Below are 72,089 nucleotides of genomic sequence, written 5' to 3' on the forward strand. Positions count from 1 at the left end.
ACGTTTTCAAAAGGGACAGTTACGGGAATACCGCCCCTGATTGGCTAAAAGCAAACAACCGCAAGTGACGTAGCGCAAGCGCGGAAAACCTACCACCAACGCCCACTGCTTAACCGGAAGTACGTCGCGATGAAAGGGACGCAAAAGGGACGTTTTCAAAAGGGACAGTTACGGGAATACCGCCCCTGATTGGCTAAAAGCAAACAACCGCAAGTGACGTAGCGCAAGCGCGGCAAACCTACTACCAACGCCCACTGCTTAACCGGAAGTACGTCGCGATGAAAGGGACGCAAAAGGGTCGTTTTCAAAAGGGACAGTTACGGGAATACCGCCCCTGATTGGCTAAAAGCAAACAACCGCAAGTGACGTAGCGCAAGCGCGGAAAACCTACCACCAACGCCCACTGCTTAACCGGAAGTACGTCGCGATGAAAGGGACGCAAAAGGGATGTTTTCAAAAGGGACAGTTACGGGAATACCGCCCCTGATTGGCTAAAAGCAAACAACCGCAAGTGACGTAGCGCAAGCGCGGAAAACCTACCACCAACGCCCACTGCTTAACCGGAAGTACGTCGCGATGAAAGGGACGCAAAAGGGACGTTTTCAAAAGGGACAGTTACGGGAATACCGCCCCTGATTGGCTAAAAGCAAACAACCGCAAGTGACGTAGCGCAAGCGCGGAAAACCTACCACCAACGCCCACTGCTTAACCGGAAGTACGTCGCGATGAAAGGGACGCAAAAGGGTCGTTTTCAAAAGGGACAGTTACGGGAATACCGCCCCTGATTGGCTAAAAGCAAACAACCGCAAGTGACGTAGCGCAAGCGCGGAAAACCTACCACCAACGCCCACTGCTTAACCGGAAGTACGTCGCGATGAAAGGGACGCAAAAGGGACGTTTTCAAAAGGGACAGTTACGGGAATACCGCCCCTGATTGGCTAAAAGCAAACAACCGCAAGTGACGTAGCGCAAGCGCGGAAAACCTACCACCAACGCCCACTGCTTAACCGGAAGTACGTCGCGATGAAAGGGACGCAAAAGGGATGTTTTCAAAAGGGACAGTTACGGGAATACCGCCCCTGATTGGCTAAAAGCAAACAACCGCAAGTGACGTAGCGCAAGCGCGGAAAACCTACCACCAACGCCCACTGCTTAACCGGAAGTACGTCGCGATGAAAGGGACGCAAAAGGGACGTTTTCAAAAGGGACAGTTACGGGAATACCGCCCCTGATTGGCTAAAAGCAAACAACCGCAAGTGACGTAGCGCAAGCGCGGAAAACCTACCACCAACGCCCACTGCTTAACCGGAAGTACGTCGCGATGAAAGGGACGCAAAAGGGACGTTTTCAAAAGGGACAGTTACGGGAATACCGCCCCTGATTGGCTAAAAGCAAACAACCGCAAGTGACGTAGCGCAAGCGCGGAAAACCTACCACCAACGCCCACTGCTTAACCGGAAGTACGTCGCGATGAAAGGGACGCAAAAGGGATGTTTTCAAAAGGGACAGTTACGGGAATACCGCCCCTGATTGGCTAAAAGCAAACAACCGCAAGTGACGTAGCGCAAGCGCGGAAAACCTACCACCAACGCCCACTGCTTAACCGGAAGTACGTCGCGATGAAAGGGACGCAAAAGGGACGTTTTCAAAAGGGACAGTTACGGGAATACCGCCCCTGATTGGCTAAAAGCAAACAACCGCAAGTGACGTAGCGCAAGCGCGGAAAACCTACCACCAACGCCCACTGCTTAACCGGAAGTACGTCGCGATGAAAGGGACGCAAAAGGGTCGTTTTCAAAAGGGACAGTTACGGGAATACCGCCCCTGATTGGCTAAAAGCAAACAACCGCAAGTGACGTAGCGCAAGCGCGGAAAACCTACCACCAACGCCCACTGCTTAACCGGAAGTACGTCGCGATGAAAGGGACGCAAAAGGGATGTTTTCAAAAGGGACAGTTACGGGAATACCGCCCCTGATTGGCTAAAAGCAAACAACCGCAAGTGACGTAGCGCAAGCGCGGAAAACCTACCACCAACGCCCACTGCTTAACCGGAAGTACGTCGCGATGAAAGGGACGCAAAAGGGACGTTTTCAAAAGGGACAGTTACGGGAATACCGCCCCTGATTGGCTAAAAGCAAACAACCGCAAGTGACGTAGCGCAAGCGCGGAAAACCTACCACCAACGCCCACTGCTTAACCGGAAGTACGTCGCGATGAAAGGGACGCAAAAGGGACGTTTTCAAAAGGGACAGTTACGGGAATACCGCCCCTGATTGGCTAAAAGCAAACAACCGCAAGTGACGTAGCGCAAGCGCGGAAAACCTACCACCAACGCCCACTGCTTAACCGGAAGTACGTCGCGATGAAAGGGACGCAAAAGGGACGTTTTCAAAAGGGACAGTTACGGGAATACCGCCCCTGATTGGCTAAAAGCAAACAACCGCAAGTGACGTAGCGCAAGCGCGGAAAACCTACCACCAACGCCCACTGCTTAACCGGAAGTACGTCGCGATGAAAGGGACGCAAAAGGGACGTTTTCAAAAGGGACAGTTACGGGAATACCGCCCCTGATTGGCTAAAAGCAAACAACCGCAAGTGACGTAGCGCAAGCGCGGAAAACCTACCACCAACGCCCACTGCTTAACCGGAAGTACGTCGCGATGAAAGGGACGCAAAAGGGACGTTTTCAAAAGGGACAGTTACGGGAATACCGCCCCTGATTGGCTAAAAGCAAACAACCGCAAGTGACGTAGCGCAAGCGCGGAAAACCTACCACCAACGCCCACTGCTTAACCGGAAGTACGTCGCGATGAAAGGGACGCAAAAGGGACGTTTTCAAAAGGGACAGTTACGGGAATACCGCCCCTGATTGGCTAAAAGCAAACAACCGCAAGTGACGTAGCGCAAGCGCGGAAAACCTACCACCAACGCCCACTGCTTAACCGGAAGTACGTCGCGATGAAAGGGACGCAAAAGGGACGTTTTCAAAAGGGACAGTTACGGGAATACCGCCCCTGATTGGCTAAAAGCAAACAACCGCAAGTGACGTAGCGCAAGCGCGGAAAACCTACCACCAACGCCCACTGCTTAACCGGAAGTACGTCGCGATGAAAGGGACGCAAAAGGGAGGTTTTCAAAAGGGACAGTTACGGGAATACCGCCCCTGATTGGCTAAAAGCAAACAACCGCAAGTGACGTAGCGCAAGCGCGGCAAACCTACTACCAACGCCCACTGCTTAACCGGAAGTACGTCGCGATGAAAGGGACGCAAAAGGGTCGTTTTCAAAAGGGACAGTTACGGGAATACCGCCCCTGATTGGCTAAAAGCAAACAACCGCAAGTGACGTAGCGCAAGCGCGGAAAACCTACCACCAACGCCCACTGCTTAACCGGAAGTACGTCGCGATGAAAGGGACGCAAAAGGGAAGTTTTCAAAAGGGACAGTTACGGGAATACCGCCCCTGATTGGCTAAAAGCAAACAACCGCAAGTGACGTAGCGCAAGCGCGGAAAACCTACCACCAACGCCCACTGCTTAACCGGAAGTACGTCGCGATGAAAGGGACGCAAAAGGGACGTTTTCAAAAGGGACAGTTACGGGAATACCGCCCCTGATTGGCTAAAAGCAAACAACCGCAAGTGACGTAGCGCAAGCGCGGAAAACCTACCACCAACGCCCACTGCTTAACCGGAAGTACGTCGCGATGAAAGGGACGCAAAAGGGACGTTTTCAAAAGGGACAGTTACGGGAATACCGCCCCTGATTGGCTAAAAGCAAACAACCGCAAGTGACGTAGCGCAAGCGCGGAAAACCTACTACCAACGCCCACTGCTTAACCGGAAGTACGTCGCGATGAAAGGGACGCAAAAGGGACGTTTTCAAAAGGGACAGTTACGGGAATACCGCCCCTGATTGGCTAAAAGCAAACAACCGCAAGTGACGTAGCGCAAGCGCGGCAAACCTACTACCAACGCCCACTGCTTAACCGGAAGTACGTCGCGATGAAAGGGACGCAAAAGGGACGTTTTCAAAAGGGACAGTTACGGGAATACCGCCCCTGATTGGCTAAAAGCAAACAACCGCAAGTGACGTAGCGCAAGCGCGGAAAACCTACCACCAACGCCCACTGCTTAACCGGAAGTACGTCGCGATGAAAGGGACGCAAAAGGGACGTTTTCAAAAGGGACAGTTACGGGAATACCGCCCCTGATTGGCTAAAAGCAAACAACCGCAAGTGACGTAGCGCAAGCGCGGAAAACCTACTACCAACGCCCACTGCTTAACCGGAAGTGCGTCGCGATGAAAGGGACGCAAAAGGGACGTTTTCAAAAGGGACAGTTACGAGAATACCGCCCCAGGGACCCAAATTATGGGAGCACTGTACCATGCATGGGTGTTCAGCCACCTTTGCGATACGACAGTTCTGTCAAGACGTCGGCATATAGTCACATAGAGAAAGGGTTTCACATAACGAGGTGCGGCGATCGATGCATTAGCGCCCCCTCCATTTTCTTGACTGACAAAGAATACGTGTGTATCTTTGTCACTCATATTGACGAGATGAATGCACCACGTGATACGTAGTCAGTATATATTTGTTTTCATTTTCCTTTCAATTGACAAATAGTTGAGAGTTAGCGCCCTCTTGTCTCTTTCTCTGTCTGTGTGCGTGTTTTGAGAGCGCTTTCAACACCAAGATGAGCAGGTACCAACTTGCGCAAATGCGTGTAGTACCTCAGTTTTTATTTTATTTTGTGTCGCACACGCGAGGCCTTCGCTTTTCATCCAGCCGGAAGTTTGAAACCGACTGCAACGCTCTTGAGTTCATTTTAGCTTGCTGGTGACAAAGAGGGCTTAATAGAGTGGGGTCATTAGGACAATACACGTACACAAGCGGGGAAAGAAATACGAGATGGCGGTCGGATGGCTTTCGGCAAGATCAGATGCAGGCAAAGATACACAACCAGGAGCCCCACTTTGGAAACTATACGGCAAGCGCAGGACACAACCCCCGCCTTAGGAGGGCGCGCAAGGGAGAGGCGTGAGAGGAAACATAAACAGCCATACAAGAAGAACGCCGCATATTCCCCGGGTTTAGATCGCCCGACAGGGCGTGTTCCGGTATGCGAGTCAATCTGATAAAAAAAAAAACAAAAAAACAGGCGACGAGGAAAGGAAGGGAAAAAGCCGGCCGACCAGTGCCGTAGTCCCCTTGTTTTTTCCGAGCTGACCGCCCGCAGAACGGAGGAGTGGGTGACCGGGCCGGCGCGACAGCGCGCGGGGAGCATGTGCGGGGTATCACGCCTAGCCCGCAGCTATTAGCGGAACAGCAGCGCCGTCATTGCGGCGGCCGACATGGACGCGTGATCAGCTCGGGAACGTGCGCGACCGCGAATTTCACCCAAAGCGGCGGCCAGGTAGGAAGCACGGGACACGGCGGCCGCCCAGGCCGAGGGGGAGAGGAGGCGCGCTAAGTGTTTGCACAGCCGCCTTCCGCCAGATCACGGGCGGCGGCCACATCAGGGTTTTCATTGTGGGGCTTATTTCACGCACCGAAGCCGCGCCCGAGCCATGAGCCCGCCGTATTGCAGAGCTCCGGATTAACTCAAACCGCCTGGGGATCTCCCAACGTGCGCAGACAGGTCGACACACGGGCGTTTCGCCTCACTCAGAAGAGCAGCCACCGCGGCCGGTACGGAACCCGCGCCCTCGGGCACAGCGGCACAACGTCAGAGCCCACGTGAGCGTTTTCGACGCGCGAGAGTTCTACGTGACGCTGAATCTTGTCGCGGACGGGCGTTTCTCGGAGAAAGGCGGAAATGAATCCGTGGTGTTCTCTCTGGACGCGTGCGTTGAGGCTGAATGTGCTCGCCGAACGGCGTACTTTAGAGCTTTGCGCGAAACGCATCCGCTCGTTAAGGTTCTGGTTTCATTCGTGCCGTTCGAAGCATGAACAGTTGGGCGAACCAGCAGCACTGCACTGCCGGCGTAACTGGGGGCTCCAATGTTACCTTGGGGCGGGGCGCTGACAAAGGAAAAGCTCGGGCCACGCTGAGTGGGTGGCGGGTATACAACCCGGCGGCCCAGACTGCCCGCTCGACCTGTCGTCTCTCGGCGTGGTCCCGGAGAACGAACGAGCTGTGCTCATCAGGGGCGGCCGGCACCCGAGGTTCGCCACAGCCGTCATCACTGAGCCGAGGAAGAGTTTCGTACTTGCAGAGGAAAATCTGTCACTGTCGTGGCCGCTGCCGTCGCAACGTTGCTCTCCTACTTGGCTTGGCTTAGCTTGCCACATGGCTTCTTTCTGCTCCTGAAGCCAAAATCTGCAAAAAAGGTGACATGTTTTTTTTCTTGTTTCTCTTGCATCGAGCGTCTAAGTAGAGTCAAACCTCGATATATCGAACACGGGTATATCGAATTATCCGATATCGAACACTGTCTATATCACGCGGAAAATCACATGCATTTTTAATTTTCCATGTCGAACTGGGACAAACATAAAATGGGTATACGGAACTCCGCCACCCCAGAATGCCCAGACAGCTCGCGCTCTGTTGTTGACAGGCGGCGAGCTATCCCGCAGTACCCTCGCGGATAGCGGTGGCGCGATGGGCGTTCCCGACTGTTTCGCATCGGTTGCACCGAAGCAGAATTGGACGGTGCAAAAGAAGAATGCGAGCTCGAAGAAACCTGGGGTCAGCTGGAGCGCTTTGTTGGTGGTGAGCCACGAAGCATGTGCATTGATGACTTTGTTGGCGCTGACGACAGCACCGGAACGACGGCGGAGTTGACGAATGTGGAGATCGTAGCGGAGGTTATACTGAGCGCACAAACGACGCAAACGAAGACGCTGACGAGGTTGTACCCGCAAGCGCTGATAGTGCCCCGCTCCGGACTTCGACCGATGCTTTGGCGGTTTTGGCCCTACTGCACCGCTACTGCAGCGCTATAGAAGGCACTGGCCTGTCGCTTGTGGAACGTTTAGACTACGTTTTGGAAGTCGTGCATAACACGCCACTGCCACCAAGTAGCAGGCTACCCTGCTGCAGTACTTTAAGCCAAAAGAATAAATACTTTCAAGCTCCAAGGGAGTATTTACTGCATGATTCGTTCATTAATTGATTTTTACCAGTTTATGACACGTTTTTACGTGATTTTATATATCGAATTCTGGTTATATCGCACTATTTCGCGGGCACTGCGCTGTTTGATATATCGAGGTTTCACTGTAATCTCTTCCAATAAATCTTTTTCAGGTTTATTGTCGAAATTAAATAACTTGAAATAGCCTGTTACTATAATATTGTTTTTGGGCAGCCACAGGCAACTGCACTGGTGGTCGTGGGTCATGGCAAGAACAAGGGCGACAAGTGTCCGCTCCACGGCGGCACACGCGGCGAAGCACCGCTCGTCCAGGTGCCGGCGCCCCTCCGCGTTGTGTTAACGTGATGTCATGCAGCCACCGGCATCGTGAGGAGGAGCCGACTCATCCGGCGAACGGCCTGAACGGGGAGCGACATCGCACTCCTTTCTCACCAAGCGAAGCCACCCGGAGCGTCTTCGCTAGTGCGCCGTGGCTGGATATCATTGGGGGCACGGAGCGTGGTTGGAGGTTCGGCGCGACGCACGTGCGCCCGGACGTTCGTACAGTTTTATTTGGAATCACAGAAACACCCCGTTACGTGACATCATGAGAACAAATATTACCTTATCAAAATGAATATGCTGGCGGAGCTTCAATGCTGCCGTTTTTTCAAACCTTCACGCCGAAGTTCCCAAAGCAAACCGCACAATAAGACGTCTGCTTAATTAGTTAAACAATCCGGAGCTTAGGTACTCCCCAAGGCTTAATGGGCACGGAGATAGGGCGGAGGTGGGAGGTTATCCCGTATTTTTTTGTCGTTTGCAACTAAGCAACTTCGTTCGCACAGAAAAGGATCTTGATACACAGCTAAGCTCTGAAGCGCCATTGGCGCTTGCGGATTGCGAAGGTAGGAACAGCAGGCGACGGGAATAAAGATCTGTTCGCGCATGCTGCCGCTCCGCAGGCCTGGTGCAGCTCGCACACCGCAGCGAATTTTCCGCGCTTTATTTCCTGCGCGCTGCCTTCCTCTCAAGAGGCGTGCCGGTGTTGTGCTGCCCACTCTCCGGCGAAATGGGCGCGTGCTCAGTGAGCCCGAAAGGCCCATAAACGGTACCTCCGGCGAGGTCGTTCCGTTCCGGCCAAAATCATTCCGGCGGCCGGAACTCCCGGCGGATGGCGGAAGGGTTTAAACGGTCTCTCCGTCACACCGCGCACTCCGGCGCCGCTAGAGCCATCTTATTGGCCGGCGAGTCCAATGACGTGCGTGCAATGCTTTTACTTTTTTATTATTAATGTTCGATTCGAAGACGTTTGTTGTGTACTTTCGGCGTTGAGACGCCGCGATATGGATTTACGCGAACTTCAGTAGTGTGAGAGCAGTCTGGAAAAACTAACCTGACCTGGGCAATGGTCGTGCTTGCGCGAGAAACGCGCAGCACCCCGCGTCGTGTGTTGCACCTGGGCGTCAATATTTGTGTAAAGCACAAAGCTACATAACAAGCTGCCAGCCGGCGCCCGCGCTACTGCACAAAGGCAATCGTAGGTAAAAACTGTCGGTAGCTGATTTTAAGCAACGCACGTACATACCGCGGTTTGCTGTGCATGTTTACGCCATTTGTTTAGACCCTTATTTATCATCGCTAGGCAGCTACTCCAGGATACTGATTATTAAAACCAAACAAGCCGCGGATCTCGTTAGGGGCGAACGGATCTGATAGTACAGTGAAGCTAGAAGTGTCTAGTTCATATCGTAGCATCGCCCCCGCTCCCCCGCCGACCTCCCGCTTGTCATATTTGACCCGTAGCCGTAGGACACCGCGAGACGCTGCCGCTTCCCATCACTTATTTAGCCTCCGCAGGAATTTAGATCAAGGGTCATAATATAGTTTTAAACCTACAATTTCATTACCCAACAGCGCTTGCGCAAGTTTATTCAGCTTAGATTTTAAGTGACCCCAGTTTGCGAACTGTTCAGTCAACTGGGGCGGGTGGATCGCCATATCCCCCCCTTAACAACAAGTACCCATCTTCCAGCCTCTCCCTCACACAAACCCCTAACAACTCCACAATTCCGTAAATATTTTAAAATGACTGCAAACCAAGCAGCCTCATCAAGAAATGAGCATGACTAAGCCCTAGGAATACCCATGTACGCTCCAAACGAAAAATATGACGCGTTGGGTGTGCGCAACACTTTCGAAGAACAAATCAAGGCGCAAGCCGTGCAGCACAATGCGCACCTAGAGCACCTCACCAAGACAGCCGCGAGCAGACACCTCTTAGACAGCCTGCACATTTTATACGAGAATACCATCGGCGACAACATCCCCACCCCTGCGGAGAGAGCTGTGAGTCCAGGAACTTGAGGAAATCCACACGTTGTTTGTATTGACACAGCCACGTGGAGCTATGGTTTCAGCCGCTACCGACTGCTCGAGAAAAGTTCTTGAACCCTGCTCCACCCAAACAAGTAAAGGAGGACGAAGAACTGGCCTTTGCCCTAGCCCTATATAGCAGCTACCCATGTGCGGAAAATGATTAGCGATTCCCATCAAGCGATCTGCAAAAGGAAGAATTTCCAGCGGAAGGCGCAGGATCTTCACCCGCCATGAGACGAACCAAAACACCAGACCCCCGCACATGTGGCACTACAAGGCAACGAACGGGCCAACGAGGCTGCCCGAGATCTCACCCACCAAGAGCCCCAGCACACATTCCACAGACAACTCCAAAGATCGCGTCTGTTCTCGTCGAGACGTGCTTGTTCACTACAAAGGGGAAAGACGAAGGCACCCGGCTGCTGGCCCCTCGCTCACCAAGAAACAAGAAGTGGCGTGTAGTCGTCTCAAGATGATCACTTATCGAAACCCAAGGCTGTACTGGCCCTTCCATTTGGAAATAGACAACGCTGGATGTTAACACTGCCCAAAGCTTGCGACCTTGGCTCGCATACTATGAGAACGCCCCAGTATACAGAGACATGGGTTCGAAAATTCAAAAGGAACATTTATTATCACTAGTAAGGAGCAATGGGAAACAGTGCCGCACAGCGAAAAGGCTGAAATCCAACAGTGGGCCATCCAAAGGAAGACATCGCCAGGTGTTAAGGCATCTTCTTGGCTGTCGTCTAGAACGCCATAGGCCTGAATAGGCTTCCCCTTTCGACCGAATAAAGTTATTTTCTCCTCCTCCAGACCAATCGGAGTTCTAAATTTTCTAAACTAGCCATAGGATTTACTTGAAGTGAACTTAGTGCTGCAAAATATCACGAGCTAATTGCTAATTGGGCATATTTCAGAAAACTTCAGTGACAGAGAAGGATAATAGAACACTCAAAATAAATTCAACAAAAGCCAAATTTAATGTCCACATGTGCCCAAATGCCCAGCTGTCAGTTGTACCACTGATGACGACCTTTACAGGTTGGAATTCTGCAAATGCACCCAGCATTGTTTGCGAAACAGGGACTACAAGTTTATAGTGGCATGGGAGCACAAAGGGAAAGACACGTGAGCGTGGGGGTGCAAAAAAAAATCTCTTGGTGCAACATCATCCACCCACCAGTTACGTATCCAGGATTTCATTTCGGGGGAGGATTGGGGCCAAAAAAGGTAATAAAAGAGCATGAAAGGATGAAAGTGCACACAAAAAAAATACAAGCCAGAGCAAGGAATTCATTACAAAGAAAAACAGCTTTGTTATCTAACTCAACAGCCCGCACAAGCACTGTTTGAATTGCCTGCACAGTGGACGAGCAGATATCACCCTCATACCGAAGATCCACAAACCTCCAACTACGCCTGTACCTCTTCTGTTGGCAAAACATTTGAACACTTGGTACATACACAAATCACCACGCACCTTGAACAAGCGGACAGTATCCTTATGCCATGTTTGGCTTTTGTACCGGACTGTTGGCTCAACACGCCCTGTTACAGCCAAAAAAGGCGAAGAAAAAATTCTGGAGGCTCCTTTACATCACCTCTCTTTTTCAATGCTAATTACTCCACTCACCCATAAGACTTCACCAAATCTCAGACCTTCACCAAATCTCAGACCTTCATTACACTCTCTATGCCGACAACATCATACTGTGGACAATTCAAGGTCAGTTGGAGCCGACACGACACCCTACAGCAAGCTATAGATACAATCAACACGTATCTCATACCAAAAGGGCTACGCTGCCAAGCCGAGAAGTCTGCACTACTGATGCTTCGCTTACGCACGCGAGAAAGACCTGCCGAAACTCCATCAAATTCTACTCTGGCGATTAAAAACACTCCTATCCCCCAAGTTTCTGCTCTGTGTAATCTTGGCGTTCCTTTGCATCGTGATGGCCCGAGTGCTGCCCTTAGCCTCCAACTCACTAAAGCATGTTCGCAACTTACATGCCTCACTCAACGTCTAAGACACCAACACGCAGTACTCAGAGAGGATAAATCTTGCAAGCAAGCTCAAACAGGCCCTGCTGCTTAGTCGCATCACCTACAGGATGACTTATACTCCAGTCGAACCCCCCTGAATTAAGAAAATTTGATATGTTAAGGGGGAACATGGGTCTTTGGGACCAAAAAATTGCCCAAAAAAGCATTTTTTGAGGTGTCACTTTTCTCTTGATTTGCAGTTTTTCCTCCAAGAATTCGATATGTGGAACAGTGTCACCGACTTACAAAAGCCATAGAAGCCCGATTTTAATAAACAAATAATTATTTTCCCATAATTCCACACTTTTTCGCCTCGAGAGGTAACGCAGTGGTACAAAACTCTCGAGAGGTACTATCAGCATCAAATGAAACGCTAACACGAAAATATGAACCTGAACACACAAATAGCACGATACGATTTCTTTCCATGCAAGTTAAATGACGCGTCGCTTAGTTACAAAAACAAAGTTCGAAACGGGGGATTTCCAAACATAACAATAGCAAGCCATTATATGAACTCTACGATCAGTACTTTTCAATTTTGCACGTTCTGGTTCATATTTTAATGTTCGCGTTTCATTTGACGCCAATAGTACATCCCAGCATGTAGTGCAGCTAGAAATTATCGTTTCTTTCGCACTGTGAAGCTGAATGTGTAAGCATGCGATATGGTGGGAAGCAGATTTTGCATTTTGTGTTTCAGTAGTTGTTTAATTAGCATTATTTTTAATTGGTTAGCAGTAGTAGTTCAAACCTAGAAGTTAGAGTTGGTGTAAACTTGTATGTGATTGCAAAACAAAAAAACTGCTTCACGTTTCATTCTCCACCACTTCTGGTATCTATTCATGTCTTGCTGGCAATCTTTTGTTGAATAATTTTTTTCTACTGTTCTAAAAAGAATCAAGGAATTCTTTTAATTAACACAGAAACTAGTTGCCTCACATCAAAACTAATTAGATATTTGAAATCAGCTAAAAAAACTGAACAAGCCCATGAAGTTTCATCAGAATTGGTTCGAAAGAAAAAAAAATTGGCCGCGTATCTGCTCCTTTCGTTGCAAATGCCGTCAAAAGACAATAGTCTTTACCGGCTTTTGCGAAGTAAATGCCTCCCTTCGCTTTACCGCTCACCTCTCATGTTGTTGCTCTTGCGTCGCGCTCCTCCTAAGGTGAAGACGCCAAATGTTTGCTTAAATCATTCTAAATTTCCCTCGTTCCACAGCTCCAAACCGGGCGTCTCGATGCAAACGCTGCCGTACGGCGAAGACGCGCGTTAATCGATGCGCCCTACTTCAACGTTTATAGAACCGCGTTTCCCTACTCCACGTGCGTTGCAAGCAGAACGTGGAACCTATATAGTGGAACCTTGCGTAGCTGTTGCCGGTTGCTTTCTTAAAATGGCGCCAGAAGCTATAGTGGCGCGGGCGACAGCAGGCGACGGCGGAGTGAATTCTTTTTCTGCAATTGATGATGTATTTAATTTCGCAAAAGCCAAGCATGTTTGAATTTTTATAAAGGAACGCTGCAAATATCACTTCAGCATTGATTTGTTGTCTCATATTTGCGTAATGTCTTGTACTTCTTTAACAATGTTGAGAAGTATGAACACTACACCGGACATAGACAGGTAGATTTAGCTGTGACTATATAAGACTATTACGCAGGCGTTCTTTTGCTTTGGCCGGGTAGCGGAATCGAGTCACAGACAGACAGACATACAGACAGACCAAAATTTCTAGGTTTAAGGAGCCCAAGAAAGACTATCGTCTTTAAAAGTTTCTGGAACCAGTGTTTCCATGGAAAGCCTACAAAACGGCCCTTCACCTGCCCCCCTTTACACCCTCACAAAAACTCTTGGGAACCCACAACACAAACTCACTCAAGTTCACCTTCAACTTGCCACTTAGCATAATCAAAAGTTCCAAGCAGGAAAATTGACCCAGAATGCAATACTGCACCGGCTAAGGAAATGATTACACACATGGTGGAGGGGCGTGTTGGCGTTTTGTTCACCACACATAAAATTAAAGGTAGAAACTAGCAGGAGGAGCAAAAACACTTTTCAAGACAACAATCAGTGTAAGTTCTACTGCTTTTCATTCAACTTAACAATTTTAGGCTTTCATATTTCCCAAAATTTTAACTCAAGGTTGCAGGCTGACAAAGGTTGATTTTCCTTGCCTTAAACTCGATTGATTCATTCTAGGGTTTACCGCGCCGACGCAACGCAGGCGATGAGGCGCGCCGTAGTGGAGGGCTCCGGATTAATTTTGACCACCTGGGGATCTTTATCGTGCGCCGAAATCTCGTACACACGGGCGTTTTTGCTTTTCGCCTCCATCAGAAAAGCGGCCGCCACGGCCGGGAATCGAACCCGCGACCTCGTGCTCAGCAGCGCAACGCCTTAGCCACTGAGCCACCGCGGCGGGTCGTTGCACTTAAACTCAACATTAAATGCACATCTGTAAGTCTGTACATGCTTTATGCCAGATTGACTTCTATCTATCACCCGAGGCAAACTATATGTCACTACGATCACTAATCAGATTTTTTAATTAAAATTAGGGATTGGATGGGAATAATACACGTCTAAAATGTGATCCCAGTACGCATCCCCGTCGCCAGTGTTTTATTGTTCCAAGTGAAAGTGGGTCTTGTGAATGCGTTGTGGCTTTCTACTTAGATAACACGGACAACTGGTACATTCAGCTCAATGTACAGTGATTTCGACAGTGCTTGGCACGTAAAGAGGGTCGACATTACGGTAGTAATGACAGGATAAACTGAATATTGGCATGACGACATACCAACTCAGGTGGATTAGCCAGCAACGACTGCAGCTGCCATCAGAACCAATTGGCTGTTCCACCAAATCGCATTTGGCTGCAACTTCACATACCCACCCATAATTCTCACAAACCCATTGGCAGATGCAGAAGCCCAGCAGACACACCACAATGGAACTCTCTTGGCTATACCCATCACACAGCAAGATGCCAAGACGATACTCTATCGAGCACGTAAACAAGCTACAGCCTTGCATTCGTTTGGCCCGCAGAATCGACATGAACGGACGACATGAACGGCTTCACCGGCTCGATGCAGAGCAAAAGTTCTAGCTCGCTCACGCTCCTCGGCTTCGCAGAAGTGAAGACACATTGCTACACCGGCTGCGTCTTGGAGTAGCATTGACCTAAAAGTCTCCACACAATCGGACGCGAGGACTGCCCGGACTGCCTTCTGTGTGGTTGTCCTGAAACTATCGAACATTTGCTTAGCGCTTGTCCAAAGTACTCTAGTGAGCGAAAGATCCTTGAGGCAGCATTAATACTACACTTGGACACTCGCCCTGTAATAATCTGATTCAGCGACCCATTGTAAATGAGGCGTTTATTGGTTGTACTGCTTGTACATAGTTCATTTGCCGATTTCACTGTCATTCCTCATACCTTCCATATTCATTCCGTTCTCTTTTTGTCCCCAGTTCCATTCCCCCAATGAGAAATAGCAGGTCCAAGTAGTTTCTTAGGCCGGCCTCTTCTCCCTTTCAATAAACATTTACTCTCTCAAAAGGTGACAATGACAATGAGCGCTGTTAGAAGCTCATGGCCAATTCCCTTACTCTCATAACAAACTAAATTCTCACATACCGACAGAGTGGAACTGGCGACTGATAATGAAAGGTGCTTTCAAAATTCACGGTGAATTCACCAGTTCCTATAGGCTGTGATGTGAACATACCCACTTGAGGGAACACTCTGTGGCATTCTTTTTATTTATTTATTGCACAATTTTGACTCAGGGCATCAAAGTAACAGAGGGGTAAAAAAAGGAAAGTGAGGGGATGCAAGCGGCTTCATGACCTACAGAATAGTGTATAGGCCAGTCTCGGCAAGAAATTCCAACAGCTGCTTGTGGAGAAAACCATGCGTGCAATGGGACACTAGTGCTTTTGCATTCCAAACCCATAAGAAATGCTTCGGTGTCCTCGAACTTCTTCTCCTGTCACTTACACAACATATAGGTGTGCACACTTTAACACATTTAGGCGAAACAAAATTTTTGTTCACTGACATACACTTACAGGGCAAAGTGTAGGTAACCTGTGGCATCACTACTAGTAACAGTGCTATGTGCACATACAAGTTTACCCCGGGGTACTATTTTTGGGGAAAATCACAGACCTATATGTTGTGGTGTACAGCTGACAATCAAACCATTCAAACTGATGGCCTATGTTTCATCACATTTGTGGCAAATAATTTCAATGCAGAAGCTGTTTTAGCTTATTACTGGACATAACTGTAGCTCTTTTAAATAGGTACTTCTCTGACATAATCTCTTATCATGAAAACACTTGATAATTAGTTCAGTTGTGGAAGTTGAAGCTATTTAAATGACATCTGAATTCATGATGAATTCATAGCGCAAAAAGGACGAGGACAGAGAGAGAACACACAACACAGCGCTAACTCCCAACTAATTTTACTTCACACAAACGTACAAATATGTATCCCCAGCCTACCCGCAATCACTTCCCACCGTCACCGCCAATGCTGACGTGTTGCAGCCATGCGCAGAAACGTTGCCTCCTTATCCGACAAATTCAGTGACGGCACACTCACACAGGACAACCCCGCTTTACTAATCAAATCTGCCTCTACTATTTCTCTTACTTTTTGTTCCTTGTGTTTCGACCGTATCACACATTGCTCAAACCGTGGCACGCAGCCGCAGTCGTGGCAGTGAACAGACAAATGGCCATCCCTGTATTTGCTGACCTTCCGCCTGTGCTCGCCTAACCGGTCGTTAAGACAACGGCCGGTTTGGCCTATATAACGCTTTCCACACGAAAGGGGAACATCATACACCACACCGACTGCGCACTCAACACATGGTTTCCTATGTCCTTTTACACACCCAACCGGTGCTTTACGGAATGGGTTAGTCAACTTGCAAATTTTCAATTTGTTAGGTGCAGAAAAAACAACCTTTACGTTCACCCCATTTGCAATCTTTTTGAGACGGTGAGACGTATTGTGCAGATATGGAATTACTGCTACTTTTTTCTTTTCACCCTCCTGTGACCTGCCCTTCCTCTGTTCTAAATTCTTGAGGTTACTCTCAGCTACCGACAAAAGAATGGCCGCCGGATACCCAGCAGCGATCAAGCGCTCCGTTTGCTCTTTGAAGCTACTCCCCATTGAATGGTGGCACGATTTTTCAAGAGAATTCTTAAAACACCGGTTAAATATTCCTCTTTTTGTGAGCTTGGAGTGAGCCGAATGAAAAGGTAATAGGCCCTTGTCTGCTCTCGGGTGATATGCCCAACATACATGTCGCTCAGAGAGCGTCAGTTTAATATCAAGGAACTGTAGCACGTTGTTGTCCGGAATCTCATGAGTTAACACCGAAGGACTAAAACACTCTCCAAATAGGGCTAAAAGCTTACAAACAGCCATCGGAAAATTGGCAACACTGCTGTCAAAGATTACTAAGAAATCATCAACGTATCTACAAACTTTAACAACATGAACATCATTTAAACGGTCTGCAAGACACCTGTCCAAGTGGGCTAAAAACAGGTTGCTTAAAACGGCAGCCAAACATCAAGATCGCCACACCAACTTGCCCAAGAATCCGTACTAGTGATCTGAATTCAGTATGGGGAGGCAACTTTGTGTTTATATCTGTCGCACAGTGATGTCAACAGTAGAAGCTTTCTACATGATGTTTTTCCAACAAGAAAGTCGGAATGGGACGAGCAGTACACACTGCAGGCAAACCGGGGATATTTTCCTGCTAGTGCTACCTTCTTTGCATGCCTTATTTTTCTCACAAGATGTAACCAATTCTCAGGACTGATGTAGGCAAGCTAAAAAAGTAACAGCAGATAACAGCAAAAGGAACAAAATGAATAAAAGGAACAGCCGATAACCTGTTACATTCTTTACCACAGATCAACAACAAAAATTTAAGCAATGGGGAAAAAATATACTGCACTTGTTTAGGAGAAGCAAATGTATGTATGGCTATTCAAGACTTCATTCGGCTTCATGTTTAAGTGACACACAAGAATTAAGTCCACAAATGTGACAATTAGCAACCATAGATAGCGGGCTTGTAGTGTTGTGATTGGTCTGCGGGGGAAAAGTGCATTGGTGATTACCAGATTGACGGCACCAAATGACATTGACTGCGGATTACCAACAACAAATGTTCTAACTCCTTTGTCGTGAGCCAGTAAATGCTATTCTCTTCTTTTGGTTTAGGTCCAGTTCGGGTTCAGTGAAAGCACTGTTTACTGCTGTACGGTCAGACCCAATCCTCCTGTGTTCACAATGGTCTGCAACACAAGAAGAGCTACTCGCCGACGGGATCCTGGCACCTCCTAGTAATGGGAGAAAAATTGTTCTTCTGTAATTCATGCTATGCACTACTACGCCACACCTGGGCATCGGTACTGTGCATGCACTCTTCACCGCACACAACAGCATTAATTTTTGCCCGAAAATGTGACAGTCGACCGAGCTGTACGTGGTGAGTTGCCCCCAGTGTCAACGCAACAAATGCGCCACGCCTGCTCAGCCGGGAAGACGCCACCCTGCGAATCCCCCTCCGCCCCCTTTACCAGTTTAAAAAGTGGGCATAGAGTTGATGGTCCCTTAACCTCGGTCAAAGAATGGGAACCATTGGATGATCGTGTGCATCGACTACCTTTCACGCCATAGTGATACAGCTGCATTGTCATCTGCAACAGCTGCCAAAGTGACGAAATTCATTCTCAGTCGCCGTATACTTCAACATGGCCCACCTCGTGTCCTCATCAGTGACCGTGGGCGCCAGTTCACTGCTGACGTCGTTAAGGAGCTACTTCATCTGTCCGATTCTCAATTCTGCCATTCAGTACCATATCATAAACAAACAAACGGTCTCACTGAGCGGACCATCCGGACACTCACTAACATGAATGCCAAGCCTGTTGCTTCTCACCACAACTGGGACGACATCTTGCCGTTTGTTACCCATGCTTACCACACTGCCAAGCATGAGACAATGAGACAGTTGACGCACGTGTTCCCCCAACTACCTCAACACCATCTTCCCCTTCTTTCAAGACGAGGCCAGCCTATCAAACACCTTCTGCGTTGCTGATGAAGCTCAGAAACTCACTGGTCTCCACATACTGCCGTCACAAGACCGCTCGAAACTCCGCTACAACAGCTGACATCAGGAAATTCGTACTCGTGGGGAGACCTGGTTTTGCTCTGGACACCTCAGCGACAGCATGGACTGTGCAAGAAACTGCTGTCACATTAAGACAGCCCATTTGTGGACCTTGACTGACTTAGTTGTCTGAACTATGTCATGTTCAGCTTACTGCTTGAGGACGGCGTAGTCGCAGAACTGAAGTGGCTCGCGTACCTTGCTTGAAACGCTTTGAACCCCGTGACACTCACTGACTTGCAGAGATGGCTGCATCTTTGATGGTGGAAATGTTATGGCCTCCAGGGCCTTGCGATATTGGCCGCCTTAAATTTTGACACCAGCGAGAAAGATGTCACGTTACAATACTGAGGAGGAAGACGATGAAGCTGGCTGGTAGCCCAGTCCGCCATCTTGGCTCGCCACCCCTTTGTAAATAAATGAGTTTTTCACTGTAATGACATCGTGGTGGCTGAAGCAAGCTTTGACAAGTGGTCTTGGGCAAGCAAGAATGATCCAGCTTCGCCCCAAGCACTAGCCGAGACAGCATTCCACTCTTAACAGTTATGCTGAAAACGATAATTGTTTCACCTTGAACAGCTGGGAACAACAGTGGGTGTGAGGGCCATCCTCAACATATCACTCACCGAGTTTAAACAATAAATATGGCATAAAGCTGCATTATCGCAATTGACCATGCAACTGCCAAGTGCAATCAGCAGTGTTTCATTCACAAACCAAACCAGAGCTTTATATTCATGAGCGACAGTACAGCTATTGCTGTTACATCAGCATAGCTACTGCTGTTACATCTGTCAGAAGTGCATTGTGCCACCACCACTTACATCACATGGAAACTTGACAACTCGAAATTCAAGTCTGCTTTTATCAGGTTGTAGGCACTGCTTACACACTTGTAACGCTCATTAATGTCCAGGTGGCAACCGAGGAGGAAACCACTTTTGCCGAAAAATGTTTCTCAGTAGGAGTGTGTTAAGACATGACGGCCAGAACGCACCCAAGCAATCATGATCCTAGTTAAAGGAGTCATGAGGACAAAACACAAATTCGATTCATTCGAAAGATTGCCTCGTTAGAATCATAATGCCACCACTGCTCGCGTTTCATTCTGGTTCCTCTTGTTGATGTGAGGCGGGCGACAGCAGGCGACGGCGGAGTGAATTCTTTTTCTGCAATTGATGAAGTATTTAATTTCGCAGAAGCCAAGCATGTTTGAATTTTTATAAAGGAACGCTGCAAATATCACTTCTGCATTGATTTGTTGTCTCATAGTTGCGTAATGTCTTGTACTTCTTTAGTAATGTTGAGTAGTATGAACATTACACCGGACAAGTGTGCGTTAAGCACACTTCGCTTAAGTTAGCTACATAATGAGGAAAAAACGGAATGGCCATGCGACTCACTAGCTCATTTCCCGCAACAGAACCTATGATGTCATATCAGCCCAGCTGCGCGATTGGCCGAGGACGGAAAAAGCAAACGCAAATTAGGCACGGCTTATAGGCTTTCCGAACGAACTAGTTGCGCTTAAGTGTAATGCATATTCATTTTACAGCAGTAAGAATGGTGCAGTAAACAATGGAAGTTACGAAAACAGACGTAAGCATAGAAGTACCGATGCGCAGCTGTTGATACTGGGCGCACTATGCTTGTTTTAGGTGCACAGCACTCCGCCGCTTTGAAGTTGTCTTACAGGACACTGGCCGATTGGCGTAAGCGGCGTTGTCTTACGTGACCCTGTTTGTCAAGGATACCCAAGGTTTCACGAGACGATCACTTATTGCCGTAACGAAAACAAGCAAGGTGCAAATACGCTCAAAAACAAAGCAACGGCGGACAACAGTTCGTGGATGACTATAGTAGTACCACCTGGGAGGGCTGATGGACAGCAAGGCCGCAAACCCGAATGACACAGTGGAATTTCGCTTGAATACACGCGCTCATGACATCATTGCTGAAATTACGAAAACCTACGATTTGGATGGAGATTCAAAATTTAATCTAAAGTGATCAATTTTTCAGCGAATACGGCATCATTTGATGCCGGACAAGGGCTGGGGGCACCATAAAACGCGAATTCTTTCAAATAAAATAAACTTGTATTCGGTCTTCATGGCTCCTTTGTGTATACAACGGCCGTTCCCTTAATTTGAAGTAACAGAAAGAAGCCAAAGTGCCCACTCCTTCAATTAAGCACAGCAATTCCAAGGCAGACACAAAGTTGGAACACTGAAGACTACACGAGGTTGCAGCTGTGCTATGACGATTCCTAAATGGCAACAAGCCAACTTTTTCCATTTCATTAAAGTCGGGAGCAAAAGTATGGAGTCCACACAAGTGGCGGCCAAAATGTATTGCAGGGCCATCATGCGAAAGAGCTTCTGCTGTCGACACACTGGTTGTGCGTCCCATTTTAACTGCACGCACCTTCGTTGGCTCGCCCGAGTTGATACGTTTTTATTACGAAAAAGGACTGAGCTGCTTCGCTTCGGTTGCCCATGTGTCACACCTTCCCTAAGTGTTCTCGCTGAGCAATGATGAACGATGTAATTAGCGTAGAATGATATGCTGAACCAGTGGGCCGCTCTTGTTAATCCTTATCACGAACTCAAGCACACGACATGCTTCATTCAAACAAGGCCAGAGTATGCATTATTTTACTCTTGAGTCCCAGATTGTATAGGAAGTGCAACGATGACTGAAGAAGACGGAGTAACAATAAAGAACAGAAACACAGATGACAATTAATGCGCACACATATAGCAACTGCAAATTCAGCCACTCACTGGGGCCACCTTTGAAAAGAGGCACAACATGTGCAGCTGAATCAACACTGTTCAGTCACTCTGCTTACCAGCACTGCATCAACGCATAGGTGCAAACTATGATGCGAGCAGTTAAAATAAGCGACACAGCCTTTATCTGGGCAGCAGTCACCCTTCCCCAAGGTGGCACTGCAGTGTGTTTTGGTTGGTGCTTGCGTGGAATCCAGACTTTAGCTCCCGACAGTACACATTCGGCCATGTGGAATGGTTATCGATTGATTTCAACGAATGAGTCAGTTTCACACAAACACCAGTATACTCAGCAGGTGACGAGCCTATTGTATACAGTGGGTGTACCCTAGAAGCAACACAGAACAGTATATCTGCTTTACCCCAACGAGCGTGCACTCTGACTGCTTGAACACTCCTGACACAAACAAGAGAACACTCAATCAGCCTAGCACACACCCAACCCAGACAAATGAGTAGACTGGGTCACTCACTAATGTTTCAATACACAGCTCTTGAAACTCCTATTGTCAGCTATTAAGAGAGGTTTTGCGTGAACTTATACAGCTGCATGGTGTTGCTAAAAAGCATATCCCCGCCTGTGAAAAGCACTGCCCGTAGGATTAAACCACCAGCGCCCGCACGCAAAACAAACTTCGGCGCAAGCGTGCTGTTGAGCACTGTTGCCCAGTGTACATGACGCTGTCGGCGTAAATAAATGCTGCCGGCTGCTGTCTGCAACAATCTTCGTGGATGTCTAGCTTACTGCAATAAAATTTAAAATCGTGCGCGCGCTTACACGAATTGTCGCGGTCATTGCGGTGAACAGCATCACGGCAGCACATCACATACAACCAGTGGCACACAACAGTCGCCCGTACACAGCGCATCGGCGCGAGACCCTGGCCGTAGTCGTTGCCGCACCGCGAACTCCCACGGGCCACGGTCGGAACTTTTAGAAAGCAGTGGCACACAACAGTCGCCCGTACACAGAGCATCGGCCCGAGACCCTGTCCGTAGTCGTTGCCGCACCGCGAACTCCCACGGACGCACACAGAACTGACAGCTTGCTGGTTTGTCACTCCTTGGTCAATTTTGGACGATGGCGAGTACAAATGACGCTGTCAACTTCTTCAAGCACACTCACGCACACCCAAAAACAAGGACAGGCCAGCCGTCACCAACATGCACATCGGGGTATGTTTGCTGCCATAATATCGCGGCACTGCGGATCTCAAACTAAGCGCAGTGCAGGTATGCTTCCGCCGGCACAAACAAATGCTTCGTGGATTTATACCTCGATTCAAGCAGTCACAAAATAGTCGCGACGTACTATAAGCCGGTGCGACTATTTTCCTCCGCATCACTTCGCTTGAGCAACGCAACCATGTTGTTTAGCCTGAAACCTTCTGATAGCCCTGATTGGCCAGTACGAGGTCGGTAGGAACCAATCAGAGCGTTGGATGATGGCTGGCGAAACGCGTCATCATCGCGGTCCGGCGAAAAGTTGAAGTTGGCCAACTTCTGGCGGAGAGCGATTTTCGGCCGGAAGGCACCGCGTTCCGGCCGCCGGAATGATTTTGGCCGGGACGGAACGACCCTGCCGGAGGTACCGTTTATGGGCCTGAAGGGGTAACGTCGTTTTTGGATGCCAATGAATATAGCGTCTCCAGAGAACGTTGCAGGCTGCTCAAACGTGCTAAGCGCCCAGGGATTCACAGCCGGGTTAACACTGCTCGGGGAGATTTTGAGTTGCGACAACACGTTCGTTTTTTATGCGGGACCAACGTTGATAAAGGCCCAGGAATATCGACCATAAGTGATTTATTGCTTGCTCCCTAAACCGCGTGTGTCTGGGTTCTTTATATATCCTGATTTTTTGTAGTTCGTATTTATTTCACACCATACGCATTTCATGTGTTCATTGCTCTTGAGTTCTGCAGAATAAATCACGTGCGGTATATTAAAGGAGCCATGAAGAGAAAACACAAGTTTGGTTCATTCGAAAGATTGCCTCGTTAGAACCATAACGACACCACTTATAACGCAAACTTCGCTCAAATAAGCTACATAATTAGGAAAAACGGGAATGGTCATGCGACCCACCAGCTCATTTCCCGCAACAGAACCTATGCCGTCACATGGGCTAAGCTCTGCGATTGGCGGAGGCCGGCAAAAGCAAACGCATGTTAGGCAGGGCTTACAGTTTGCATAGCGAGCTAAATGCCCGTGAAACATACTGCACATTCTTCTTATGACAAAGAACGGTGGAGTAAACGGTTGAACGTCCGAACGAACACGCAAGCGTGTGCGCCAATACGAAACTAGGCGCCGGCCGAGCTCGACATCTCGCCGTCGCGCAGACGAATTTTCGGGTTCGAGGCTCTTCGGGGCCAACGAACCGTTCCAGCACGCACAGCCGCGACCTTGCTTCGTATCGTAATCCCTTCACAGGAGGTTGGCCGTCATATCGCCAACCAGCAAAGGTAAAAATAGAAACGAGGGGAGTAAGGAACAGCAAGAAGCGACGAGATAGTGCCAGTCGTCGCGTAAGTTTCGAATGGTGTTGGCTTGCTGCTGTCGTTACGAGCTCGTTTTCAGTTTACAACCACTGAAAACTTCAGTTTGTTCGAGTACTTTACAATGAAATTTCGTTGCTGCGTTTTGAAATGCCCATGTAGTACGGGCAAATCGTCAAGGGAGTGCGACATCCCCGCCGGTGAGGAGATCTCCTTTCATGTGGTGCCCAACGACGAACCTAGGCGAAGCAAGTGGCTACGTTTTGTGAACTTTGCAAACGGAGGAGAAAGAGAGCTAAAGGAAGTACGAGTGTGCTCGCTTCATTTCCGAGGAAGTGATTACGGCAGGGACCCTTACGTTAGCTCACTCCTAGGACATGCTGGCGCTCGTCGCCGACTTCGTCAAATCGCTCTGACCTTTGGGAAACAAATGCCGTAAACACCGCGCATTGACGCTCGTATCTTTCTGGTCGAAGCAGAGAGCTCGCGCGAACGGCTTTCCATACACGACACCGGCCAACTGGCATAAGTGATACTGCTACTGAAATTGAACTATTATTAACCGTAATCAAAATACGGCACATACGTACCAGTCTATATTCGTCCGTCGCGACGGGGCTAACGAGGCAGCGGTGCCGACGGCTGGGCGTTCGTCTGTTGCATAGAGTTAATAGTCTGTTGTGGCTATCGCGGAATGGTCGCTTTCCCGTCCACCGCGTATCCCACAACTCTTGCCGCTCGTGCACTTGGAAGCATTGAGCGTTTTAGTGGTGTGAGGTTGTTAAATGCAAGCCCGAGCTCCTCGGCGAGAGTTTTGTTCTCCGGATCAGGCGATACCATGACTAGGGCTGCGGGTGCACTAGGTTTTACTAGTATTTTTAAAATGGCCGCCGTCTCGATCGACTCCCGCGTGTGGGTGCTATATGGAGTCGACATACTAAGTATCTGTTTCATGGACCGGCGCTATGACGCCATTGTACACGTCACGGAATGTTCAATTTTAGCGGGAGATTTAAAATTTTGCCTTAAATTGCCTTATTTCTCAGTGAATAAAGCATCATTTGCTTCCGGGAAAGCGCTTGGGGTACTATGAAACACCTAATCTTTCGAATAAAACAAACTTTTGTTTTCTCTTCATGGCTCCTTTAAGGAATGATCCGTTATAAAAGGCAGCAGCGTTTTGTACTCATAGACACAGTCCAAAATGAGTAATACCTTTGATTACTTGCGAACGGCTGTAATTTTATTAAGTTCATACGCGTGCGTGTACGTGAAAGTGAGGGCGAAACACAATGTTTTTTTTTTGCTTCTTTTGGTGAGTCAGCGTTTAATGGGGGAAATATGGCGCAAGTTTTAGGCGAAATACAGTGATTGCAGCGAACGTGTTCACCACTCACCGAGAAGGGCACAATAGTGTCCCTGCGCGGGCAAAGGTTGGCCGCGCATCTGATCACTTCGCTGCAAATCTCGTCGAGAGGCGACGATCATCTGCCTCTCTTCCCTTTCCCACCCACCTGTCACACTGTCCCCTTGCCATCTCGCTTTCCCTCGATAAGTGTGGAGGAGGTTCAATCAATCCAATTCAAATTTTCGGCACGCCATATACTAAGAGCTTTGCGCATTTCCGAATAAGCTGAACTCATGTTCTTTGGTAATGGCATACTAAGTCGATGAGTTCCCGCGGTGGTAGCGGAGACGAGAGTGGCCCCAGGTTGTCGACGTGGTTGCCTAATGCCCTCAGGGCACGGCGGCCAGCCACCGCTGTGGAGAGGTGGGCACGCTGGTCTTGCCATAGTCCTGCTCGGCCACATCCAGCAGGGCATTTCTTTTGCTGCACGCGTGTATATACGCTACAGGGCAGTCCTGCCGTGAACAAGTAATCAAGCGCATCGCTTTGCCATTGATTCGCTCGAGTGGAAGGCGCTGAGTCGCCTCAAGGGGCATATATGAATATCCCTACAGAAGTCTTGATGCTGCAAGGGCTGGGGCTCTCTAACGAAGTCCAAAGTCTGATTGCCCATCCACGGGCGGAGACGCGACGCATCAGGTGCAAGGCCTGATGGAAATTGTGCACAATGCTATGAAGCCACCTTTTAGATCCTCCATGCTCGTCATTAAGCATGCCGAGAATACGAATAGTTCGTTTCCGGCAGATGTCTAAGTTGCCAAAACGAAGGGAGATAAGGTTGCGTTCTCAGTCAGCTCGGAGTCGTGGACCGTTCATGAGGGCCACGTACTCGGTTGTTTTTCCGGAGAGGTTTTCATGCCGCACTTCTGGGTATATGCACGGACGCCATAGAGACCACTACGATGGCCTCCCTCGAAGACCCTGGAAAGTGCCCCGAAAGAAATATTTTGTTGTAGGGATGAAGGAGTATTTCAAGTGTGTCTGCGTGTAAGTGTTGTATCATAGTGTATGTAATGTCTCCACCTGGAGCTGAAGGCTTACAAGTACTGAGTGCGTCTTGAGATTATGAAGTTAAAAGTGGGTGTTGTAAGAGGAGGTGGATGTATTATTATCTCGCACGGACTTCCTCTCCCAGGTTGTTCTGTGCTTCATGAAAGTGTTGGTGTAGCGTGCTGAACTGGACACATGTTGGAAGTGTTGTGCGAGTGTGTTAGCCTGGTCTTCCAGTGTATCCCCTGTTGTACTAACCAGGGACAGGCTGTGTGTTTGTTGTCCTTTGAGTTTTCGTATATGTGTTCAAACTTTGTCAGTGTCAGTGTATGAATCGATGTGAGGAAGGTGCGCTAACTGTGAGTAAGGTGTGAGGATGTGAGGAAGGTGCGCTAACTGTCCCTTTTTGCCTTACGGCGCACGCGTTTCCCATGCGCTTTTGACCGTTTGTAAGGTACAAGGTTGTTGGGCGTGGGGCACCGGCGCAGGACACCCCACGCCTGGTTCTGGGCCTCTCGTGCTCGCCTGCAGTCCTCGTTCCACAACGGCTTGCTTTCGTTGCGCGGGGCACCGGAAGCATGGGCAATGGACCTTTCGGCGGCGTTGAGATTGTGTTCCTGAGCAGTTGGGCGGCTTCTTCCCCGTGTAAGTGCGTAATGAATGCATGATGTAGATTGGATGTTTCTGTTAATGTACTCCAGTTTGCTCGAGCTTTATTGAACCTTTTATGGGAAGGGGAACTGTTCGGGCCATTACCTAAGTGTGTTAAAGTGGTTGGGAAGTTGTCACTACCATATGGGTTAGTGTCAACGTCTTACTCAAGAGATGAAAGAGCACTGCAGAGCCAACAGCCAAGTCGAGGTGTGAGTAAGCGTTCTGTCCTATATTGGGGGCGAAGCACCTTAGAACCTCGCTTTGTCCGTGGCTTGCCCCTTGGCGTCCGGGTACACAGTGTTGCGCACGCGCGAGGAGCATTGGATTGGATTGGATTAAATTGATTTGTACCGGATTGGATTGGATTGGAACTGTATATACTACACACACGCGTTGTCATTTACATGCGGGAGTGGGCATTGCCACGGGCGATTTACGGTAAGAACAATCCCCAGTGCATCGCGCACTCGTCATGATTCACTTTGTGGAAATGCGTGCATTTTTATAATATGTGGGCTTGTTTTTGTTAAATAGGCATGCTCGTGAAGATGTTAGAAATTTCTCAATGGGGCTACCAGGGGCATCCGTGCGGGGAGAGCCCCAGAGTGGATTGTGTGCATTGAGGTCGCCGTGAGAATGAAGGGCTTCAAGAAGTTTGTTTGGGATTTAGGTGTGTTTTTTGGAGACACATGACGCTTGACTGATTAGCATGCAGCATCTCGTAAACATCGTCGAGGTTTTAAAGGAGGCCTCTGCAGTTCCACTCAATAATATTTTCTGTTCCCGTTATTTACATTTAAGGATGACTGGAGTGTGTGTGTGTGTGTGTGTGTGTGTGTGTGTGTGTGTGTGTGTGCGTGCGTGCGTGCGTGCGTGTGCGTGTGCGTGTGCGTGTGTGTGTGTGTGTGTGTGTGTGTGTGTGTGTGTGTGTGTGTGTGTGTGTGTGTGTGTGTGTGTGTGTGTTCATGTGTTGTCTTTCGAGGCTTGTACTCTCGGAAGGGGCTTTTTGGGCCTTTGTGTTGGTTTGGATGTCAGAGGCCGCTCCTTGCGCTGCGTTGCCGGCAGGAACGGCGCGATATCCATCTCCTCGTCAGATATCAGGGGGGTGCTCGACCGAACGGGCCTCAACTGCTGTCACTGCTGGGGGTGTCAGAAGCGCTACAGGTGACGCAGGCGGTGTGGCGGTGGTGGTAGCCAATGCGGGGCCCCGATGTCCATTTCCTCGGCACCCTCCAACGTACTGGAGGGTGGGGAGGCAGGGGTGGTAGCGGCATCGGTCCCGAAGGAGACAGTTGGCACCACAACCACTGCTGCCTCAGCAAGCGGTGTCGTGACGGGTTGGGCTGGCCGAGTAAATACAGCGGGGGATGGGGGCGGGACCATGTCAGACTCGCTAAACTGGGTCCCTGTGCAAACCAGACGCCGCTCTTCCCCCCGGCGAGCTTCGTCGGCGTACCTCCCCCGGGGGAAACAGGCGAAACGTTTTCGCGGCTCTGGGAAGGAGATGTTTCCTGTCACTTTTATGTTGATTACTTTCTCTTCAAGTTGAAATTTCTCGCATTTTCTGAATAATCCGCATGTGGGCCTCCGCAGTTAGCACAAGTGAAGGTGGCACAGCTGCAGTTGCCGGTGGGGTGGTCCTGCGCGGCGCATTACGCACAGGTTGTTTTGCCTTGGCAAAATGTTGTACTGTGCCCGAACCCCTGGCACTTGAAGCAGCGGCGCGGTTGGGAATGTACAGGAAAATGGAACATCGAATCAAGCCTGCATTTATATATTGTGGAAGTGCCGAAGTGGTCTAAGGTCAGGACAATGTGTTCGGTGGGGATTATCTTATCATCCCTGTGCATCGTGATGCAGCGCACGGCTGTGACCCCGTGATCCTTTAAACCTTCGGAAATGGCGGCATCTGTTTCGGTAAGGAGATCTATCTCAGAAATCACACCCTGGGAACTGTCCAGACTGCGGTGAGGTGTGACCCTGATGTCCAGATCGACCATTTTATTCTGAGCAAGACTTTTTGTGGCCTCTTGCTGGTTTTTAACTCCAATAAGGACATCATCTGTGCGTTGTTTTTAAAGCAAAGCTTTTTAACTCTACCCCGCAAGGGTTCTTTCGCGACCGTTGGCGACAACAGAAAACTCCAACGAACAAATTAAACAATTTACTGGCACCGCCAGGAATCGCACCTGGAACTAAGAGAGTAACCAAGCGAGAACCCGTTGTCTTACCGATTTAGCTACGAGCCCCTTTTTCTATTGCCTGCTTAGACATTTGTACAGAACAGAAACAGAAATGCATAATATTAAAAACTGTCAGCCAGCCTCGGCTCACAGAGAGGTTTTAAAACTTCCTAAGGCACACTAGATCATCCAGGACAGGCAACCACTCTGGCGGTTCATCCTCTACACGGAGCACCTCCCTTATGTACTGCACACTTTCAATAAAGTTTTCCCTGACAGGCTGGGCGTTGATGTCCGCATTTCGCACGGCCATTCTCGTTCTCCATATGCTGTGCAGGCTGCGCACCATGATTAAGTCATACGGTACACCACCCTCACTTTCCAGGGGCAGGAACCGAATACCATATGGGGTTATGGGTAGCTCTTTCTTCAACGTGCACTAAAGGATGTCCCAATGAAACACCGGGTCCCAGCATTCAATAAACACGATTGACCGTTTCCGGCTTTTTACACAGACTACAGTTTGTTGTCCATGGGACGAAGAAACCTCTCTCTCCTAACCATACATTTACAGGTAGCGTCCCGCTGTACAGTTTAAAGAAAAAAATTTCATACTTGGTTTTACGGGCATTCTTTTAACCCTCCTGAGAACATCAGATCCGGTGCCCTTTCCGTGTAACGACCAATACAGAGGTACTGGCAAACAAACATCGACAAGGTCCTTGTACAGGCACTTTCTTGAAACGCTAGACAGGTATTCAAGTGAGAACCGCAGTTTCAGAGACTCAAATGACAGGGCTACTTCTCGTAGGTATCCCCTTACCCCATTACCAAAATGACTGCTAGAGGACACAACAAACTCAGGTAGGACATTTTTCAACCGGACTTGAATAACCGTGCGCAAGAATAAATCTTTTTGGTCTCGCAAAAAAACAAAACCTTGCGACAACTTGTCTTAAAAATAAATGGCAGAGACCAAGTCCTCCTTTCCTTACTGATCTGAAAAGATTAGTACGACTCGTTCTTTCCCAACTGGAAGACCAGATGAATACAGCAAAAACCCTGTGGATTTTTTGAACATTTACACGAGTCATGCATAACACTTGTAGCATAAACCACACTTTGGTTAACAAAAAAAGGTTGCAGATCATGGCACCGGCAAACATCGAAAAGTTGCGCCCTTGCCAGTTCCTTGTTTTTTTCCCTCAGCTTTTCTGTCTCGTCACTCCAGTGCTGGCCAGTATCACGGTAATGTTCCAGCGGCACACCGAGATACTTTGTCGGCAAAGCTGCTCGATTTAGCTACGAGCCAATGTGGAGAAGGGGAAGAGAGGTGGTTCACTCACAAAGCACATCTACGGCATTACCTCCTGCATTCTGGTTGAATGCCTCGTGATACCGTCACGGGACCTCTCGCGCTGCTGTGCGCTCCCCCCACGGTACCTCTAGCGGCCCTGTGTTCGCGTTGCGCGTGTGCTAGGAGTTACGAAAATTAAACGAAGCTGACACCAACGGATAGCATTTCACTTCTAGTACGCCAATGTGCTAAAGCCTGTGGCCTCCAGTGTTCGCGTAAAAAATGACAGCTCCTTGTCGTCCACCCTCACGCCAAATTACACACCCAGAAGCACATTCAAATAGTCCTTGATGGCCAGGCCATCACTCCAAGCCCCAGGATCAAGATCTTGGGCCTACATCTCCAAGCCAACACCAAGAGTGATGTATCCTTGCAGCGCCTCAAACACAGCATCAATCATATCATACACATGATCATGCGAGTTGCCACCAAGAAGCGAGGCCTCTAGGAATCCGGTACCTTTCGATCAATTGAAGCTTTCTTCCTTTCGAGAATTACTTACGTCAATCCCCTGTTTTCGTCTCGGCAAGGAGGACATAAAGATGCTGTCGCGAACGCGACAGAGAGACGAGCCGAGACACGTCTGAACGCTATGCCGTGCACCCAGAAACTGGGGCACTGTTTTATTCCACGCCCGTGCCGTTCGTGGCTGCTTGCGCACCGGCGACACAAGGCCCGCTCTCATTGGTTGTCGCTCAGCCCCAGCGCCATCGCCGCTGGAGCGCCGCCACATAGCCCCCTCCCCTTGAGATGGAGTCTGGAGGAGGATTCCGTGTAGAGAGCGGTACAGCAAAACGCACAGTCTTTGCGTTGCGAGGTTCGCGGGTGGTGGTGCGAAGGGAAGGGAGAGTGGTGGTGTTCAGGGTGGAATGGTGGGTGGTGGATTGGAACGCAGGCAGGGCAGCTTCGGTGGATGCGGGCTTGAGGCGATCGATGGAAACGACGGTGTCGCGGCCATTGACGCGAACTGTAAACGTCTTGTCAGAGCGTGAAATGACGAGATGAGGGCTGGTGTATGGCGGTTGAAGTGGCCGGTGGGTACTGTCGACACGGATGAAAACGTACTGGCAGTCAGAAAGGTTTGGTTGGATAAAAGTGTGCTTGGGGGAACACGACCGTGATGGTTGGGTACGGATATAGCTGAAAAACCGGGTTAAATCGTTTACGTAGGACAGTCCAGGAGGCGAAAGGTTGTCTTGCGGCTGGGGAGGAACCAGGAAGTCTGCCGGTAAGCGCAAAGATGTGCCATAGACAATTTGAGAGGCGGCACAACCAATATCTTTGATGACAGTGCGTAATCCTAGCAGCACAAGAGGAAGGTGAGCTGTCCACTCTTCAGGTAATTCGTGAGCCATCAATGAGGCCTTTAGCTGACGATGAAACCTTTCTACCATGCTGTTGGCTTGAGGATGGTAGGCCGTTGTTTTTAGGTGCGTTACACCGAGTAGACATGTCAAACGGTGAAAGAGCGTAGACTCAAATTGGCGGCCAAGGTCCGAGGTCACGCCAAAACGGGCGATCCACGTGGACATAAGTGTGCAAGCAACAGTCTCAGCCGTTATATCGTCGATTGGAACCGCCTCCGGCCAGCGAGTAAAACGGTCGATCACTGTCAAGATGTAACGGTAGCCCTTAGATGGTGGTAGCGGGCCAACGAGGTCGACGCGAATTGTGGAGAACCTAGAGTCCGGCAAGGGAAAATGGGCCAGAGGTAATGTGGTATGCCGAGAGACCTTGCATTGCTGGCAGGCGAGGCAGGAGCGAGCCCATGCGTGTACGTCAGAATTCGTGCCAGGCCGGACGTATTTCTCGGCAACCAAATGCCGTGAGGCACGTACTCCAGGATGAGAGAGACGGTGAATGGAGTCGAAAGCAATGCGCCTGAGAGGAGCAGGAAGGTACGGTCGTCTGCGGCCTGAAATCGGATCAATGTCGCAAACGATGCTGATTCCCGAATGAGGGCAGATAAGGTCCTGGAGTTGCAGAGAGGAACTGTTTGAAGAACGGAACGCAGAGTTCGGAGCTCCTCGTCATCGCTTTGGGCTTGGGCCAACTCCTGAGAACTGAAACCGGAGCGCTGTACGGCGGAAATACGGCTAAAGGCGTCGGCTCGAATGTTGTTAACTCCCTTGACATGCCGAATGTCCGTCGTAAACTCTGCAAGATAAGCCAAATGTCGCGTCTCTCGGGGAGAATATGTAGTCTTCGATGACTTGAAGGCGTTCGTAAGAGGCTTGTGATCGGTGAAGATCACGAAGCTGCGGCCTTCGAGGAAAAAGCGGAAATGCTTCACAGCGAGGTATGCCGCCAGGAGTACCCGTCCGAAAGTGCTGTACCGTTGCTCAGTGGGAGAAAGCTTCTTCGAAAAGAAACCGAGCGGGTGCCAGCTGCCGCGGATGTGCTGCTGAAGTACACCTCCAATGGCACAGTGGGAAGCGTCTACCATCAGGCTCGTGGGAGCGTTGTGGCGTGGGTGCACAAGGAGAGTAGCAGAAGCGAGGCGCTCCTTGATGGTAGTGAATGCGCGATCGGCAGTTTCAGGCCATTCAAGCTTGCACTCGGTAGACTTGGAAGCTTGAAGGGAAATTTCGAGAGGGTGCACAATGGCCGCACAGTTTGGGATGAACCGTCGGTAATAATTTACCATTCCTAGGAAACGGCGCAGTCGGCGTAAGGACTCAGGCCGAGGGAAGTCGATTATGGCCTTCACTTTGTCTGGTAGAGGGCGAATTCGATTGCGGTCAACGAGGTAACCGAGATACTCCAATGACGGCACCCCGAATGCGCAATTTTCGCTGTTAAGGATGAGGCCATGCTCTGCTAGGCGTTCGAAAACTATCCACAGATGGTGCAGATGCTCAGATAACGACGAACTGGCGACAAGAACGTCATCTATGTAGACGAAAACAAAACAAAAGGCAAGCCGCAGAGGACGACATTTTTGAAGCGTTGAAAAGTCTGAGCTGCGTTGCGCAACCCGAAAGGCATTCGGGTGAATTCGAAAAGGCCAAACGGTGTAATGATGGCAGTTTTCTTGACGTCATCCGGGGATACCGGGATTTTGTGGTAGGCTTTTTGGAGGTCAAGCTTTGAAAATATGGTACATCCGCTGAGGTTATTGGTGAAGTCCTGTATATTAGCTAGGGGGTACCTGTCGGGTACAGTGGCCACGTTGAAGGAGCGGTAATGACCGCAGGGTTTCCAGTCACCAGATTTCTTCGGGACCATGTGTAGCGACGAGGACCAGTTGCTCGAGGACGGGCGAGCAATGCCAATCTCAACCACACAGTAAACGAAAACAAGCCGGATGGGGAGTTTCATTAGGTTTATGCTCCGGTAAATCCTCCAGCAGTACAACGCTTACTGTGTACTGCGGAGTGTATAAAGCACTATACGCCTAACACTCCGTCAACCAAGTGACGGTGTAAATACGAAACGATAACATACCATTGCTCCGGCCGAAGACGGCGTTAAGCACATCACCTCCAAGAAAACTCCGGCTTGGGAGATTCACGCCCGGAAAAGCTCCGTCCATGAGCGGAGTTACAGGACGAGCCTGACGCGAGATCTCGGTGCAAATGAGAGGGCAGTCGTCAAGATGGCAGCTGCTCCCGGTGGACGTGCAGCGAGTCACCGAGCTCCGATATAGAAAGCGTGGCATGCCGCGTGGAGTTTCCAAAAAGTGACGACCTTGCCGCTTAAACGGCACGCGAGGAAGGAATGTATCAGCGAGATCAACCAAGACTGTTCCCGACGTATTGTGTGGTGCGCGAGTTCGCTTCGCGGTGGTAGAATGTGGCGGTGGGTGCGTGCGGGAGCACGAACAGGATACTTCAAGTGGCGACCGGATCAACAATAAGCGTACGACTCGTCGACGCATAACAGTGTTGCGCTGTAAAAGCAACCAATCTTCCTACAGAGCAACTGTCGCAAACGGTAGGGAGGCTTTCTGGCCTATACTTTGTACTTCGGTATATAGGTGCATACTCGCTAACGCCGTGATGTTTGTCAAAGCCTGGAATTTCAATTTTGCTTGAAAGATGCTACCGTCGCGGACTGACGCGGTGGTGGTGGCGTAAAAGTGAACGTGTTTGCGTCTCGCTGCAATCATTTGGTATGAGCGACCCGCCTAATGTTTTCATTCTTCATTGAAAAATGTTCCAGGAGCTGCACTTTGCTTCAAACTAAGAGTAGTCGGTCATAGAGAGGCTAGGCTTCTCCGCAATAGCACCATCGTTTGCAATGTCCAGTTCACATTTCGTTGCTTTTTTTGTAAACAGCGCATGACTGTACAAAATAGCTGTACACGTTTGTTTATTTATTTTTGTTTGTTTTCCTAGCCTAAAGTCATTCCTCTTCTTTTATTTCCGTCAGTTTCCAGTGCAATAAAAGCTCTAAATGCGCCGTAAACACGCCACGATGGTGCTGCTTCAAGCAGACATCGCCCGCTTCGCCCTCCGTCACGCGTGGAGAAAATCTCCCCGTCGTTTTCTGGGAACGTTCACGAAGGCCGTACCTCGCACACCGAGGAACTGCCGCGCGCCCCCACTGTTTAGGGAACGCGATTACAAGAAGGGGGGATATACGCACACAAAGCAAGTTGACTGGCACAGAAAACATGGGCGCCTTACGCAGGTTCCTATGCGCATTCCAGTGTCGTCACCTTGTTTGCATTCTCGTAGTTAAACACCACCTTCTTTTCTTCGGGCTTCGTGATATTTCATTTTCGTCATGTCTGAATACCCGGCTTGTTTTTTTTTTTTTTTTGTGATTCCTCGGCTTTTTGTACTGAGACGTTGTATGTGTGTGTCTTTTCGGTACTGCCTGCGCTGTTTTGAATTCAGTTAGCCTTCCCGTTTTTCTGACGTGGCTATAGTCATGTCATTCTTGTAAACTGTGTTACAAACTTGGTAATAATGATGCTCGCCAAATATGGTCCTGATTTTCAATTTGATTTCTGGTTTTATTTTTAAATAAATCACACGGTTTAACGAGGGAAGACATCTAACTTCCGCTTTACAACGTTTGGTCACTTTCTTTGGAATTTGCGCCTATGAGTGAGCAGGATAAACACAGAAGTGATAGGCTTACATTGGAGCTGCAAATAAAATATATCGATGTTTCAACGAGCCCAAGCTGTTATGACTACGGGGCGCGCCGTAATGAAGGATTTTTGGCCGCCTGGGGTTCTTTTACGTCGCGAAAATATCGACTCGCGAGATTTATTGTTTTTCGCGTTAATCGAAAAAAAAAACGCCGCTGTAGTCGGGATCGTACCATGCACCCTCCTTGGGCTCAGTAGCCCAACCCCAATGGGCCACCGTATGGCTGGTAGCCGCATTTATTTTCCACCATATTTCATGTTTCAACTGATTTGTATTTCATGTGTGTTTGATGCGATTTATTTCTCGATGCGGCTTAGACTACATTATCGTATTTATTCGTGTTCCATCTATATGTTTGGGTATCAGCTGATATATTTTTGAACGCAAATATTTTGTTCTATTGTGAACTTGACGTGCTATTTGTTCTATTTTAAGTTTGAAATTGATGTGAAGGTGATGTTGAAGTTGACAACGAAATAAACGTCTGTTTTGTTCCTTGCAAGTCTACTTCCCTGCTCAGCGTGGTTGTTTAAAACATAAAATTAAAAAACATTAAAACACACGAGCATCATCGACGACGATGAAGCTGGGTGGGACACGCTGTTTGGCTTGTATTCTGTCGCATTGCTCGTCGGCATCAATGCCCTCATCGCGGCGAAGCTTCGACTGGGATAATTTTATTCTGGGATATTTGTTATGGGATTATTTATTATACTGGGATAATTCGACTGGGGGTAATTTTACGCAGCATCTAGGTGGGCAATAGCGGCATCACAAAAGACCAGCTACGACGACGACGAAGTAAGTGCTGGCGGACCCTGCGCTGGCTGTCTGATCACCGCCATGTAAATACTGTAATAGGTTGTTCACCTTCTTTATGGTTCGTCTCATCTGCTCTGCCACCACGTTACAATATGAACCCCTCACGCGGCGACAGTCGCCGACAAGCACGTGCTCAAGCGCTCACCACCCTTTGTGGGGATCATACAGCTATCTACACAGACGCCTCAAACATCGGGGGCCGCAGTGCGCTGTCATCGTGGCTACCTGCTGAACCAACCTTTATGCGTGTGCCTCACTCAGAGGCAGAAGAGGCATCCATCGCCTTTGCTCTCACTCAATTAGGGACTCGGAAGGTAGTCACTGATTTCCAACAAGCCAACCGGAATTACCATTTCGCTTGGGTGTCCCCACCTGCATTGCGTGTGCTAAGGATCCACTCCCCAAACCGTTCCTTTCAGCTCATCTGGACACCCGCTCACGCTTCCACGGAGGGCAACGAATACGCCCACCAACAAGCCTGCGTTTTTACCCCCCGTGCTGCGGAGCTGCACGAGGACAGTCACCCGCTTGTCTCGTTCAGAAACATAGCCCTGCATTATCGCCTTCAGAGACAGACCCAACCTTCGATTTACTCGGACGTTTCGAGAGAACAGCAAACTACCGTACGGCTCATACAATCCGGCTCCTTCCCACACCCGACGCGTCTACCCTTAATCCACCCGAATCGCTATGACGCTGAATGTAAATTTTGCTCAGAGGTAGGGACGCTACGCCACATAATCGGGCGTCAGACTTTAGTGCTGAGCACCCTCCTCTCCTTCCGTCAACTACCCAACACGAGCAATGGGAGATGCTGCTCTACAGCCCCTGCCCAGTTTAAGCTGGTGGACAGAGAGCAGGCGGCGCGGACTACATATGGGATCCAGTGCAGAAGTAACCACTCCCCTGGGCCGCACTCTGGGCCATTCAGGAATGTGAATGGAAGTACTTCCTTCGCCTGCTCGCACTCCTCGTCCTCCTCCGTCTCCGCCGCCGATCTCGTCGCCTTCGTCCGCGGTGGCAGAGACGGAGAAGTGAGGTAATCTAACACTGGGTTTGAGCTTGTGTCAATTTTATAATAAAAGCGTTTCCACTCATGTGCTACACCAATACAACTGCATGCATCCTGCATCGATTTAACCATACCAAGAATATCTCTTTGAAGTATTAAAGGGTGTGGTTAAGTGCATTACACTTCTCTCTTGTTTCACTACTTGTAGAGCGACGTGAGTGAACTTAAGTGACGTCGCATGGGTAATCGTTGTGCGTGCCATTTACAGCTTTGCTTTCCAACCACATTCATAGGGTGGATTGGCGCGAATTTTTTCCTGCATTGTATGTTTTTCCACTTATTCAGTCAAGATACTTGTTGATCAGAAGTACTGATTGTGAATCAAGAGGGCGGGCTGCGTAAAGAGATTCGATGACCATGAAACGAGAGCAGTTGTCTGGCTTTGGGAATCTCATGCTTGGAAGTGGAGAAAACAAGACTTTTGTTTTGGAGGGGCGCTTGAATTTTTCATACAGCATAGAAAAAAGCAGGGGACGGGGGTACTTCCTTCGCTCGGGTTACCCTGATACCGAGAGAGGTCCGGAGCTCCCTGCCTAGTAAACAGACAGGGAGCCCATCCGCCGGAGCTTGACCTGGGCTCCGACGGCCACCGTTTGTGGTTTCTTATCCTTCACCTTTAAACACATGACCACGGTAGGGTAGTTACAGGTTATGTTTTGGGGGCTCGGGGTCCGTGGATTACTCAAGGTGCCCCATGCGGGGGATCACAAAGGGTTAAATGTTGCAAAGTGGTGGGGAAACGCGGCCTCTTTCCAAAGGAGAAATCGCATTGTGGAGCTGCATTACGCGAATAAAGCTGCTGTACTTTGAGGGCTTGTGCGAATTTTATTGGGGAATTCAAGGGTAGGGTAAATGAACAACGGGTTAAAAATGATGAGGTCGCCAATTTTAATCATTAGTATGTTTTCGGTGAGCTCGTTAGTTTTAGGTAACTTTCATTGATACCAAGTGTCGCTGACCTAAATTTATACATGGGATAAGATTCCTGAACCTCGCGGTCGTGGTGGGTTCTGAAAGCGGATTCTAAAATCATTGCTTTGAGATGTTCAAATGCATGACCGGGACTGTTCACATATTTTGACAGGGGCAAATAAGGACAAATGTTTGCCTGACAGCGGTGATTATTGAACCATATCTCACCGCTTTCATGCACAAAGTTGTCCTTATTTATCACTTTCCTTTCGACAAGCGTGGTTTACCCCGTGTTTAGCATTGGTACAACATGGAACTTTTTGACACTTTGTCTTAGTTGAGACGATGTCCATAAAATTCACTAATTTAGGGTCTTCCCGAAGCTGGGATTTTGCTGGCGAGCAGGTGTGGTGGCCTGCTCGACCGGCCCCTTCTATCACTGCCTCTCCTCTTGTTTGTAAAGTAGTCTTAATTTCAGCGCGGTTGCCATTGGTTATCACAAGTGTAATGTCATAAGCGTAAAAACAAACTGAAGATTACGAATTCCTTGGGGTTGTTGGTGGATGGTTAATATGAGATTAAACAGTAAGGGGGAATTGATGGTGCCTTGTGGCATGCCTTTTGAAGAGACAGTCAGGATGCTGAAGTAATATCGGCAATTTTTGTAATAGCTGTCCTGTTTGCGAGAAAGCTTCGGATATAAATGTACGTGCGTGATCCTGGGCCTATGGCGTGTAAGCCGCGGAGTTTGTCTGTGTGCGAAACATTATCAAATGCTTTGGTTAAATATAATGCTAGTATAGCAGCTGCGTCAAGCTTATCATGTGACGTGATAACGTGTTAGGAGAGTTGAAGAAGAATGTCCTATGTGGATATTTTAAGTCGGAAAGCAGTCATTGTATGAGGAGGGGTTTTTTGTGTTGTAAATTCTTGACGAGTTTGTTATGTATAATTCGTTCCATTAGCTTTCCGAGGCAAGAGGTAACAGAGATCGGTCGCAGAGAGAGATAGAGAGAGAGAGAGAGAGAGAGAGAGAGAGAGAGAGAGAGAGAGGGAAACTTTAATCACAGTTGAAGTGAGCATATTTGTGGTCGGGGTCTTCAGTCCAAGACTCCGTTGGTACGACCGGCTATCTTCGCCCTTTCCGCTAGCAAAAGCTGCGTTTCAGGAGAAGAGCTGGCCAGCGTACTCTCCCACTGCTCGCGTGAGGGGATGGGGATGGGGGGAAGATCTGGGTTCAGTTGACATTCCCAGACAATATGGTACAGCGTGCCTGGTGCTTGGCAGTGACTACATAGGGGGTCGTAAAGAGTAGGGTGGATGGCGTGTAGTCGTGTTGGGTGGGGGTAGGTATTAGTCTGTAGTTGTCTCAAGATGACTTCCTGTTCTTTCGTGGCCTGATCGGTGACTGGGGGATAGAGTTGTCTCTCTAGTCGATAATGTTGGGTGATATCGGCGTATGGGAGGAGCGGTTGCCAGGTTTGCTCCGACTCTTCTTGCGGTGCCCGGTGGGCGAGTTCTCGGGCCAGGACGTGTGCCGTTTGGTTGCCGCGAAGAGCAGAGTGGGCAGGGTCCAAATGATTGTGACCTGCTTCTGCGGTGGCCGTTGAAGCAGAACCCGAAGCGCTTGTTTTGAAACCCTACCTGCTTGGTATGCTCGGCACGCGGCTTGGCTGTCCGTAATAATTACGCTGGCCTTTGTCTGAGAGAGGGCAAGGGCGATAGCCGTCTCTTCAGCCTGCTGGGTGTTCGACGACCGAAGCGTCAGACTGGAAAGGAGGTCGGTTGTGGAGGTAACGGCCGCCGATCTTACCCCGTACCTCGCGTATTCCGCCGCGTCTGTATATACGACGTAGTCTTGTCCTCCGTACTGTTTTTCTAGCGCAGTTGCTCTTGCTAGGCGTCTTCCCTCATGATGTTGAGGGGCCATGTTCCGGGGTATTGGACGGACAAGAATTGTGGTCCTTAGTTCAGGCGGGATGTCCACTGCGTCTTCCGTGATGTGCGGCGCCGTGTAGCCAAGCGTAGCTAGCGTTTCCCTACCCGCTGGGCTTGCTCCGAGTCTTACTTTCTGCGCCGTTAGGTGGGCACAGATGTCTAAGCGTGTGTGGTTTTCCTGACAACGTGTGAGTTCGAGCTAGTTGGGACTCCATTGTACGAATTTAAAGCGCGAAAATTCAGACAGGGGACGAACACGACAAAGACAAACACTTGCCTTTTCCCTGTTCGTCCCGCGTCTGAATTTTCGCGCTTTAAATTCGTAGAACGGTTTTCCTGCTTTGGATATCAAGGTGATTTTTGCCCGTTTCTAGGGTTCAGGTATAGTTTCTTGAATCCAATGGTTACGAGAAAAGTACTTGGTGACTGTAATTGAGTTCTCGTCTAGACTCCTTAGCATCCTATGGGTAATCTGGTCTATATCGCGGTGGAGAGTTTGGTCTAACGTTAAGGATAGCTCCCCTAAGCCCTGTTTCAGAAATATGTTTATCTAGTTCGAAGTTGTGTGAGCCGGAGCAGGTTGCTAGTGTATCATAGTTGTCTTTAGGTAAGTATGTGTCTATGATTTTGTTGAGGGGTGTTGCATCAGATCCTTGGAAATTTGTGAATGGCATGAGTTAGCCTCTGATTTTGCTCTAAGTTGGAGTGGTTGGGATTTATTAGATGGTTGAGTAAATTCCAGATGCGTTGCACACTCAGGTTTCCCCGGACCTGGTGGCAAATTTTGTCCCATTGAGCCTCTGTTTTTTTGCAAGTTCTTGTATTCGCGTTTCCAATTCGGCGAGTTTGCGCTTAAGTTTATGATTGCATTTATTGTTTGTCCACCGCTTACGAATGCCTTCCTGTGCTTCCCATAAATGCAGCAAATGTGATTTTGCATTGTCAGCGGAGATTTCAGGGTATAACACTTTTTGCCACTTTTTTGTCTTGTACGAGTTGTGTTGTCGAGCTTTCTGGACAAATAGGGTTTGCACTGTTTTGCGAGTCTCGATTGGCGAGGCGTTTTTTGCTGACTTCGTCCCAGTCTGTGAGCCGTCTAGTGAGCCTCTTAATGGCAGAACGCTTTAGCTCAATACCGATTGAAAGGGACACTGAAGTGAATTTGTCAAGCTCCCGTTTTTGCTTGGACTGCGTAGACTGGCTCAAATTAGCACACTTTTCATCGTTTATCCGGTTAACAAATCGGTAATTATTTTACAAAGCGCGAAAGAAGAAAAACTACCATGCGCGGTTTGCGGCGACCGCACCAACTAAAGCTGTGACGTTAGGAGGAGCGGGCACCGTGATTGGACGATGCCCAAGGTGAGCAACCAAACAAGTTTCGGTTTCGGTTTCGGTTCTGTAAAACACAACTGGTGGCGTTGTTGGATGGGCATTCTCAATAACTCAGTAATCATCGTACCGCACTTCTGCCATGTTGTCAGCTGTGAAAATGCATAAAGATAAGCCTCCCAGGACGGCTTGGAATCGTAGCATTCACTAGCCGAGGCCTACGCAGTGCATGGACGCCCTCCGCGTACCCGCAGACGCCCAAATGTCATGCGCTTTTCCCCCATATTTGGAGCTTGCCTCACTCATGCCTGTATCGTAAAAAGCGTGTTCGCACCAGGCCAAGGGTCTGTTCATTCTGGCTTGTGCCCACTGCCCGCAAGCAGTCGGTGCTTATGGCAACAGCACGCCAACGAGAACTCGCTCGCGCCAGTGCCAGCCTGCGAGCGTTCTGTGAACTAGTTCGTGGAGCCACGAACGTTGCGGCCCAAAAAAAGGTGAACTCAATGTAGAAAACATCGGCAGAAAACGAAAAAGTTAACTTACAAAAAAAAAAAGCACGTAACCGCGGGGACTCGAACTCGTGGCTTGCAAAACACTTGCGACAACACACCTAGCGCCCCAGACGACTAGGCCACGACACCTTTTTGTTTTTCTTTATTACCGGCTTGGTACAGCGCACAAAATACAAAACAATGACACATGCCTCCACACAGCATAATGGCAAAAAAAAATTTAAACAATGACACATGTCTGTCACAACATAATGATAAAACCCTTCCCGCTGCTACAGGTGGCGCGTGTTAAAAGCGTTTCAGGTTAACTAGTTCATCCAATATGTTAGCCCAGTCAGGTTTCTCGTCTTGAATTTTCATAACATCTCTGATATAAGCAATGCTTTCGATAAAATATTCCCTTGCCGGTCGTGCATCCGGGTCTGCATGTCTCACGGCCATACGAGGTTTCCAGAGACTGTGCAGGCTCAAGGCCATAAACATGTCAAGTGGCATGCCTCCATCATTACGCGTTGGGAGGAAACGTATTCCATACGGGGATACCGGCAGTTCTTTCTTTAGTGTCCGCTGGAGAATGTCCCAGTGGAACACTGCGTCAGAACAGTCCAATAAAATGTGTTCTATAGTTTCCAGTTTACCGCAATGTCGACAATTCACTGACCCAGCTACAAGTATTCCTTTCTCCAGCAGCCAAGGACTGACGGGCAGTGTTCCGGTATGTAATTGAAAGAAGAAACTTTTGACTGTTGACTTGACAGGCATTTGCTTAACTCTTCTTAACACATCTTTCCCCGTTCCTGCACAGTATAACGAACGATAAACAGGTACCGGTAATGCCACATCGATTAAATCATTGTACAGTTTCTTTCTAGGCACCAGAGCAAGGTATTCGTAGGAAAACCTGGCCTTCAGGAATTGAAAGGCCATAACGACCTCTTTCATGTAGCCTCGTGGTGCTCTTGGTTTTAGTGCACTAGAAGACACAACAAAATCTGCCAAATAATTCACCAATCTCGTCTGCACAACTGTTCGTAGAAAAGGGTCTGTCTGGTCTCTCAGGAAAATAAACCTAGAGACAACCTGCCTAAGAAATAGGTGCACCAGTCCAAGACCTCCTTTTTTAACGGAAATGAAGAGATTCGTACGACTCATGCGCTCCCATCCTGAGCGCCAAATAAACACAGCAAAAACCCTGTGAATTTTTTGCACGTTGACCCTTGACGTGCACAACACCTGAAGCACATACCATATTTTAGCAACCAAAAATACATTACAGAGAGAAGCGCGCGAAAATATTGACATATCATGACCCCCCCATTTTAGCGTTTCACTCCGGACTCTTTCAGTTTCCTCAGACCAGAACTCAGTGGGTTTCTGGTACCATTGTAATGGCACTCCAAGGTATCTAGTGGGGGAGGTGCTCCAGTTGACGTTTGCAAATTCCTCTGGCGTGCCCTCCCAGTCTCCATGCCAAGTGCCTATGCACTTTCTCCAATTGATAGCGCTTCCTGTCTGCTCACAAAATTCCGCCGCTACTCGAACCGCTCTACTGACGCTCTCTTTGTCACAGCACACGACCGCAACATCATCAGCATAGCAAAGAATCTTTACCTCACTCTCGTGCAACGTAAAACCTCTTATCTGGTTAATATTTAATAATTTCAGACAAAATGGTTCCAGGTAAATAGCAAACAGCAGGGCACTTAAAGGACATCCCTGCTTCACGCCTGACACAACCGAAAAGCTCTCGCTGACTTTTTATTTACTATCAGGCTCGTGAAACTGTTTGTATAACTCATCTTAACCCCCTCTAAAATAATCGAGCCGACATTCGCCTGTTCAAGCACTGCAAACAGGATATCATGTGTTACTCGATCAAAGGCCTTAGCCAGGTCTAACTGCAAGATAGCAACTCGTCCTCCCAATGAATCAACGGTTTCTAAACGACTCCGAAACACGTGGAGGTTTGTCGTTATTGAGCGACCTTTTATGCCGCAGGTTTGGTGTTGGCCAACAATTGCCCGAATAACACATTGTAAACGTTTTGCCAGAACTTTCATAAATACCTTATAATCTACATCTGCAAGTGTAATTGGTCTGTATGCTTCGACGAATAACAATTTTGTTTCATCATCTGTTTTGGGGATAAGGATTACATGTGATCTATGGAAAGACGGGGGCAACGTCTTTTCCTTATACGCGAGCCATATAACGTTGCAAAGAGTCTCTGGAAGTTCACATTTAAACACTTTGTAAAAAGAAGCGCTGAGATCATCAGGCCCAGGCGCTTTTCCTCGACTTAGTTCATCTATGGCCTGTTCTATTTCCTGAACACTAATAGGGGCCTCCAAGTTTGCTTTAACCTCTTCGTCCAGCTTCGGTACGAGTGGTAAAAACTGCTCCTTAAATCCATCTTTGTATGGCTGACGTTGGCCCAGGACATGTCTATAGTGCTCCACAAATGCACGTTCAATCTTTTGTTTATCTCGAGTGACAGCACCAGCGTATGAAATCGCCACTATATTGTTCTTGGCTGCCTATCGCTTTTCGTCTCCGAGAGCACGTTTCGTGGGCATTTCGCCTAACCACAATCTTTCAGCCCGGGCCCGTATTACCGCTCCCTTATATCTTTCTGTTTCAAGCGTCTCTAGTTGTATCTTTACCTCTCTAATACTGCGTGTGTGGGTTCCTGGTTGTAGGCTGTCTGCAAATAACAAATAGTCCAACTGACATTTCAGTTCTTTCTCGTTGTTTCTTTCTTTAACTTTTATTTCGCAGGGCCTTTCAATTGCTGCGATTTTGACCTCTTCTTTAAAGCGTTCCCATAATAAGATGGCATCTTCGGCCTTCCCCTGGAGAATGTTCTTAATCTTGTCCTTTACTTTATCGACAAATGCCTCGTCCTGCAGAAGTTTCGTATTTAACTTCCACTGATCCCACTGAAACCTTCCAGCTCTTGGTTGAGATTCAATGTCAAACATTACCAGACTGTGGTCACTAAACGCAACATGTTCCACCTGGTAATTTCTACACAAGATAAGCAGCTCTGTATCAACATATGCGCGGTCGAGACGAGCATGACTTCCGCCCTGGAAATGAGTGAACTGGGTAGGTTTATCTCTCGCTATTAGGAGCGCCACGTCTTCCAACCTGTGTTCATGAACAATTGCGTTTAATAGTAGCGCACTTGTGTCACGTTCAGATATTTTCCCAACCCTATCGCAAGGACAACATACACAATTAAAATCGCCTAACATAACCACATGTCTTGCGCTGATGAGGTACCGTTCTAGGCGATCAAAGAACGTTTTACGTTCACTTTGCTTGTTAGGCGCATAAACACAGATAACACGCCATTCAATACCTGAAAACTTAAAGTCACAAACAAGCATGCGCCCAGTTTCACACGTAATCACTTCATCCACAATAATGCCGATGGTATTCCGCAGAAACAGTACACATCCCGCCGATGTACCCACAGCATGGGAGACACAAACACTATAACGCTCCCGGAAAGGTTGCACCATGTGATTCGTTTGTTCCTCACTTTCTATTTTTGTCTCCTGAACAGCGATGATATCCAGGTTTTTTTCCATGAATAGGCGCGAAAGCTGGTACTGTTTTTTCTTCGAGGCCAGCCCTCTTACGTTAATCGTGCCTACGCGTAAATTTGCTGTTAAATTTAGAGCCATCAGGAGAAACGAATAACATGATGCTTACACTTTGTATCAACGGGTCAACGAGAGTCTCACAGTTCCTTGGGGCCAAGGCCGCCATTCCAATCGGAGGCATCTTTGTAAACATGGACGACACAACCACGCGGTACTCTCCTCACGATCCACGTATCTACGGCGGTGATTTGTCACTAGCTTTCCGATCCTTCTGATTGTTGGGCTTTAGTTTCAAGGTAGCTCGGCGTAACACAGCTGTCTTTGACGGCGGTTCGCCCGTTGCCGTTGTCTCCACTTCCTCTTCAATGCCGTCGTCGCTTTGTCGTGGCCGTTTTGCCAGCACAGCCCCGGACGAGTTGTCATCAACAGCTTCTGGCACCTCCATCTCCTCGTAAATGTCATTGGATTCCTTGCTGGGTTCTTCATTTTCAGCAGGAGATGCAGCAGAGGGTAACCCTTCGTCAACCATTGCGGTCCCGTTACCTTGTGCGATATCTTCTTTATCCTCAGAGGAAGCAGTTGGCTCAGGTTCTAACGAGGGCCCAGCAGCTCCTCCGCTCGCGGCCTCCTCTGCGTCAGCCTCATCCATCATGAGGTGTTCAGACTTGTCCTCCACCCCAGTAGGACCAGCAGCTGTGGCGTACGTCTTCACGCATTCGCTGTCTGGATGTCCGAAGCGCCGACAAAGTGAGCAACGCGGGACGCGACACTCACGCCTGACGTGACCCTGCCTGTTGCAACGCAGGCAAAGTGGCGCCCTGCCCGGAACCACCACAAGCGTTAATTCCCCGCCCACACGTAGCTGATGCGGTAAATCTTCCGGCATGACGCCAGCCTTTAGTCGAATAGTCACATGCCGCGTCGTGGAGCCTTTTTCAACGCAACCTGGCACCCGCCAACGTTCTCTAGAGACGTCAGTCACCCTGCCATACTGAGCAAACGCCGAACGCACCTCGTCATCCGGGACGCCATGCAGCAACCAGTGCAGCTTCAAACGCATGTCCTGGTTATTCGGATCAATTACGAGGCACTTTCTCTCCTTCACCTTCACGTCTCCGACGGCCAGCATCTTCTTCACAGCGTCCGCGCTGCTGAAGGTGACGGCCCACACGTGATTCATTTGGTACGCCCCCAGAGCAATCACTTCTGGGAGCAACGCCAAACGCGTGAGCGCGTCTCGAAAATCTTGTACGCGGTAGGGCCTGGCACGCATATCGCCGTGTAAAAACACTGTGTTGGTCACATATTTTCCGGTTGGCAGCTGGGGAAGACTGACTTGATAATCCTGGCTACCATTTTCGCGGTCAAAAAACCTGTTGCCGCGGCCAGACTGGGCCGCTGTCACCGCTCCGACGGAGCTCATGATCCCGCGTCCGCACTCTTCGGTGGCCGGAAGTGGAATCGACTAGGCCACGACACCGGCTCAGCCGACCTTGGTAATAAAGGTATATATTGTACAACACGTTTACACTTTTATTTAGTTTTGGCATTTCAAGCAGCTTAGGTGACTATTTGTTGTATTGCGCTCGTGCAGTAAGCGTACCCCGAGTTTCCACAATAGCTCACGTCTAGCAATTGCATTTCGTAGACGGAAAAGCGTTCGCACATGCGTAGTCATGCTGCTGACCGCTGTGGGTGTTCGCCCAGCGCAAAAAAGTGTTTCCCGCACCCTAGTTTTACGCGGTACGGTAAAAATATCAGTTGATTTTATTTCCTTAGTACCTATATTGACTTCGCTGACTCTTCTCCCGCCTTCAAGAGGCCTTATATTTTCCTACTGGCGTACCAGTCAGAGAAGCGTCGCATGTGCGCTTGTGCAGCGCTTGTGCGAAGCGACCTTGACTTGGAGCTAGATACAGTGTACAAACTAACCAAGTAAAGAAAGGCACATTCTTCCATTCACAAACGTGTCCTGGCTTCGTTTCAACTGAGCGAACGAATTGCGACGACCCGTCGGCGGCCGGCGGACGAAACGCTGGGCCGACTGACTCTGTCTGAAGGCCGGGGAGCCGTGCAGTAGCGCAGCCAATTGCGAGCTCGGCACCTCCTGACGTCACACGAAAACGCCACAGAAAATGGGCGAGCGTAAAGAGAGGAGGACAGCATTTTCGAATTAATTTTTCTACTAAATAAAATCGAGTAAACGAGCCCAGAGTGGTCGAAACATGGCCTGGGGACTCCGGGCTACAATTTGCGCTAGTAATCCCGAAATGTTTACATATCACTTCAGTGTCCCTTTAAGCAATAAAGTGATCACTGCTGAGAATAACGTCCGTTACCGTTCATTGCAATTTCTTTATGCGTGTAGTGAATGTAAGCTCCGGTGTAGAGCCTCGTTGTATACTTTTTCCTATCCTTGTGGGCGTGTTCGGTTCATTCTCCAGTTTAAGGTGATGAATTTGTGCTTTGAATTTAGACTTGGAAGAGATTGGCTTTTTAGAAGAGAAAGCTTCGCCTTTCAAGCATCTTTCACTGCATCCGCCATCATCATATTCGTCGTCAGAGAAAGTCGGCTTTTCTGCAGTGCGTTCCAGTGTGGGCCGTCGCCATCCCTGAGTCAAACAAAGCTTCGCTTTGAAACGTCTTGTGACAACGCCAAATTTACCACGTGCCCTTTGAGCGTAACACGTTTCATGACTCGAACCCTCCATCTTTGTCGTGCTTTCTTGCTTATAGGAGGCCACTGACAGAGGAGACTTCCGGTATGAAAGAAGTGCTAACGCTGCCAGCCACGCACGCGGCAGAAAAACAGGGAAACGCCGTCCGATATACTCGAATGTCAGCTGTTTTCTCTCGTCGTAAAGGGGACGTTGCGTATAGTCCCGACACACGAACGTAGGTGACGTCGAAAATTTCCAGCGAGGAGACTTTCGGCTTCAAGCTGCCGTGTACGTATAAAGTATAAAGTTTCAGCATTCCACACTGCAGATACATACCCCCCTCCTCCTCCTCCCTCCCGACCACCTACCCAGAACGAACGAAGTCCCGGAACGGCTTGTCGAAGCCCGACTTCCGTCGAGTTCGTATTTTAGGGGCGAAGCTCCTTAAGGCGTGGGTCTGTCCATCCTCGACGTATGTATGTAGCCACCTCTAGTTTAGTTCTTGGATTGTTTACTAGATGGCGTGGCTACCTCTAGTTTAGTTCTTGGATTGTTTACTAGATGGCGGTACTTGTATATGATGAAAAGATGCGCTTGGATTGTTTACTAGATGGCGTGGCTGCCTCTAGTTTAGTTCTTGGATTGTTTACTAGATGGCGGGGAGCGTTGTAATAAAATCCGTTAGCTGTTGGCGCGCGCTCGGAGTTGCCCGATGGATAAGGCTGCAGATGTGCGAGCCCGCGAGGCAGAAGCGCTCCGTGAAGCTGCGCGACGCCGCCGCCAAGATCCTGCCGTACGAGAGCGGGAGGCCGAAGCGTGTCGTCTGGCTGCGCGACGACGCCGCCAAGATCCCAGCGTTCGAGAACGAGAGGCCCAAGCGTCACGGCAACGGCGCGAGGACCCTGCCGTACGCGAAGCGGCACGGCTGCGGCGCGAAGAGGATCTCCAAAACGTCAGAGAACGGGAAGCGGCGAGAAAGCGCGCGTATCGGCAGGCAGACCCCGATGCAGTGAGAGCTCGTGAGGCGTCTGCAAAACGCATCAGGCGAGCTCAGCCCCAAGGTGCCGACGCGCGGTTTAAGCGAGACTTTCTAGACGTTACGTTCGGACACAGATGTAGTGGGCGAACTTTCACTGAAGAGTCACGGTTTTACCGATGATTTTCCCTCAGGAACTTCGCCCACTCATCATCATTCACCCCATGGATATGCTGTGAATTTTTTGTTCAGAATTCTGTCTGCTCCACTTTGCTGAACTTCCACCACCAGAAAGTGGAATGGCTCATAACTTTTAGACACCAGACTTGCTTCTAGCTTGGTGAGGCTAAAGGCCCGAAAGTAGCGCTTTCCCTTTGCAATTTCGCATTGACGCTAGCCCGCCCTGCGTTCCTTCCCAGTTTCACGGTCGAACCTTGTGAGGCTACTTGCGGAAGCTTCGCGTGCCGTGCATGCCGTCGAGCCTCAACCATTTATTGACTGCTTTTCTGAATCACGCGTTCGCAAGCCGGGCCCAGTGCTCGCGACCATGAGAAACGACTTTGAGATCCTGAACTCCGAGTTTCAGATGGCTCAAAGGGCGACTTGTCGTCAAATACGCCTGGCTAAGGCAAGTGAAATTCAAGTGAATTCTTTTTTTTTTTTTTTGGTGCGAGAAAGCTGTACGGTAAAGGGTTAAACAGCATTGTGAATGACGAACGTTTAGCATATTCTACATAGTTCCTTCTCAATATTCCAGTGTTCAAAAAAATTATCCTCGCCGGACCGCTTTGTTTTGGCAAATTCGACTCAGCACGTATTTGTGCACACGAGCCTTCAATTGCTACGCTCAGTGGCCCGATTCTGTCGGGCGTCCTCAAACAGAACACGCTTTGCCGCAAAGCCAACTTTCCTTCGAACGCTATGCAGCTGTAACCGAGTGTAGAAGCCTAGGAATAAATTCGGCGCCCTAATACTCTGTGGACGAGAATGACCCGCGTAAATTTCCTCCATCGGATTCATACCGGCGAGGCTTGGCGCAGTCCAAGGAGTTGGCGAAACAAAATGCGGTTGTTTGTGACTTGCGATTGAGCATACTTTCCAGGTAATCAGCTGAGTGAAACTTCGAGGGAATAGTTTTATACTAGCCGACAAACACGGGATGGTCCGTTTCCTTGCCGACGTATTGACAGCACGCATTGACACGTATTGACAGCAGACGGAAATTCTTTAATGTCTACAACTTCCCTGGGAACTACGTAGTCAAAAAGAGCAAATGAACTCCGAGTGATGGCAGAGTCGTCGTACCGGCTAATTTCAGTGGTTTTCCGGGGTCCACCCCTATGTGCGACAAATTAAATTACGCATGTAGTCGACCTTCCTTATTTTGTAGCGTAAGCTATACTGGCCGAGGTTGAGCAGTATCGCGTGAATCCTGAAGGGCCGTGCTACGCAAGCGCGAGGAGCTGTGACGGACTGGACTGGACTGGATTGGTTTGGATTGCTGAACCTTAGCTCACGCTACGTATATCCTGGCATAGCTGAGCTAAGCTACTGCTAATTTTTTTATCAGTCAATTTATTAATTTATTCATCTCAGTGCAATTTTCTTCAAGATACCCGCTTTAAATTGAGAAGTATTGAGCATTTTACACAGCTCTGAATGGAGCGCATGCGATTATTTTCCGGCGCCACTTTGCATATGTTCACTACACGAGAAACTGCGACCTATACAGCCTCGTTGTAAAAGTTTTTCTGCATCCTAAGACGATTCTCTCATTACTCCTAGTTTCATTTGCGCATCGTAAGTAGCTACTTCACAGTGGAGTTTCAACCATGTCGGTATTTCCTTGTGCTGTCAATACCCGATCGGCTACGGGAGCGGTATAGTAAGTTGTCTTTTATCTCAACTATGCCGAAAGAAATTATATGTGGTTTGGTTGCTGAAACGGCTATTGATAGTTTTGGTAGTTTCTTGAGCAGGTATTGGTAGTTGTGCTTGAGCATTGTAAGTTTTTTAGCACGTATTCCGTGTAATATGAATCGAAGTTTATTACAAAAGAAAATCCTCGGGAACATGTCTGCTTACGTCGTCTGAAGGCGACAGCTTAGCGGTTATCAAGTACTTCTTTACTGTTCCATCGTGATTGCGTCTCTTTCTCTTTCCCTTCGTCCTGTGAAGCGAATCACTGCGGCAGGCAGAATGGCCGCAATTCACGCTCCAGCTTCTCCTCCGCGTGCACCTATTGTGCTCGCGTTCCGCCATGTGCACCCGTCACTGTGTCCGGTTGGCGCTGTGGTTAGAACACCAGTGCTGCTCTGGTCCGACGCGAATCAGATTTATTAACTGCGAATGCTGCTTAAGTGGGTGGTTGAGCAGACGAACAAGTGCAAGCAAACCTAGACGAGCACTGACGCATCACGCTCGCCGAACCACTTGACCTTCGCGAACACTGCCCAGCGTTCGTTGCGCGATCTCTCGCTGCTCTTCTCCTCGCAAGTGCACGTGTGTTCGCGCATCAAGAGGGAAGCACATCAAAGCACGCGGTACAGATGCCGATTTCGCGAAGCTGGTTGCCGCGGGTTCTAGCGCGTGCTAACGTGGCCCACTTGGGGAGAGATGTGAAAGCTTGCGCACGCAACCGATCCAAGTCCGCCAGTCATAGAGAACTTTCAGCGGCAAGCTGGCAAATCTGTGCGAGATGCAGCAGCCATTCATCCGACGAAGGGAGATGTGGGGCAAGAGAGGAAGCAGAGCGGCGCGAAAGCCATCGTCCAGAACGGATGTTACCACTGCGGTTCAATCCCGAATATTGCGCCGGTCAGGGAAGGGGAGGGCAGGTGGGGGGGGGGGGGGGGGGGGGCGAAACGTCAGTGAGTTCCAGAAGGTGCGGAGTTACGAGCCCACGTACATTGAATACAGTTTAATCACAAAGTGTACTTCGCTCCTTGGGGTTGTTGCAACGTCGTCCTCCCACCGCTGTCAACTCTGTCGCCTCCGACAATCCTATCCCCACTTCATGGGAAAGAAGGCTGGCCGACTCTAGCGCGGAAGTGCAAAGAACACTCATTGAACGCGCAGAGAAGGCCCTGTCGGCTATCCCGGGAGCTCCGGACTAGGGGATCCTTGCAAAAATAAAGTTTTCTTCTTCTTCTTCTTCTGACATACGTGTGGTTGCGTGGTTTGAAGCGAGCGGCCAGCCAGTGTCGCAGCCGTGAAGAAGTCCAGAAGCCCTGGCAACCGTAACTGTTTACTCCGTAGCGAGAGATAAGCCGAAGCCCAAGAACAATGCCACGACGGGCGAGGTTACGGTGCAGGACTCGAGCAGAATGACAAATCTAAAATTACATGGTAATTTTTTTAGACGCACGAAATGTTCTATCGCCCTTCCAACACGACTTCTATAAAGGTCTTTCTACAACTACCCAGTTAATTTCTCGTGTCCATTCATTCTCCTCGGTACTAGATAAATCAGACCAAAGCGATGTAGTTTTCCTTGACTTCAGCAAGGCATTTGATTCGATACCGCACTCCAAACTAATTCACAAACTTAATCTGATAGGTTTTCCCTCTACAATTGTTAAATGGGTTGCATCGTATATGAGTTCACGTACACAGTTTCTTGACATAAACGGTGCTTATTCTAACCCTCTCCCTGTTAACTCCGGTGTTCTCCAGGGAAGTGTCCTTGGGCCTTTGCTTCTTCTTAGTTATATTAATGATATTACAACATGTGCTAAATAAGGTGTAGAAATCCGCTTATTTGCCGATGATTGTCTTTTATTCCATTCAATTAACTCCTTAAATGATCAGATAATGCTGTACCAATCTTTCGAAGCCATAACTACGTGGTGTGACCGCTGGGGAATGAATGTAAACCCTGATAAAACTATGTTCATGCGCATCAATAACAGGAAAGAGCCATTTATTTACCCGTACAGTATAAAAGGAACCCCCCTTTTACTAACAGAAAGTTACAAATATCTTAGAGTAACAATCACTAACAAACTAACTTGGTCTTCTCAATTGAAAAGATTTGTTCATCCGCACGTAGGAAATTAGGCATGCTAAGGCATAGACTAAGTAGTTCTCCCTCCAGTACTAAACTGCTGGCATGCAATACAACAATCAGGTCTGGTTTGGAATATGCATGTGAGGTGTGGTATCCGCATACTAAAAAAGATATTAACAATCTACAGAAAATCCAAAGGTTAGCATCCATTTTATTTTCAACCGATTTCGACAGTCTGATTCCCCAACTGAACTAGTGCATGATAACAAAATTCAAACTTTAGAATGTCGCAGGAAAACAGCAAGACTAAAATTTCTTTTCTATCTATCCAGCAAAAAAAGTGTACTTGACCTATCAAACATTCTTTCTCCGTTATCTTCGCGTCCAACTAGACGATATCATTCCCAAAACTTCACTCCTAGCTTTGCTCGAACTAACAATTTCAACCTCTTTCTTTCCTCCCACAATAGCACAATGGAATGAACTACCACATCACATTTTTGAATCTGGAAACGTGTTAATTCTTGTACCGTAATGTGTTGTATATTTGCCTGTTAGTTTCTGCCACCTGTATTGTTTTCCTTTTTTGGTCATGTTCTCGTATTGTACCACCCCTACTCCTGTCTGGGCTATTGTTAGCCTGCAGTGTTTTCTAAATAAATAATGTAAGGGCCCTGAAGGACAGCCGGCACAGGACGTTTATTAGGCGTAGCAGCCCTCGCGGAACACACACTCAGCTGGCGGTGAAGAGGCGGACACGAGCCCCGAGATGGAAGATGATGAGGATGACTATCAGAGGAAGATGAGGTATGGGATAGTGGCCACTAGGTAACTGTGGTAGCGGTCAATGTCCCAAAGGGCTGGCGCACCACTAACTGCTCACAATAAGTAAATAAAATAATAAAATATTTTTATACGCGTTTCCGTAGTCCTTTTCAGCGCTTTTTTTAGTCTCCCTTTTTTGGAAGAGGTGTATAAATGCCCACTTTTTTATATTGTAAGGTAGCTTTTATAATTTATTTTCTGTATTGGTTCTTTTAAGATTCTGTACGACCAATTATCTACGGTTAATTAAACGTGTTAACTCCGCCAATTATAAAATTTTAAGCAAGTGCGCAGGGCGTTACAGTGTGGTCAATTTTTATGATCTTTTTATTCGTGTGTTCGTCATTAATTGTTGTCAGGGCTTTTTATTCTTGCCTTCGCTTTGCGCGGGAGATGTATAGAACTAATAGTTTTAGATTCATATGTTTACCTATATAAATTATTTGTAGCTTTTTTGTTTTTAATATCCCGTTAGATCAATTGCCTCTATTCGTGCTATTAGTTATAATAGCACGAATAGAGGTAATTGATCGAACGGGATATTAAAATTAAATCTGTGAACTACGACAGTTATGCATTTATGTGCAAATGCAGGGTGTCACAATGTTCGTCTGATCGCGCGTTTTGTTTCCACGCTTTTGTCATTGTTTCCGCTCCTCCTTTATTTTTGTCTTTGGTTTGTCAAGCAGCTGTATAAAATTTATATTTTTGGATTTGTTAATATACCTTCTATATTTCCTATTTTTCTGCTCTATGTACTTTTGTGTTTTTTTTGTAAATTACGTTCGACTAATTATCTTTATCTACGCTTTGTAGCGATAAATTATGTTAACTCCGCCAATTTACATTCCTGTGGAAATGCAGGGCTGCACATTTGGTGCCGTACGTGGGGTAGTTGGCGGTTGTGTACTTTCGCTCTAGAATCAGCCAACAACCATAAGCTGCTCTTTTTCTAAATGCGATTGTATGCCTCATGACATAAATGGTATACATCACAGTTAAATGTTGGCTTCCGCTTCGCGGAAGAACGCAAGGGAGGGGTGGTGGGGTCTTTTTATGCACCAATCGACCTGCAAGGGCGGAGGCCTGTGCCTCCAACGGGTCGAGTTCTCGGCTGTTCCGATGAAGGACACATCCATTACAGGTGTGCTGTGTCAGCATCTTCGGTAGGACCTCAAAATAAATTCGGGAAAAAAAAATTACACCGCCTTCCCGTAGGGGAACCCTGAGTAGTCTGCAAAGCAGGCTTGGGGTCGATTCAAGTGCCCATTAGTTTTCAGTTAGTCGTTTCCGTTAGGTTGAGGTACGTAGCAACCGTTATATTTACAATTTGGTTTCCATGGTAAGTACCACACTTTTCACTTACCGGAACTACGAACTGGTTAATTGCGTTGAGCCCACGGCTGTTTCGCATACTACTCAGGGTTCCCCCACGGGAAGATGGTGTAATTTTATTAGATGCAACGGGGCTGTCCCTCCCTTGTCGTTGTTGCGCCGTCCACACCCCCACTGCGCATGCTCGGCTTGCTGAACGCCCGGTGGTGTCTTACCCTTTAATGGCTCCTGGAGCGACAGTGTTACCGGTGTCTTCCTGGGCCGGCCCGAGATGAGCCGAGCATGCGCAGTGGGGGTGTGGACGGCGCCACAACAAGGGAGGGACATAGCCCCGACCATGAGATGCTGGAGCGACATTGTTGCCGGTGTCTTCCTGGGCCGGCACGAGACGAGCCGCTTTCCCTTAAAGGGCTCCTGGAGCGGCATTGTTGCCGGTGTATTCCTGGGCTGGGGGATGGACGGACGACGGACGACGGAGCCTAGAGCAAGAAATGCTTTGCATCTAATAAACTCGCAAATACACTCGCGCCAAGACCAGAACCAACAAGCGTTGATATGCCGCGAAATGCCACATAAACAGCCGCCCAGCGGGCTGAGGGATGCATTCAATGCATAGGTGCGCATTGCCGCATGCCGGAGCGTGGAGGAACCAGCACGCTTACAAAATTTGGCTGGGGCGCGCGGCGATTGGCACTTCCCGAGCAAAACGCGCGCGGGGAAATCTCGGACGCCATGGCTCAGCAACTCATGAGCTCAGCAGCCGACCAGCGCACGCCGACTGCGCTGCCGCCGACATTGCGCAACCCGCTACCGCAGCGCGCGGGAAAGATAAATGCGGCCAATCTATCGCCTTACTTCGTATTCCTATCCAACGCCCGTTTCTTGCGCCTGAGTTTTCTGCGTACACAGGAGCACCGGATTTCCTTTTCTCTAGCCTGAAAAAGGTTCTCTTTAAAAGGCTGGGTATACCGATTCAGACCTAATTCTTTGTTTGGTAGCACTGGGTGGTCCCGATACAAACAACAAAAGTTGAAACTTTCTGCTCTGATCAGGTGTGCCCACACAAGGTACAAAGCGTTTGTTTTCTTCCCATATACATGGAAAAGGGGACACCGGTTTGAATGCCGGCCCCGTTGCGCGAACGAACTGAAAAAATGAGGCTAGATTCTCGAATGATAAGTGGACAAAGACGAAGCCTGTGTTTATAATCGCGCGGACAATGTACAATGGCGCATACATAGACACAATGTATATGTACAATCGCACAGGCATCGCGTAGTCTTCCGAAATAAACCAAGCCTGTGGGGTGTGGGCAGCAACGATTTTTTTTCTTCCAGCCTCTTTTTCTGTACTGTTCCGCTCATGTCCACACAGTGCCAGCTTTCGAAGGCCAGGTTACGCAAATGGAAGAAAGCGATGTTTTCTAAATGTTGAAAAATGCGTTTTTTAACGATCTCAATAACGTTTTCAGATTGGCCACTGTTTGTACCATCCGGTGGCAATGGTATTCACTGCGGCTAAAAACAAGCCAGGCGTAGAGGCGCCTTCCATAACCATGCACAGCCGTGCTGGTGACATCCACGGCTGTATACGGTATAACCGCTTCTGCCCTCTCCCCCCCCCCCCCCCCTCGCGTAACAGGAGGAAAGAAATAAGGTGATACGGAATCATATATTGTTTAATTGGAGCTTACTGCCGCATGCTGCAGCTAAACTGCAATTTGGCTGGAGAGCGGAAGCGCGCCCGCATTTTATCAGTCTTGAAACCTGACGAGGTACCCATCGCAAATTGCGCTCCTTGGTTGCTTTGGGGAACTGATGGGGGAGATGGTACTGCGGCGCTTCGGCTTGGGTATCACTGAGAGAGGCATATATCCGTCGCAGATGTCGGGTTTCTGCAGGGCCAGAGCAGCATTTATTATGTGATTTCCCTTAAAACACATGTCAAGCAGGCAGAGCATCGACGGCACATAGCCACCGCAGTCCTCATTGATGTAAAATCGTCGTGTGCTATAGGAACAGTAAGGAGGTTTGCAGGCATTGCGGGACGCGTCGAAGCTTGTATCTGTGATGACATTTCTGAGAGAAGCATCTACGTGCACGGAGAAGACGGTGACACATCATCGCACAACGCAACTCGTGGCGTCACTCAGGGCGGTGTACTAAGCCAACTCACTTTAACCACTCCCTGATAGGTCTTGAGATGACTGCCGCAATAAGTAGAAATGGGAATGTAGGCAAATTATGTTAGCATTTGGGGCTCAGGCCACTACCTATGTGTGATCTGCGCGAGGTTTGAGCGTGCTATAAACTAGAGTGCTAAGTTTCTCGCGATGCGCGGCCTTGCTACATCACCCACAAAGTGCGCCGCAATGGCCTTCACTAATCTGGATCCCATGATCACAATCCGCGCCCCCCAGGACCCTCGCCTGCTTGGGGCACGTCTGACCTCAGAAACCGAAAAAGTAAAAAGGCACCATAAGTGACACAGCAGTCAAAAATGGGTAAGACAACTACAATTAAAACAAAACAAAACAATCATGTACATGGGCGTAGAGCAGCTAGCTTTCGCTCAGGTAGCTGCGGAACGGTTGTACCCGACCTATGGGCCACACAACCACAACCACTTCGTGCTTATAATGCACAAATTAGCCATAATTATATATCACGCCAGTAACAACGCGATAAAAAGAAAAGTGCTTCAGAGAGAGAGAGAGAGAGAGAGAGAGAGAGAGAGAGAGAACCTTTAATGAAAGCTGAATTGGTCAGCATCACCAAGGGTACAGCTTGGTACTCCAGATAGGGGTAAATACGTTGAGATGACCGGTGAAAATAGAGAGAGAGAGAGAGAAAGAAAGAAAACAAAAAGAAGCAGAAAAAAGGAGGGGGGAGCGAAAGGGGAGATGTACACACGTATAAAATTTATATTGTCACGAAGCCAGAGATGATGCACTCGTCTTGAAGGAAAAACAAGCTTATTGGAGCGAACTTGCGCTCGCCTAACAACTCAAAAACTACACAGGCGGCGAAGCAGGAGTCAACAAAGTGACGTGCGTAACCGAGTGTCGGCGACAAATGGTAGCGAAGGCTCGGGCAAAAAGCGGTTCAGAACCTATTGCCAGCGACATCAGCATGGGGGCTTATGGGAGTGGCGATTGAAGCGCGACTAGGTGAGGAGGGAACAAACACTAGTAACAAAAAACCAAGTTTTGTTCAACAATAAAACAACAATTATATTTTACGAACTATATTTATTCCTGAATCACATTTATTTAGGCACAGTGTATAGATAATTTATGAAAATGCCGTTCATTCTCAAAAATATTTTTTGTAGCGCCCTCTGAAGAATGGCACATGTCATTGCTTTGTGATGCAGTCCTTGTAGTGATCGGAAAGGCGCTCCTAAAGTTCGTCTGCTAGGAAACGCCCCTCGCGTGTTTTGGTGGTGCGCATTTGCATTCGTTTTTCCTTGTTAATTTGTTGTGCACTTAATTTTTGCTGTGCGTGGAGTTGCGACGTGCGTTGTATCGTCGGTGAACACGTGTAGTATCGTGCCCGGTAGGCACGGTGAACTACGGGACGATGCTGCCAACGGTTGGAGCGGAGCGCTTTCGTCGGTACCTACAGAAACGATGTGCTGTACAAGTTGCAAGAGCAACTCCCGTACACCTGGCGTTTTACTGCACCATTTTCCTCTCATTTCCACAGGTAACGCGAAACTATTGTACTGTTAATATGTGCACGGGGGTTGTGTAAGGGGGCGTGGTGCTACTTCGAAAAAAATGGGTCTAAAGCTTTGTTATGCCACAGTTATCTCTTGATTTCACCTCAGGCTGGCTCAGAGCAAGTTGTGTCAATTACTCTAGGACTTCTCGGCGTAGTACCACTCGAATTTAAACGACTAGCTTTAATTGTCTATCTCAGTGTCTTCTCTATTGCATTAAACGCTTGTAGTGCTCGTTGCTTCCCGCACTTGTATGCGCAAGCAATATTTCCATCGCAGTACTGTGTTGTGCTGCTCCGTGCTGCGCTGCTGCCAGATCTTTCCCGCTATGTGCTTTTACATACTGCCGTCGCTTTCGTTTGCATTGATCCATTTTTCCTCTTTTTACTTATCTGTTGCGACACTTGCCTAATAATGCAACCAGGAAATTGCAGGCGTGAATGCTGAGTGAACTTCTGTATAAACCCTTTTCTACTTGATAAGACGCCGGGACAGCTGCAGTGTGCTCGCTGCACTTTCGTGAATCGGCATTCCTGCGGCCCGGTTTTCTACGTCAAGATGCAGTGTCTAGTTCTTTTCTCTTGTTTCGAAGTAGTTCTGCTGTTGACGCTTTCATTGCTCATAATGCTATGTGTTACGGGTAAAGACAATTTTTCGGCGCGTAAGGAAAATCATAATGCATGTAGTGCCCACGAACATTTTGTATTTATTGTATACGTGCTCATTTTGTGCAGTGTGGTAAATCTGTTTTATGTTCATCCTGGAATAAAATTCAAATGTCTTGATTATAGCATGACTATGCGTTATTTCTTCTCTTAGAACAGAAGTACACAAACTGAGCAAGCATTTTATATAACCTTGATCTATACTTAAGGCACGCACGCCTACCTGCGTATGTGCGACGCAATTAAACTTAGCAGTGGCGTTGGTAGAAATTGGTATCGGGGTAAGGAGTGGGCATGTTTCTTATATAAAAGGGGGGCCGGGGAGAGCGGTCAAGTGTCATTTTGGGCTCTGTATCCCAAGGCAGAAAAAAAATTCCGGTCCGGGGGGGGGGGGTGTACGTTTGCCACCCGGTGCAATCAAAATAAACAACTGATTGCTTTTATACAGCAGTGGAAGGCATGAATACAGAAGAAAGGTTCAGAGAAGATGCAAGATGCTTTTATAAACACCGAGGCGAATCATACGACAGTATGCTAAAGTGCGTTTCTCTAGTCACGAGAATAAGCTGGCGTTGACTTGAAGCACACACGCCAAGGGCTCGCCAACTTGCGTTAGATGGCAATGACATGAGCCCTCAGCGATCAGAGTCCTGCTAAGGCTATTTTGAAGTCAAATTTTCCCGCTAATGCCACCAAAATGACGTCACTTTCTGACCGGATCTTGCGTCACATCCTGTTTATTTTTTGTTCCGCCGGAAGTGTTCCCTCCTCACACAGATGGCGCTAAGCCCCATGAGCAGCTTAAGAGCCGCCATTTTCTGAACGTATGGGCTTCTATGGAAGCTTCGCTACCAGTTATATTTACCTTGTCGGCGATTCGCTCTGCTCAGCGGACTTTTATCTTTCTGCGCAGCAGACGATAAATCTTTCTTTATCTTTCGGCGCGAGTATTCCTCGACCCATCCATTTACATCCAGAACGTTGTATATCAAAGAAGTTTATTCTAGGCTAGTGACGTCAGGGCGAAACGCTCTCCGTATCAGAATGAGATAACGAGTGCGGCGTAAAAATAAGGGCACGCCCTTCGCTTGGGACACAGATTATACAGCCGGGCGCGGCCGGGCAGTAAAACAAAACATAAACAAACAAACCCAATGCACGGTTCGCGGCATTACTTCCCCTCTCAGAGTGCATCGACCCGATGCTAAAATAAAACGACAGTCAGAACAAACAATAAACAAAAAAAGTCCGTTATCTTGCCCAGTAAGGTTTGAGCCGAACGACGTGGACGACTTCGGGTCGCGTGTTGATGTCCCGAAATCACCATCGGGGATCACCTCATGTGTAAGTTGGCCATCACGCTGTAAAATCCGGTAGGGTCCGAAATACCGCCTGTCACAAACTCGAGTGTACGACGTCTAAAAGTACTCTATTTTTTCATATTATTGTACAGCACCTAATTCTTGTTACAGTCGTCCGGTTTATTCAGTTTCGGTTCTATTCGCCCCAGGAAAACCCTGGAACTCTCTCGAACGAAGCGGCGGTAACTCCGACCACTCGCCGACTCGCTGGCAAGAAAATACCAAAATAAAATCTCCGCCGCTCAGGTTTCACGGGAGCTTCGAGTTCTTTTGAGGAGGCGAGCGTAGCTTTGCCAGTGCTAAGGCGCGCTGATGATTGCAGAAGGCAGAAAGAGGGAAGTTGTGCGCTGGACATCGGCTGGCGCATCGTGTGTTGTGGCCTCTCCCTCCGCGAAGGCGCAGCTATAAAAAGCGAAACCGCACCGAAACAAATAAGTTACGTTCGGGCGTCCTGATGTAACAACGGCTTCTGCCATTTTGTGCACCACACCATCGGCGACCCGCGCCCTGGAGGACTCCAACGTACTCCCGGGCCTCGAATCACCATGATTGTCTGCGACGGCCTGACCTACGACGAAGCCACACTTCACAGGTAGCCGAATCGCCTCTGTTAGCGGTGCATCGTCCGGCCCCGTCGGTGAATATTGTGAGACTCGGTCTCTCATATGCATCGAACTGTTCGTTCTTGCTTTTTAGTTAACTGCTCCACTACGTAATATCCATTTGTTAACGCTCCTGATTGTGTACTTTCGTCTAATTTTGAAAGGTTTTCCGCATTTGCATCCATTCTAAGTTACCTCTCGTTGGGCGTCACATGTCCTCGTGCTTGTACAGTGTTTCGCCTGTATAAATATAAGTCGTTGTGCTGTTTTCGTTTAAGGCTCTTACTCATTCTTGCCGCTCTGGTCGGCGAAATCCGCACATCAGACGGCCACCCCCTTCGTCACCTGTGCCCTGTAGATTCGGTGGCGTGGTTTGCTCGCTTGAGTCGACTCCCCATATCTTCTAACAGGGCACCCAATTAACGAAACGGTGAAAATTTCTGGCGTCCTCGGCAGGACGTCATTAAGGAAGAGAAAGAGCCTGGAACTTTTGTGGCATAGATTGCTGCTGCCTTTCTGAGTTGGTGCTCTCAATGACTTTCTCGGAGTACATAGACCCAGCTGTAGGCTAGAGTATCGTGTCTAGATTGCGGCGAATTTTCAATCATGGATCTAGAGAAAATTGTAGCATTGGGCTGACAGCTGGGCCTGTCAGGGGCCGAACTACGAAAATGGGTCGCGCATAAAGAAAAAGAAGAAAACGAGAAAGCGGAGAAATTAAGACAGGCAGCCCGAGAGGCTGAGAAAGCACGACAGGCAGCACGAGAAGAGGCTGAGGGGGCTGAAAGAGAAAGGGGGAAAGAATTTCAGAGACAACTTCAGCAAGAGAAAGCGGAGCGAGAAGAGAAACCCCGCCAGGCAGAGGCCGAAAGGGAGCGAGCGAAAGCGGAGCGAGAGGAGAAAGCGCGCAAAGCTGAACTCGAGATTCTAAAAAGGCGACTCTAGATACAATGCTTGAAGGCGGAATCCTCATCAGATGACGAAAATGCGAAAGAGAAAAGAGGCCGAAGGGCTAACCCTGCGAAGGCAAAGGAATGCAAGGATAGCTCCGGAGGCGAAGAGGCGGAAGTATTCAGAATCAGCAAGGAGGAAACATCTCCAGATGTGTTCGAAAGCGCACCACTCCAGACACATCGAAAGACGATGATCCCACGGATGGTGATGCGAAGCTTGAGACGGCGATAACATCCCGATTGTGGATACCGTCATGACGTCGGGGCCGAACGCCCTCGACGAAATTGCGCCCGATATTGCGGGAAGATTGTTTGAGGAAACCGTTGTCTTTCCGAAAGACACGGACAGAAGCACACTTATAGTGCATGAAGACCCAGTTCAAGAAAGCGAACTCGCTGGACAGACTAGCGCCGCGCCGTGTGCGTATCTGACAGCTCGAGGAGCAGAGAGACCGACACTGCAGTCAAGGTTCGCTTGTGGCCTGAATGTCCAACGAGACGAAAGATCCAACGAGTCTAAAGGTCCAATGCGTCACGTGATCAGCGAGCCTGAATTTCCAACGAGACGAAAGGTCCAATCAAACCTGAATGTCCAACGAGACGAAAGTCCCAATCGAGCCTGAATGTTCAACCGAGCCTGAATGTCCATCGAGATGAAAGATCCATCGAGACTAAAGGTCCAACAATGCGATAAGTTTAGTGGGCTCATTCGAATAAAGCAGACAGCGATTGGTTTCACTCAGTTGTGTAAAATTTTGCCCCATCAAATTTAACTGACCGTTTTGACAATTTTGTTGTTCTTATTCATGTAGGACTGTTTTGCGTCCATGTAACGTGTTGCACGTGAGCGTATTGATTGATTGATTGATTGATTGATTGATTGATTGATTGATTGATTGATTGATTGATTGATTGATTGATTGATTGAATCTGGGGTGAATGCGCCGACGCTGCACAGGCGATGAGGCGCGCCGTAGTGGAGGGCTCCGGATTAATTTTGACCACCTGGTGACCTTTAACCTGCACCGAAATCTGGAACGCACTGGCGTTTTCGCTTTTCGCCTCCATCTGAAAAACGGCTGCCGCGGCCATAAATCGAACCCGCGACCTCAGGCTCGCCAGCACAATCGTGAGCGTATTGTCCCGTGATGTTCAGTGGTGAATTTCAGCAATATCGTCTGTCAATAAAACAAACAATAAAGTTCGTTTTGAGTACTGCAATTTGTGAGGGTTGGGTTGTTGACACACAGAGTTGTAGCATCGCTAAATACACGTCGTCAGATAATCATATTTGGATAACTACCCGTAGGCTAGAAAAACAAACCTCTTGCGCTTGCCGTTTTCCTTGAAATCAACGACGCATGATCCATCCTATTGAGTTGACCGGTGCAATAAAAAATTTGATTCAACTTAAGCTTGACGGGATTTAACGTGCAGACAAAACCAGCTCGAGAGACAGCGGAATGCATAATTGCATGTGTTCAGCATCGGCAACCAGCTCTGTAACTTTTTAGCTCCGTACATACAAAGAGAACTGTCCATCAATTTACAGTTGTGTATTACATAGACGGAAGGCGAAAAGTGATCCGAGGATGGCAAACATGTTCAAATTGTTATCATTCAGTGGAAACTGGAAATTTCTGAGTACAAGATACTGTGAAGCTTTGCGGGCAGCCGTGGGAGGGGGGCAGGAGGGGCTACGGACCAATTTATGACGCCTAATTGATTTGAACGTGCTGAATACTTGAGGTGCATATACGTTTTTGCTTATGGTACTTTATCATTCTGTTGCCTTGTTTTTACTTGATGGGAAAAGCGACTGTCATTGCCAGGAACCAAGCCGAAACTTCGTGTTCACTAGTGCAGTACTTTATTCATGCACTGAGCTGCCATATTCTAGACATAAAATGGTTTGAAATGAGATTGTTATGTAAATGCATTTATAATATCAAGGTTTGCAAAGACAGCAATACCGTTACACTATTACGAGCTCCGCGCCGAATCGTCACACCAATGCGTGACTTTCTCCCTCTTTCGCCAATCACTGAGCTGCTTGGTGATGGCTGAGCCCACGAAGAGTGCTGTGAACATTGCACACGACAAGGACAAAAATCGAGTTGGAATTTTGAGAATATTACACATCTGAGGTAATTGGTTACTAATTAGCAAGCAACCGCTTTATTTGTTTAACTTGTGATTGCGTTTGCATTGCATAGACGGGCGCAGATTAACATGGTTTTCTTCGTTATGCAGTCGCTAATACCGTATTTAATTTTTAAAGTCCGAAAGAAGAAAAAATACCCTGCGAGGTCTGAGGCGGCCACAACAACTGCAGCAGTGACGGCAAATAAAGCAAACCCATCTTGCGATGTAATGGACGACGGCCAAGATTTTAGAGTTCATGCATGCGTACCTGCGTCTGTGTAAAGAATGTTTTTTTAGGAAATACTTTAGTGCAATTCTCAACAAGTATGTGTCGGAATAAAGTTATTGTGGTTTATTTTCGGATAGTTCGAACTAGTCTTGGTTTTGGTTTAACCGTAAAACGCGCGCATATTTTCCAATGATATCTGTGATGGTGCATTAGCCGTACTTCAGGAGACACCATGACCCCCTAGTCACATGTTTTTGATTTCAGAGACGGACCGGATAAACCGGATGAAATAAAGAAATTCGGGGGTAAACTATGGACTCGAGTAGCGCGGGACACGAGCGGTTGGAGGTGAATGGGAGAGGCCTTTGTCCTGCAGTGGACCTGAGCAGGTTTATGATGATGATGATGATGAGCGTTTCTCGCGAGCAAGTATTGTTTCATATAATTGACGTACAACGCTTCGCCGTAAGCTGCATGTTCCTCTGCGACGGTTTCACCGGTAGAAAATCTACAGCAAATAAAAAGCGAAGTAATATACGTAATAAGGGAATCAAACAAACTGAATTTTTTTTATCGTAAACCGTAAAACCATTTCGCGGGTGAAACACCAGACCAGTCTTCAGAAATCCTGCCAGAAAAAGCCTAGTAGCTGCTCATCAGATATTTGCGGGGCTAGGGTTATTCAATCGTTATTCAAACGTTATTCAATCAATGCTCAGCTTAGGAGCTCAAAGTACTGCAACCCAACAAGTAAACAGCAATGTCCGATGCAATGTTGGAAGCGCCTGTCCTGTCCTCTTTCTTGTGTTCGCCTATTTTAACCGCTAAAAAACATGTCGCAGATGTCCGATATGACGGAGGTGGGCCTCCATATATGCACTTGTTATTTGTAAACCTCGTTGCATGTTACCGAAGGGTAATTTGATGAAGCCCGAGGCGTTGGCATCCACGGTGGCGGTTCAAATCCAGGGGTAGAGACCCTTTTTTATTGGCCGAATGTGATTATTTGGCCGATTCGCTGAAGACGTGGCGGATAGTACGGAGAAAAGGCGTGTAGGTGAGATCCGTAGCTGCGGGAGAGACGCCCCATGGTTCACCATCTCCGATGAAGTGGACCACCGGGGTTCAGCCAGTGCGTCCACCTCGGCTCGGCCTTACTGCACGAAACAATACTTGTTATACTTGAAGCGGCACAAGGATGTTTATGCGGCCCATTTCTGCAGTCCATAACATGTGAATAGCGGATCATGTAGATTTCTGAAGGATGACCAATGCGCGATTACAGATAACATCAGAAACCATATACGTATTGCGCGGCGGAACCGAAATCGAAACTGCCTCGAACTACCACGAAATGTACCAGAAAACTACATTTTTATTTATTTTTATTTTATTTACAATACTGCTAGCTCTTGCGGGCTGTGGCAGGGGTGGGAAGTGAACAGGTGCACAATACACACTATTAGGCAAAAAACAAGTCCAGCCGTCGTTGAAAGTCCTGTGAGGATCTACATCCTGTAAACACCTCGGGAGGAAGCGCATTCCAATCAACAATAGATCGCACAAGAAACGAAAACTTAAATACATCCACCCGCGGTACATACGCCTGCACAACAAATGAGTGATTGGTACGAGCCGACACTCGCCCTGGCGGGCGCAGGAATATTCCGGGATCCAGTTTGTAGTTTTTATGAAGTCATAAATAAATTTTAAACGAGCTATTTTCCTACGTGTAGCTAATGGTTGAAGGTCAGCCCTAGCAAGCAAAAGAGATACAGACTGTGTTCTCCTGTAATTTGAATAAATAAACCTCGCTGCCAATCTTTGGACTCGTTCAAGTTTGTTTGGACTCGTTCTTACAATTTCACTTCATTCAAATAGCACTAATGTTTTTCCTAAGAGAAAAAAAGTACTGAAAATAGCGCAATTGCGTATGCATGAAATTTAGTAAGCTAAACAGCGTACAATCGTATTTCAAGGCAAGTTCCCCTCACAGGAAACGTCACGCGACGTGCTTGAACGATCCCAGGATTTTAAACTTTATGTATACGCAGATGATTGTTCGTCAATATTATTGTTTTAGAAGCAGCTCTACTACTACTGGCAACAAGCACATGTATCGAAATGTAGTTGTAGTTTATTTTTGGAGAGTTGTTCAAACCAGTTTCGGTTTTGGTTCCCCGCAGCAACATGCCTGGCGTCCAACGTTATCGCTGGTTGGATGATGTTGTCGGGGGCAGATAAGGATGCCAGACGCGCTTAAAGTCGTAACGTGTACTAGATGACGTGTTCGCAGTGGCTGCACGCCCTCTGCAGCATCGGAGACACTCAGCTTCTCCCTCAAATTCAAAGCTTGCCTCGCTCGTCTCTGTGTCTGAATAAGAGGCGCGTTCACACGAGGGCGGCAATCGGCGGATTCGGCACTGTGCCTCCAAGCTGCCGGGGATACGTCAACACCACGCCAACGAAAACTCGGCAGCGCGTCAGGGTCTGTCTGCACGTAGTCTTTAAACTCGCTCATAATGCAATGATGATTGCAACGCAAAATGGGGAATGCAGTAGATAAAACGTTAATTATACAAAAAGAAATATACTGCCCCCCCCCAAAAAAAAAAAAAAAACTAATTCAACCGGAGATTCGAACCTCCTGCTACGATGCACTGCATCTAGTGATTCAGAGCACTCGTCCATGACACATTTCTTTCTTTTCTGCATGAAAAACTTGCGGTTATTATGCAATACAAACGTTAGCAGTTATCCAAGAAGGATAACACCACAGTAGCTACAATAAGGCAGCTGCCAAAACTTCAGCAAGCAGACACGCGCGTCCAACAGGTGCAGCCACTCTGGTGGGTAACTTTCCTCCGCATGAGCACGAGGTCGCGGGTTCGATTCGCGGCCGCGGCGGCCGCTTTTCTGATGGAGGTGAAATGCAAAAACGCCCGTCTGTATGAGATTTCGGCGCACGATAAAGATCCCCGAGTGGTCAAAATTAATCCGGAGTCTCCACTAGGGCGCGCCTCATCGCCTGGGTTGCGTCGGCGCGTTAAGCCCTACAATCAATCAGTCAAATCAATCAACTTTCCTCCGCATAGATGCTCTCCACCAACGCAGCCAGCTCCCAAAAAACAGACTTCGTTGGGCGGGGAGTTCCGGATTCCGGTCAGTCATGCGGCACTTCTACAAGCTATACAATCCCATCACAAAAAATATATTATAGGGAACTCCAGTAGTATCTAGAGAAGGCAAGAACCGCATTGTTCGAAGGGAGATGGACACGTAAACGCGTCCATGCCCCTTTTAACAGTTTTTTTCAAAACATCCCAAAAAACCACCACATCCCGGCACAAAACAAAGCAACGAATAACGAATAATGTCTTGTGGTTGATATTGTTACGGGTAAGAGACTATATTTGGAGGCTTGGTACAGAGGGATGCAAGCACCGGGCAAGACGAACAAGGCTGAGCGCGAGAGAGAGCCGTGATGATAATGACGGGGTCAAATGATGATGATCGCAGTTAGTCGCGTAGATTGTCCACCTTGTATCATGGGTCCTGCTCGCCAACAACATAACCATGACTTGTAACAATATCACAACAACTCTACGCATCATTCAGCAGCAGCCCCTGAAGAGGCTAATCAGGATTGTATGGGCTCCGGCACATCACGGTTTCCCTGGAAACGAGGCGGCGGCCGCCATCACTCGAGAATTGACCCACCGAGCGGGCGCCGAGAGCAGCGTTGCCGAACCCGAGCGCATGCAGCCCTTGACTTCTTACGCCGAGATCACGCAGCACCTCAGGCTGTCGCGTCAGACACTCGCTCCCCCCCACAAATCTCTACCCCGAGTGCACGAACGCCATTTACGTGCTCTCCACACGAATACATTCCCCCACCTATCCGGCTTCACCTTTTCAACCGCCAGAGCTCCCCGCTTTGCCGATTTTGCGGAGAACCCTGAACGCTACGACATACGGTAGGAGGGTGTGACCAATCTCCACTGATTCCTCCCAATTTGCAACTGTCTACTGTCGAGCTGTGGGAGAGCGCCTTGGCGACCACCCGCCTGGATGACCAGCTTCGGCTGGCTCAAAGGCTGTCGATGCTACCCACGCTCTGGACTGAGGACGCCTCCTTCAAGCTTCAGTACAATCCCCCCTGTTGATTTAAATAAACGTTTATTCTCTCTCTCTCTTCTGGTTGATATAAGCGGCAATTACCCGAGCAAAAGATAGACACCCCTTTGTCGTGCAGGTATGTTTTCACTAATAGAGCCTAAGGAAAATTTTTTTCGCGTCTGTCAAATCACCACAAATATGTTTGACTGGAGACTGCGTTCTTCAGGAGGGTAAAAGATTGCACATGTGCGATCGTGCTGATGATCTTTGTGCTAGTTTATCCTGCGCAAAAATTGTTTCCCGTACCTTGGATTTACGCTTTACAAAAGAGAGTATTGGTCGATTTTTTGGATTATTACTTACATTAAATTCGCAGAATCTTCTCCCACCTCTTATTGACCTTAGGTTTTCTCCTAGCGTACCGGTTGCGCGGGCAAATGCAGCTTACTGCTCCCGTGAAGCGAACTCAGTGAAGCGTCGTAAGCCAATATACGTATTGCATGTGCGCTAGCGTAGAGATACATTGACTTGGAGTTGTTGCAAACTCGCAAAATAAAGCCACATTCTTCGCGACACAATTCTTAGGGAATGAATTGCGACAACCTGCGGGCCTAGGGTCGGCGAGCCGCAGTGGGCGCAGTCAAGCTGAGCCTACAAGAGTAAAGGTCATACGAAACGTCATAGAAAATCGCAAGGAGGATGCAGAGATTAGGACAACACTTTAATATAATTTTTCTACTAAGAAGGTCGCGTAAACGCAACCAGAGTGGTCGAAGCATACTTTAAGGACTCCAGAATATAATCTCCAAAAGTGATCCCGCCATGTTTACAAATCACTTCACCGTCACCTTTAGGTAATTCGACTTCCATACACAACGTGATGTGTATAGAACAACGTCATGGGTGGTTCGCATGTGTTTGTAGTCATTGCTGTTGTTAAGGGTGCATATTATGGCCTTTCGAAAAAAATCCGTTCTCCGTCATATTTGAACTTCGTTAAAAGATTGGCTTGGGCTATTTGGTGCATACTAACTGAATTCGTAACAGCGCAAAAAGACGTGCAAAAAACAGCGCCGTGTGTAGCCGTTTCTTGTCCCGTCTTTTTGCGCTTTTTGAATTCAGTTAGTCACATTTCTCAATCCTCTGCCGACACATTGCCAACACAAATCGCACAGATATTGCCGTCCGCTAAACCGTCGAATACGTGCTGCATAGAGTTTCATACAAATAACGACGTACTGAGACGTCCGACAGACCGTTTAAAACGCGCCGTCGCATTTCTAAAAACAAATATGTACCTTCCACTGTTAAAAGAAGTGGACAAAAATGAATCGTCGAGCTTCGCCTTGGAGCTGCAATAAAGAACTCGATAGGCTTTCATCGAACCGCGTCCCAACGGCGTAATGTCGGTTGCTGGGAAATTGAGGCCCGAGAACAACTCTTTTGTAGGAGGGTAGCGAGAATACACTGCACTGTCTCCCTTGAGGGTCAATATCCTGCCGTTATTCAGCTTACTCAGTTCCTTAAAACAGTTGAATCATCGCAGACGAACCAAGCATAGCCTTTCGGGCTTTATCCATTAACTCTGGTGAGGCCGGTATTGCGCACAGTCTTGCGCAGGATTGAAAGGGAGCGCAGTAAAATGCAATTTCTGATATTTATAAATAGTTAGGCTTCCAGGTAGAAAGAGTCAAGTTATTTGAATGATATAGAGGGGTCTTGTGCACTCCTGCAAACCCATCTAAATTATAGAAGAAAATAGCGAAGTACGCAATTGAGGAAGTGAATGTTCCCGGATTTCAGGTAGGCTTGCTTAAGTGCTGCACATGTCCATGCGGCGGGAAGGAACTCGAGTTCGTTCGTAGGAAGATATGATTTTTTAGATAGGCGATTGGCGCTTTATTCCTCAGGGGAATTTAATAAATCTCGCTTACCCTAACACAGGCACACGCAGGCATAAAGGAGAATCCAGCGCATTCGCAAAAATGTTTGTCGTGGGCGCTCTATGACAATGATAGCCTATATCTCGTTAACTAGTCATTTCATCTTCGTGAAGCTGTTGTTCGGAAAAAGCGTTCCTGACCACGTGGAAAGGCCAACGCTGGGAGTATTTGAAAAATGAAATTATCGTTTACTTAAGCGAAGTTATATACTCGAACCTGAAACGCCGACGTTCTCGCTATTAATTTGGTGAATTGCGTGGTGAAGGTGATTGTAGAGTGCTACAGTCGTTCATATAGTATGGAGGAGCCTGAATGTCCAACGAGACGAAAGATCCACCGAGTCTAAAGGTCCAAACGAGCCTCAATGTCCAACGAGATGAAAGATCCAAAGAGACGGAATATCCTCTGTTGGACCTTTCGTCTCGTTGGATCTTTAGACGCTGAATCGTCAAGGGTGAGGTCTCTGTGCAAAGCGGGACCGCACTACACCTAGAGAGAGAGAGAGAGAACAACTTTATTTTGTGCCCGGTGGGAAAAGGAAGAGGTTGGAGATCCTCCTCGGTCCTTTTCCCCCTTTTAGGCGGCAGCCAGGCCTCGCCGGATTCCGAGTCAAGAG

At 48.4% G+C, this 72,089-nt stretch overlaps 1 protein-coding gene across 1 annotated transcript; it reads right to left on the reverse strand.

Moving 5' to 3' along the window:
• Positions 1-46,163: 46,163 nt before the first annotated feature.
• Positions 46,164-47,351, reverse strand: LOC144160800 (uncharacterized). The gene has a single exon (XM_077691957.1). It carries the CDS (start codon positions 47,349-47,351, stop codon positions 46,164-46,166), a length of 1,188 nt encoding a protein of 395 aa, XP_077548083.1.
• Between the last annotated feature and the right edge of the window lie 24,738 nt (positions 47,352-72,089).

Source organism: Haemaphysalis longicornis, unplaced genomic scaffold, assembly GCF_048455015.1.
Source record: "Haemaphysalis longicornis isolate Haplotype H1 unplaced genomic scaffold, Haemaphysalis longicornis Haplotype H1 scaffold_11, whole genome shotgun sequence".
Lineage (NCBI taxonomy): Eukaryota > Metazoa > Arthropoda > Arachnida > Ixodida > Ixodidae > Haemaphysalis > Haemaphysalis longicornis.

Bases quoted from the DNA above. Each gene is read 5' to 3' on its own strand.
- LOC144160800 (XM_077691957.1), bottom strand. From the start codon at position 47,351: ATGAGCTCCGTCGGAGCGGTGACAGCGGCCCAGTCTGGCCGCGGCAAC.